This window comes from Pyrus communis, chromosome 7, assembly GCF_963583255.1.
Source record: "Pyrus communis chromosome 7, drPyrComm1.1, whole genome shotgun sequence".
Classification (NCBI taxonomy): domain Eukaryota; kingdom Viridiplantae; phylum Streptophyta; class Magnoliopsida; order Rosales; family Rosaceae; genus Pyrus; species Pyrus communis.
Window position 1 is genome coordinate 11,983,616 of NC_084809.1, and position 71,134 is coordinate 12,054,749.

The 71,134-nt window shown below is 36.0% G+C and overlaps 5 protein-coding genes across 6 annotated transcripts; 1 reads left to right on the forward strand and 4 right to left on the reverse strand.

Annotated features, from left to right (window-relative positions):
- Positions 1 to 1,041: 1,041 nt before the first annotated feature.
- Positions 1,042 to 4,713, reverse strand: LOC137740946 (AP2-like ethylene-responsive transcription factor AIL1). Its single transcript, XM_068480750.1, has 9 exons — positions 4,257 to 4,713; positions 3,531 to 4,152; positions 3,276 to 3,358; positions 3,115 to 3,123; positions 2,838 to 2,926; positions 2,547 to 2,620; positions 2,374 to 2,424; positions 2,065 to 2,141; positions 1,042 to 1,820 (listed from the first exon to the last, which is right to left on the reverse strand). The coding sequence occupies exons 1-9, from the start codon at positions 4,444 to 4,446 to the stop codon at positions 1,336 to 1,338; spliced, it is 1,680 nt and encodes a 559-aa protein (XP_068336851.1). The 5' UTR covers positions 4,447 to 4,713; the 3' UTR covers positions 1,042 to 1,335.
- Positions 4,714 to 20,665: 15,952 nt separating this feature from the next.
- On the forward strand, positions 20,666 to 22,056 carry LOC137740812 (transcription factor MYB114-like). The gene is made up of 3 exons (XM_068480617.1): positions 20,666 to 21,000; positions 21,138 to 21,267; positions 21,519 to 22,056. Exons 1-3 carry the CDS (start codon positions 20,823 to 20,825, stop codon positions 21,874 to 21,876), a joined length of 666 nt encoding a protein of 221 aa, XP_068336718.1. The 5' UTR covers positions 20,666 to 20,822; the 3' UTR covers positions 21,877 to 22,056.
- Positions 22,057 to 26,369: 4,313 nt separating this feature from the next.
- On the reverse strand, positions 26,370 to 28,511 carry LOC137740252 (ubiquitin-like protein ATG12). 2 transcript variants are annotated; one of them, XM_068480099.1, is made up of 6 exons: positions 28,331 to 28,511; positions 28,118 to 28,176; positions 27,286 to 27,354; positions 27,128 to 27,190; positions 26,823 to 26,922; positions 26,370 to 26,611 (listed from the first exon to the last, which is right to left on the reverse strand). In XM_068480099.1, the coding sequence occupies exons 1-5, from the start codon at positions 28,365 to 28,367 to the stop codon at positions 26,863 to 26,865; spliced, it is 288 nt and encodes a 95-aa protein (XP_068336200.1). In that variant the 5' UTR covers positions 28,368 to 28,511; the 3' UTR covers positions 26,370 to 26,611; positions 26,823 to 26,862. The 2 variants fall into 2 exon arrangements, with proteins under 2 accessions (XP_068336200.1, XP_068336201.1); XM_068480100.1 differs by having other exon boundaries at positions 26,819 to 26,922.
- A 2,469-nt stretch (positions 28,512 to 30,980) lies between these two features.
- Positions 30,981 to 32,956, reverse strand: LOC137739791 (transcription factor MYB1-like). Its single transcript, XM_068479501.1, has 3 exons — positions 32,571 to 32,956; positions 32,250 to 32,379; positions 30,981 to 31,923 (listed from the first exon to the last, which is right to left on the reverse strand). Exons 1-3 carry the CDS (start codon positions 32,704 to 32,706, stop codon positions 31,329 to 31,331), a joined length of 861 nt encoding a protein of 286 aa, XP_068335602.1. The 5' UTR covers positions 32,707 to 32,956; the 3' UTR covers positions 30,981 to 31,328.
- Positions 32,957 to 58,165: 25,209 nt separating this feature from the next.
- LOC137739628 (transcription initiation factor TFIID subunit 12b) lies at positions 58,166 to 64,222 on the reverse strand. The gene is made up of 9 exons (XM_068479266.1): positions 63,382 to 64,222; positions 62,665 to 62,892; positions 60,801 to 61,355; positions 60,614 to 60,688; positions 60,187 to 60,265; positions 59,416 to 59,480; positions 59,107 to 59,142; positions 58,775 to 59,011; positions 58,166 to 58,508 (listed from the first exon to the last, which is right to left on the reverse strand). Exons 1-8 carry the CDS (start codon positions 64,057 to 64,059, stop codon positions 58,832 to 58,834), a joined length of 1,896 nt encoding a protein of 631 aa, XP_068335367.1. The 5' UTR covers positions 64,060 to 64,222; the 3' UTR covers positions 58,166 to 58,508; positions 58,775 to 58,831.
- Positions 64,223 to 71,134: the final 6,912 nt, after the last annotated feature.

Genomic DNA, 71,134 nt, shown 5'->3' on the forward strand with positions numbered 1-71,134 from the left:
TTTTTTAGGCATGAAATAAGACAATCTAGTTAATAATAAAAAGAAACTGACGCTCAGTAAGGTCTGCTAGTATTCCTCTTCATTTCAAAATGAGAGATCATAGATTCGAATCTCGTGAATGGCAAATTCGATATCAAATTAGACTGCTTATTGTGTGGCTTAACCAAACTCCCTCTCCTCATAATGTTAAAATATCGATATACTAAAAAAATAATAATAAAAAGAGACCACGCCCTAGTGGCCCATTAGTAAAGAACGAATTACGAGACCTTATTAAAACTAAAAATTCGAGGTCTCGAGTTCAAAACCCTATGTGATTTTTCCTGGCTCTCGAAAAAGATAGATAATCGTAATTTGCCACCAGTTCATTTTTTTGAAGAAAAAATAGTTAATAATAAAAAGATCGTATAAAATTAAAAGAATTTATTTTGAAGGCCGCCCCAAAAAAACTTGATGTGGTTTGGTTTTTATTTTTTCTTAGAATAATGTTACTCTTATCATTTATTTGTACTATCTTTTAATAAAAGATAGAACAAAAGATTGCAAGAATAACACTTACTTATCTTATTTCTGGATGAAATTTTTTCTTTACCCGTTTCTTAATAGAAAAGTTTATGTAGTTGATTAAATGCTCATGGTACAAAATTTAAAGACCCTGGCTCCTATTAATTGAGTTTTCTTCATATAATTATGGGACCATTATTACAATTTAGTAATAAATTTAATCTCCCTATGGTGACACAATTTAGTTACAGTCTTGTAACAATATATATATATATATGTACTATCTATTAATAGTTTGAGGAGTTACCCCTGGTGACAGAAAATGTATTTGGTAGGTAAACCACGAAACTGAAGAATATATATATATATATATATATATATTTATATTCATTCACAAAAATTCGATAATGATTGATGAGTCGATTTCATATTATATATTTGTAAACAATACAATAGTTAAAAACTTGGAAGTATAAAATTACCGAGTACACAAAATAAAAACCCGAAATTCTTAACCAAGTATTTTATTTTCAAGGGACATTTATGGTCAGCTGGCTAGATTCTATAGTCAGATCTCAGAACAATATGCATCGTTTCTGCTCTGACATCAAATTTAACTCACCACTAATTTCGGTTAATTTGTTCTAAACAATATCGGTTACAGTTAATCAGATGTAGCACCAAAACATGAACCCAGATTAACTTCCATGTCACATTTCTGCTCTTCATTTCTACCATCTAACTTAGCTAGCTACCTTAATTTCCACCACAAATTAACCAATTCCTAGAGACTAATTTGTGTTCCTTACTTATGCTAATTAAACACGATAATTAGTCATTCCACAGTGCAAACATTGGAACCTGTTGAACCAAACCAAGATTTCCAAGCCTGCTGTGATCAGTCCCACCATTATTTCCTGCTGAGAAATAAGCATGAGAATAATCACCTCCTCCAATGCCAAACTCATGACTTTTAGGGCTTGAAGCACCCAATGGTGCGTTTGTGTTCGAATGATCCTCTGCTGCATTGTTCCACATCATGTCAGCCAAGTCATCAGAAGGTTCAACACCACTTGTGATGGCCAAAAGGGGATGTGGAGAAGTAGACGAAGCGCATGAATTGAAGTCCTCGATCGCTGCGGCCGGAGGAGCTGAGTCTTTTGGTGAACGTTTGGCGAGGTCACTGGCAATGAGGGTGGAGCTTGAGCAAATCCTCTTCACATCGTACCTACTCATGTCAAAGTTGGTCACAGCACTTATGCCCCTAAACTTGATTGCTGCAATGTCATAAGCCTCAGCTGCTTCTTCTTGTGTGCCTAAATCAATCGACACCAAGAACATCATCATAATCATTCAAAATGTCGTATATAAATTCGATTCATTGACAAAATTATATCATGTTGCGCTGTATTCTATAAACACAAAAAAATTTACCGTTAGATTCTCGTTCCAACACTCAAATTTAATGGTAAAAAATTTCACATATAAGATAAGGAAACAACGTACTGGAGAGTCCTCAAAATGTATTAGGGATTTTTAATTTATGTGAAATCAACTTACTAAATGTTCCTAGGTACAAGTCTTTGTTTCCAGCAACTCTGCCAATCCTAGCTTGCCACCTTCCATGCTGATGGTGTCTGTCAGGACAAAGAAAATAATTTGGTTTTGACAGATTGAGGGAAAAAAAAAAGGATAGGAAGTTGGATGGGGTTGGAATTTAATAATGTACTAAAATTTAGAAATGTTTGATATCATATGGACATTTTTAATAATGTTTGCCTATTATTGACTATGATAATTGAAAAGGCTGCAAAAATAAATTGCAGTAAATAATGGCAACTCTATTATTAAAGTTGCTTTGTGCCATACCTTGTCACACCTCTGTACACAGAAGCTCCTCTTGAAAACCCACTGCTTTTCCTAATACCATCAAAAGATGCCATTCAGACCAACAAAAATTTCAAACTAAAATAAAAACATAAAAGATGCTACAAATTCGAAAAAGAAAATCATGGTCCAGAAAGTAGTAAAAGGGTATATACCTTCTCAAATTGGCTACAAATTCTTGCCTTGTCATGTTCTTCATCTCTTCTAGCTCTTTTTCATAAGTACTTAGCTAATCAGCAGAAAGAGACAGGAAGAAAGTTACAGAAGAAAACAAATAATAGTTTTGATAATTTGTTGGTGAATTGTTTTAAGTTTTTAGGATATTTGTGTTTATTCAACAACTAACGGGTCGAAATCTCTCCCTCTCCTTTCACTAACTTAGTTTACAACGACAGCTTATAATAAATAAAAACCAAATCTTAAGAGTGGTAGAAACCAAAACTTACCGGGAAGTTTATATGAGTAGTTGAACCCCAATACTTGAGTGCAGCTAAATCATAAGCCCTAGCAGCTCTCTCCTCCTTATCATAACCGCCTGATGATCGTTTTGCAGACGGGAAACGAATAATACGACAGTTTTTTTTAAATTTTGCACAACTTACAATGCATATCTTTATATTATATCTTTTAATGTAATCGATTAATAAAAGTTACGTCCAAAAACTTCATAAAGAATATACATGCAAATTGGTATCAGAGGCTCAGAGCTAAAGATTCACATACCCAGATAAACTGCAGTTGCAATAGTGTGAAGAAAGACCAACCCCATAACAAAATGCATGGAAAAAAATACCAGACCGTTAGTATATTCCTCTAACAAACAAAAGTACCCCAAAAAAATTTATAAAAAGAAAACCAAATATTTTTAATAACAATTTTCTCACCTTGCCTTCCTTTCCTTGTTTGCCCTTCTTTTCTGCAACTATTATCCCATAGATGGGCCTCATATCTCCCAGTCCACCTATGCCTAAAACAGATAAATTTAAGAACAAAAAAGTTATTAAAGAAAGGAAGATATTTTCATAGTAGCATTTTTTCTGTACTCGAGCTTCCGAGTTCAATTTCCGGCCACCCACCATCGCTTGTATCGACAAAGAAAATCTAAGAAAAGGAAAAGAAAGTAAATAGTTGGTATGTACCTGGTGACACCCCGGTACTGAGAAGTGCGCTGACCAAAAGTGTCGAGAGATTTTCTAGGAACTGGTTCTCTAGCAGGAGATTTCCCAACAGCCCTTTTCTTGTTATCCACTATTTGGATTTGTTGATGAGAAATTACACCCATATTATTATTATTATTATTATTATTATTATTACCATTTTGCAAGCTTGGACACATAGTGAGTGAGAGAGCTGACTGATGATCACCACCACATAATGATTTCTCATCGCAAAAGGGCAGCGTTTGGCCCAACCAAGATTTGTACATGCCATTACTAGGGACAAGGCTTTGTGCTGGGTTCAGGGTATTGCAGTAATGGGTGTAGGGTTGATTATTGATAAAGTGATCTCTGCTGGGTTCGATTTCTCCGTTGCTGGGTGTGGTGGTGGTGAAGTTGGGGGATTCATTGACGTTGATTTGGGAGATGGGGGAGTCTTGGTTTTGGTCTTGCTGGGTGTGGAAGTTGTAGGCTTTGGTTTCATCAGTTGGAGGAGGAGAGCTGGAGTAGCAGCTGCCCAAGAAATCTTCAAGCTTTGGACCCTCTTCGTTTGGGTCTGCAGCTGTCTCACTTGTTGCACCCATTTGGTTCTCATATCTCCAATCTTCCAAAAATTATACAAATCATATGAAAATACTAAAAAAAAAAAAGAATACACAGAAAACCCAGAAAATAATTATAAAAAAGCTTCTACTTTACATGCAATACCTTCAGAGCCATTGGAGCGGCTGAAAGGGTCAGCAGAAACACAGAGAGAACCATCAGAGCGCAAGGGCATGATGGTCATTTCAGAAGAGAAGCCTCCACCTCCTACATGTTCTTGTTCATCTTCCCTCCCACCAAATCCTTCATGGATCCTCAAGTGTGGAGCCAGAGAGAATCCCAACCAATTACTCATAACTAACTCCACTCAAAAAACACCAAATCTCTCTCTCCACCACTAAAATAGTTGGGCTTTTGGGAAGTTTATGAGCTTTCAAAAAGGTCGGACTTGTGGCAGTGTTATGGGGAACAAAGGGGAGAAAGGAGTTTGCTAGCTAGGATATGAAAGTATGTTTTTTTTATTTTTTTCCCGAAGATTTACTTCTTCAGAGTCATGATGGATTAGAAGGGCTCATTCGTCCTTGTGGGGGGAGGGTGTTCCTCTCTATGGGGCTTTAGAGACGTGTAGACCTAAAAACCCGATTTGTGAGAAACTACAGAAGTCCCATTCGTCTTTATATTCTTACCACTGTTTCTGTTTTTGTATTGAAATCCTTGGACTCTGTGCCTCTCCCCTCTTTCATTTCTTTGTCATATTCCTGCAGTGGTGGTCATGACATGTGACCGAAAATTTTATCTTCAATAAAAATGAAAAAGTTTATCAATATTTAAGTAGTAAATTAATCATTAATTTGTATGTTTTTTGACTTACAAAATTTAACTTATAAATTGAATCTTTCTAATATTATCCTATTATTTTTTATCCAACAAGCTCAAAATCAAATTTACAAATACTTTTTTTTTTTTTGTCAAAATCTACAAATACTTTGAACAGTTTAAACAACATTAATTTTTAGTGCGATTGTCATATTGTTACATTATATCATCAAATAGATATAGTTGACCTACAATATAACTTTAATAAGTAAATACATGTATAATAATATGAGTAAATTAAATAACATGTGACAATGTAACATACGCATAAAAATTTCTAACTAGATGAAGCACAAGCAATTTTGGAATATTTTATGGTGAAGGATATCCTTGTTAACTTTTACAAGGCTTAGAATAAAGAAAAATTAATGAAAAGAATTTTAAAATTTTGAGTTTTAACAAAAAATCATGCTATAATTTTATTTAATAATAAGGACGAGAGAAAGAAAAAAAACCTAACGAAAGGCACGTGCAAAGAGCACCCAATGTCACATCTTGGGCTCGACTCCACTGTAGCACGATATTGTCCGTTTTAGGCCCCAACCACGCCTTCACGGTTTTGTTTCTGGGAACTCACGAGCAACTTCCCAGTGGATCACCCATCATAGGATTGCTCACCCAAACTCACTTAACTTCAAAGTTCCGATGGAACTTGAAGCCAGTAAGCTCCCAAAAGGCCTCGTGCTAGGTAAAGATGAGAATATACATATAAAGCTTACAGGATCCACTCCCCTAGGCGATGTGGAATGTAACACCCAACCAATCATTTAGTTGCATAACCATTTGACATAATCCAAGCATATTTTATTCCTCTAAAATTAAAATTTCAAATTGAAGTGGGTTCCGTTCGATTTAAAACCACATCTAAGGGGTATGGTTGGAAAAGAGTCGGTTAATTGTGGGTGTTGACATTGATCTCTATCATATATATATTTTTATTTTATTTTTTGTATCTTTTTGCCATGCATGACTTTAACGGCGTGGATGTTGATCTCTATCATGTTTTTTTTTTAATCTTTTCGTTGCATTTTGGTGAAAGAACTTGAAAATCTTGGATGAGCATCTACCATTAAGTTTCATAAACAATGTAGTATCTTAAGTTTCATAAACAACGTCGTACTTTTAAGTTTCATAAACAATGTAGTAGTTTCATAAACGGTGTCGTACTGTTAAGTTTCATAAACAATGTAGTACCATTAAATTTCATAAACAGTGTAGTATATTTCATAAACAGTGTAGTAAGTTTCATCAATAGTGTAGTACTATTAAGTTTTATAAACAGTATAGTAAGTTTCATAAACAGTTTATGTAAGATGCACGCAGATCCGCGTGTCAGATTTTTTTTAATATTAAAATTATGTCTTTTTCATTGAATTTTAAGTTTTTATGTCTTCTTTTTTTTTTCATTAAAATTTAAGAGTTTTCCATTAAAATTTAAATCTTTTTCATTAAATAAAATTATAGCATGTTTTTTTTTATTAAAATAAACTTGTCCAAATCATTTTCACGAAAGTTTCCTTAGAATAGTCGTCCTCTCTTAATGAGAAACCCAAGCGATAGAGAATTTTTTGTTTTTCCTCTTTGTATTTTGGTCAGAGCAAATATTTTTTTGTTTTGAAGTATATGTTTCATTCCGAGGCTCTTTGTTTTCTAAGTTAATGAACATTTATTTGTCACGTAGAAATTGCTTTATGCATGGCTTGCAACCTTTCATCCATCGTTCAAATGGAACAATCTATTCTATTATATATAAAGAGAATGGAAAAGGTGAATATTGATTTGATGTCACCATGCTTCGACAAAAATATTTGGACAAAAATACCTTTAAAACAAAAATCTTCAAAGGCAGTCCAAAATAATACATCAAATAAAGTATGGGCATTTTCATCATTTTAATAGTATTTCTTTAATAATTTACTTTTTGGTGTTTTTTTTAATTAGTATCTCACAATAAGCTAGCAATAATGTGATTCAATTTCTTTATTTTTAAACACGTTCAAAACATCTTAAGAGACGTGTAATGCTGGTTATAAAAAATGTTTTCGCACGTGGATAACAATTTGATTAAATAAATTATCAACTGATTGTTTTTTTTTTTTAACAAATGATATTATCTACACTAAGGAGGAGGGGAGTGGGCTTAGCCTCACTATGACAGCTCGTCCCGAAATATGGAGTATTTTATTCTCGATGGCGTGAAATGACTATTTTGCCCTTAAGTGTCTGGTAGTGGTGTGTGTTAATGGGCTAAGGAATTGAACAATTATTTCATATCCTACTTTGTTGGACCCAATTGGAAATTGGTGTTGTTTTGTATGGTTTTGGCATGCAGCCCAATTAGGGCTTGAGGTGGTTTTTAGGTGCCCAATCCGGACACACATACACACACTCACACACACATGCAACCTGCATCCTTTTCTTTTTTTCTCTCGAACTCTCTCCGTCCGTACATCGGTTGACCAACCTCCAAACCTATGTTACTCTCACGGATCGAGTGTTTGGAAGGTACCATCACCTCCCTCGTGGTCTCACGAACTTTTACATACCAGTTACTCGAAGTAAGGACTTGAGAATCCCTAAACTCTAAATTCCGATGAGCAGTCGATTTCATTCCGACGTGATCGTCGAGGTTCTTCCAAATTTTAAGACTTAAAAAGGTAATCATTAGTCTTCTCTAGCATGTTAGGTTAGTTTTGGTTAAGTTTAGACGTCGAAATGAGCTTGGTTGTGGGTTTGTAGGATTAGCCGGTTTTCAAGGATGTCTCTAGCCATTTTTCTGTTGGTTTTAGGACCTTGAAAAGGTAAGAACATGTTGTACTTGTTTAGAGCTTCAATTTGAGACAAATTTCATGACATTTGGTTGAGAAATTGCGGAGATATCAAGCTTTGAAAATTTTCCAATTTCCGGTGACGCTGACGGCAGATGGTAGCCAGTGACAAAGTCCGGCGATCCACCGGAGAAGAAAGAAGAATATTTCGTCAACTTTGACAGAATATTCCTAACGGCGATTAACAACGTCAGGTATGTTTAACGGTATATTCCATTAGTTAACAAAATATTCTTTAACAGCGTTAACTATTCCGTCAGTGTGCCAGGCACGTGCCTGCACGTCGGGGGCGCGTGTGGCCGTGCCTTGGCAGGCGCTTGAGGGCGAGTGGGATGTTAGAAACTTATTCTAAAAAAATGGGGATGTTCGTAGAGTTGAGTAAGCCACGATGGTATATTCAAATACCCCAATTGAGCAACGTATGAAAAATTTTACCTAGTTTTGTATATGTGCTTAAAAATAATGTTTAAATAGTTGTTTCGCATAGAGGTGAGACTTTTCCAGAGGACGAGCATTTAAGCGAGACTCTGGGGCTACAACCCTTCCACATATCAGTGAGTGGGCTTTTGGTTTTAAGTATATATATATGCTTGGTATTTTTCCCAGAAAATGTGTTTAAATGGACTTGTGTTTTAAAATGCCATGCCAAATGTTTTATACATAGAATATGCATTTAGTAGTTGCACATAATTATGTTTGACACTGCGGAAGCTCAAGTAAGTTCCAGGTGAGTTTATAGATTGTGGATGTGAGTTGCATGATTATGCTGAGATGTATCTATAGCTCATAACCTGCACCCCGATGTTAGTGCTCCTGCCCGTGGTCAGGGTATAGTTCTTCATATGATATTCACCTCTCGTGACATACACTCACCTTGGATCCAAGTTAGGTGCACAGTCCTGTCGTACAGACCACTTTAGGTGGTTCTGACTCGTGTGCAAGCATACTTGTTGAGCTATTGGTTGAGCCGTACAGGTCATATTAAGTGACTTCGACTAGATGGATGAGCTATAGATTCAACCATACAGGTCATATTAAGTGACTCCGGCTGACATTTCATTTGCATTGATTTATATCACCTAACTTACATATTTTATGTTGAGATATTTGACATGGCATATATGTGGATTTTGCTATTCTGAGCATGGTTGTGGTATAGATATGTATTCTAATTTCTGGGAAATTATACAGGTTTTACGGCGAGAGGTTACTATCTTTGATAATTGAAATGGTTTTGAAAAGTTTTGTTTTCGCCTACTCATACTTTTTGTTTTGCGCCCCTCCAGGTTTTAGGTAGGAATGTTTGTTGGTGGCTTACGAGAAATCACGGCAGTCCTGACCGATTATCACTAATGTAGAACCACCTCTGGTATTGTATAATTAGTACTTGTCCTGTTGGACTGCACTAAGGTTACATATACTCTGACTAAAATGTTTTCACACTTAATTATCACTACTTGCACTTATTTAATTATCACTACTTGCACTTATACTTGTTTGGTGTAATTAGCTAGTTTGGTTTTTATTTATTCGTATTCTTTTATACCTATTGCTTCCGCACTGCGCACATGGCTACGTCACCCTCGCGTGACGGTCAGCACATCTCTATCTAGGTTAGGATGTGTCACTCACAATGGTTAACAATAATGTAATTCAATCAGTTATTTATTAAATATTATTTTCTCTTTTTTTAAACACGTTTAAAACATCTTAAGAGGTGTGTAATGTCGATTATAAAAAAGGTCTTTCGCACACAGATAATAATATGATTAAATTAATTGTCAAATGATTTTTTTTTTAATAAATGATATTATCTACACTAGGGGGAGGGGAGAGCTTAGCCTCACAATAGGCTAGCAATAAATGATCCAATCAATTATTTATTAAATATTATTTTCTCTATTCTTAATGTAAATTCTATAGAGAGTGATTTATTATGTGAATTTAGCTGCTTTAATTGGTTTATGAGGGATTTCTTCTAGCATGATCTAAAATTATTCATTTACTTCAAATATATGATTTTCCTTTTATCAATTTACGTATATAAATACATTTAAAACATATAAGTCGTGAATAACACATCATAATTCAAACAATACATTCTATACGTGTGTGAGCGCGTGCATGAAGGCTAGTTGACATATAATGTGTTTTGATGCATGTCATGTAGTAATTCTAGCCTCAATTGATTAGACCACTTTTCTTTGGAGGCAGCGAGGTCATGAAAATAAATTGAACTATTAGAAAATATGGCCTTTGAATTTATTTTGCCATGTTTATCTAAACTTTTCGATTGTTAAAACTTTGTCATACTTAATTAAATTTCACTTTGTCGTGCTTCTTTGAAACTTTTCAAATAGAAAGAGATTATACTCCTTCCCATGAGGAAGGTATGGTGGCATTTGAAACGTTAAAATGGGTGTCCAAAGAAAATAAAAACTAGGTGTTCAGTGAAAAATAAATTCATAAAAGTAAAAGAAAAGTATCCTCGAAAGTTTAGTAGAATATTTTGGATATCCAAATGAATGTATAAAAATAAATGAAGTGTTAGAGATGAAAGTTAGGGTACACACATAACCACTCATTAATTCTACATAGTTGCCCCTTTTGTGGTTCAGCCTTCTATATATATATAACTTGATCATTCTATATATTATCGGGCTTCATCATAAGAGCAACTCCAGCGTGTGAAACCTCCCCCCAAGCAATACACTATGCTATCCACTTAGTGAACAGTAACTGCCTTTTATGAACAGTAATCGCCTTTTACATCTCCACCGTTGCACTTCAATAGCCCTGTCAATAAGCAATAAAATATTAGTATTTTTTTATTTAAAAAATATTACAAAATAATTTTAATTGTAATTTCGGATAAGATTTTTAATCGTTCTTGTTGCGCCACGTGTCATTATCCGAAGTATTATTAAATAATACAAAATAATTATTTGTAATTTCGGATAAGATTTTTAATCGTTCTCGGTGCGCCACTTGACATAAAATACGAAAAGATAATTATTGGGGATGGATTTCCGATAAGATTTTTAATTGTACTCGTTGCGCCACATGTCATTATCCGAAAATACAATTATTGGTGATGGATTTCTGATAAGATTATTAACCAATCACGTTGTGCTGCGTGTCATAATCTGTTTACAATCTTTGAGGATAGATTTTCATCAGATTTTTAACGAATGACGGCATGTCACGTGTCATTATCCGAAAATACAATTATTGGTGATGGATTTCTGATAAGATTATTAACCAATCACGTCGCGCCACGTGTTATAATTTGTTTACAACCTTTAAGGATAGATTTTCATCAGATTTTTAACGAATGACGACATGCCACGTGGCATTATCTACAACTTAATCATTTTTGAATCCTCCATATAATCCACCATTCATCCTCACAAATCTCACACCAATTTTCTCAATATCTCTATCATTATTCATAGTTTCTGCTTCCTTCTTCACAAAAATCTCGATCATTATTCATAGTTTCTGCTTCTTTCTTACAATGTCTTCTTCTTCCTTAAGGATGATGTGGGAACTCGATCAGGAAAAGGAAGAATTGTTTAACCAACCAGAAGGAATGTTTAATCTCCAGGTGGCAAAAAATGAGAGGGAAGAGGATGAGGAGCGTAGAAGGAGAGATGATGAAGCAAGAATGGGCAGAGCCTCACATTCCCGTCGAGTCATCCAAGCTGTGGCTCAGATTTGCAAGCCCAGTCGTTCCGGAAATCTTGATAGAAGCACGCAACGACGAGACGGAACTCTTGGACGATTATTTTATCCGTAATAGTGCATTTCCTGATACGTACTTTAGACATCGTTTTAGAATGGAACGACATTTGTTCAACAAAATCATGATTGCAATTTGCAACCATGATTCTTACTTTGTGCAAAAGAATGATGCTTTTGGTGCTATGGGTCACCTTCCTCAGCAAAAAATTACTGCTGCCTTGCGGATGCTTGTATATGGAGCATCTGCAGACCAAGTGGATTAGATAACGAGGATAGGGAAATCAACAATTCTTGAGTCCCTGATGAGGTTTTGCGGAGCAATCGAATCTATCTACACCACAGAGTACCTTCGGAAACCTACAAACATGGACTTGCAAAGGCTTCTGAAGAAGGCCGAGATGCGTGGTTTTCCTGGGATGATTGGAAGCATTGATTGTATGCACTTGACGTGGAAAAACTATCCAAGTGCATGGCAATGCAATTATAGGGACAGAAAATGAGCAAAAAGTATCATTTTGGAGGCGGTGACATCTTTTGATACATGGATTTTGCACGCCTTTTTCGAGGTTCAGGGAGCTCAAAATGACCTCAACGTCCTTGCCCAATCCCCAGGGTTCAACAATGTCCTGCAAGGAAAGGCACCAAAAGTCACGTACTGCGTCAACGGACATATGTATTACGGGCCATACTACTTAGCAAACGGCATTTACCCAATGTGGTCAACATTTGTCAAAAAAGTGCCACGTCGGCGAAGTGCAAAGGAAAAACACTTTGTAAGCTGTCAAGAGGGGTGCAGGAAGGATGTTGAGTGTTGTTTTGGTGTCCTTCAAGCTCGCTGGGCGATCGTCAAGGGTGCTGCCAGATTGTTTGATGTAGAGTTGCTTCGATCCATCATGATGACATGCATCATTCTTCACAACATGATTGTGGAAGATGTGTACGATTATGATGTCGTTGATGAACATGAGCCAGACACGATGGAACAATTCAAGAACACGTATATATTGCGCTCATGACTGCACTGAGGAACCCGTGCAACATGAGCCATTAGAAAGGGATGGACGTTACAATGAATTAATCATTCAATGATATACTGCACTTCAAAGGCCATATATGCACAATGCCCGGCAAAATGACTTGATAGAGCACCAGTGGACATTGAAACAAGCTGAAGATAATTAAGTTCATTTAGTATGTTTGTTTTTATCTGGTTTGTTTATTTAATTTTAGTTGGTGTGTTTTTTTTTGTTCAGCTTTAGTGAGTTTTTTATTATTCGGTATGCTTATGTAATTTTATTTGGTGTGTTTTTGTCATTTGAATAAATATTCTCTTAGTATAAATAGCTTACCAAATTCAATAAATTTACTCTCACTTTAAATAAAGTACTAAATTCAATAAATTGGAAACATCATAAAGTACTATTTTCAATAAATAATAAATTACAACCCAAAGTCATTGGAAAATTATGGGCTCCAATTACAAAAACTACTCTATTCATCATCACTTAACTAATTTATGGTGCTAGGATGATCTTCTCTTGCGGTGCTAGGACCATCTTGTCTTGCTCTCGGTTCTTTTACACGCCTCCTTCACACCACGTCCACTTTCCCTGACTTCCAAAAAAATTTAGAATTTGGAGACTTCCCTTCTAAGACGTGTTCATAATCTCACGATCTCGTTGAGCCATTCTTTCTTCTCTAACCTGTTCCCTTTCTTACCTAAGTATCTCTTTTTCTCTCTCATTAGCTTGAAATTCTCTCTTAATAGCTATAGCTTTTGCCTCCTCTCTAGCCTTATCAGCCTCATATTTCGCCATTTCCCGCGCCAAAGTCAATTCACCTTGGCGAGCAAGTTCTTCCATGTACTTTGCATAATCATTCTTAGAAGCACTCCCTTATCTCTTTGAAGCCTTCTTACTTTGAGGCCTAATTGGATAACGGGTTGAACCAACACTAGTTCAGGGGGGTATTTCAGGCACTTCTTCTGCATCATCTTTATGAACATGCGAGCCATGATCGGGTGTAGAGTATAAAGGGGTGCTGTTCATGAAAACTTTTGGACCAACAGACACAACTCTAAATTTAGGACAATCTTTGACAATATTCCAACATTGCCACCGATTGAATGATTTATTTTGACTTTTGGTTATGGCACTGTACCAAGCTTGTGCTTGAAGTTCCTACACACTGCGGGAGAAGAAATAATTATAATGAAAATAGGTAAGAAATAAATAATACAAACAAATAATTATAATGTAGGTAGGTAACAAATAAATAATACAAACAAATAATTTTAATGTAAATTTGGGTATAGTACAAACAAATAAATAATATATTGTTACCTGATCCGAGTAATTTTCCCCACTTCGAATATTAGTACTAGCTTGTGCCAAGGCGTCTCTCCACATACTAAACGATTGACTAAGTAATTTCCAATGACTGGACATCGATTCTTTGGTTCTTTTCCCACCAATTTTCTCAAGATAATTGGTATGAATAAGACTCCACATTTCTCGCAACTGCATCTCATTACCCGTAAGTGAATTATGAGTAACTTCAACCCAACTAGTACATAACGCAACATCTTCAAGAAGCGAACAATTCGTACCTGCATCAGTAGTCATTTTGTTGAAAAAAAATGGATTGAAACTTTGAGAGAAAGAAAGGAATGTGATTGAAAGTAGTTGAGAAAATATGAAATTGTGGTGTAAGGTAGATGATAATGAGAAGGTATTTATAGAAAAGTAAAAACAATTTCAAAATTTTTTTCAAATTTTTTTTAAATTTTTATTCAACTAATTAATCTTTGCCGTTGGATATAAAAAAAATTTGAATTCCAACACTCCAAATTGTGTCACATGTCACAACGATAACTTTTCTTAATTTTAAAACTATTTTTTCTTTTATTTTTTATTTATTTATAAAGTAGATTAATATCAATTGTCGATCTCAGATCGAACGGTTAATATTAAATCAGAATTTTTTTTTTAATTACCATTGCATATCGGACGGTCCATTTTAAAGAGCCGTTGAGATCGAACGCACTGTGGGAAGCCACGTGGCTTCCCAACAGTAACATTTCAGTATGAAAGGTGGGCTGATTTTTCTAAAAATATGTCGGGCGACGCACCCCCACGCGTGAGTGGGGTGCACGCGCCTGACAGAAAAAAATAAAAAAAGGGTCTAACACCAGGTTGACGTCAGCCCTGGCGTCACATCCACTTGGCTCTCGGGCTGGCAATTCTTCACAGCCCTGAAGCTCGGGCCTCCACCTCCACTCGGGCTCCTTCACGCTGGAGCGAATCCACAGGGCCTTGGGCCCTTTTCTTTGGCCTGTCCCCCGAGCAATCCACCATGGTGGAGTTGCTCTAAGACTCAGGTGTTAGTCATATTAGAAACCGCCTTTAAAAAAGATGTTTTTTTGGAACATCTTTAACGGAGTAGTCAAAGGAGTAGACAAGCTTATTTTGACGGGTTGCGTAGGCAAAAACATGTTCGAAAGGTGTATTTAAATTTTGCCTAGACCCACAAAGTAGCCAATGTTGTCTACTTTCAACATTATAGGCAAATGGGGTCTCACGTCTTTACTTATAATAAAGTATTCCATGTAGAGAAGACAAAGATAAATGATAAACACATATGTTAAAGATGAAATAAAAATAAAGTCTTGCCTACTTTGTTTATCTATTTTATTGAGTGACACTTTTTCAATTAGACAATCAGTATGACAACTTTTAATGTCAACTATTATAATACAGATTGTACAATTTTATTTATTTTGTTTGCCTACACCATTGGAGATGCTCAATCCCAAATGATCCGATTCCCCAAATCATCAAACAATCGTGATGGTCAAGCCATATTTGTTTTAGATTCCTAGAACTCTCAATAGTGCTAAGTATGTTGCCGGCCTTTATTGGCCCGCACAAAGGGTTATGGCGTAAAATTATGTGTTGCTCGGCTTCTTTAATGCTAAGTTTTGGGCTTCTCGAGTCATTTAATTTTAGGTCAATCAAAATATATAATCATGTGTATATTTCAATTATATTTACCCAAATTAATAAGAGGACAATGGAATTTCTTCAACATTAATGTATCCAAATCGAACGAAAATTACAAACTAGCGTCATTAGTTGTACAGTTGCAAGCAGTGAAGGGGATAAAACGGAAGACTTAAGTAGTATTTTTGGGTAGTACAAGTGTGTGTTTTAAAGGGTTTGTACGAAGTTCTTGTCAATTATGGAATGATACTAGTTTTACCAAAATCAGCAGGAACTGAATGCTACGTGATCGGTGCTTATTCTAATTTATATTCCACCAAGCAGGAATTTCAGGGTACATAAATATATGACATAAATTGTCAGAAATTAACAATTAAATGTGCGTTTAAGAATGCAAAGAAACTTGACAGGTTGTAGAGGTCCACTTAAAAGACAATGTACATTGTACAGTGATCTATAGTGGAATGACCCGGCCCCTCCAGATCATCAACCTCGGAATTTAACATGGCTGAATCTATGAACACCCAGAGAACTGACTCTAGACACCAACAATAGAGAGAGTTTTTATAAATCCACATGGAGGCCTTGCCTGGGTCGGGTCATAATCTCCCTGGGCTTAGGCCCTGGTGTGGACTTGATTTGGTTAGTTCGTAACAGAGCCCATAACTGGACTCCTGGGAAAGGGTATTGAATAATGTGGACTCCTTTGTACTGGAATTGGGCAACACATGATCCAACAGTGTGTTAAATTTTTTGAGTTATGAACTAGTAATCTATTTGTACATGATCCAAAATGGATATTGCCCCCCACTTAAACCGTTTTCATACTCATTAAATGTTAATTTTTATCACAAAAGACTACGTGTTGTTAGTAATGAAACCATTCACTTGTTCCTTGAATTTTTATTTATTTATTTTTTTTGTCAAATTACGTTCAATTTTACATTCTTTGACACATTTCTCTAACTGTTTGGACAATCAAATTTAGTTAGTGGAGAAGAGTATGTTGTGTATCCAATCTAACATAAACAAAAGAATGACTGAGGCTTTTTTTCTTCACTTTTTATGCCTGTTTTAATTCTGAAGCTTAATTCTCCTTTAGTTTGTTCATTTTAATGGCTAAAAGAAGAAGGGCGTGCGTGTATGTTTTGTGCAAAAATGGTATTAAAACACAAATAAACAATGAATGGGAGGCTTAGTCCTCCCTCTCGATTTTTAGTGTAGATAATATTATACGTATTAAAAAAAAATAAAAACCCTAATTTTGGTCAAATGTGGACGTGCTAACTGCTATCCTCATTCCATAATCATAGGGCATCTAAATATAGTTGAATAAGTATTAATTAATTGGTAATCTCTGAATCTCATATAAAATCTGGCACTGACAAAGTGACTCTACCTTCTTTCGCCCTGTACATATCCAATTCTGATGCACGCCTATTATTCTTTATCATTTTCCCGTACCAACTTGTTTTGTTTGGCTTGTAAAAGTCCCAAGCTTCACACATGCACACCACACCCTGGATTAGCAAGTTGTTTTAACTAAATTGCTTCATCACAGTTTTACATGTATAAACGATTGATGTTAGCATAATTATTATGAAATATACGTTTAAGTTGTTGATTGACGCTCAGTACTAAATATGATCTGCTACCCTTATGGCTCCTAACTTAACCGTTTAGGTCCAACACAAGGTTACTTAGTTTCAACAGAACCATCCATGTGTGAGGTTTTTTCAGAACACCTTTGGCACTATTAGTGTATAACTATTTACTTTTAATTTTTAACTCATTCTTTATCCTCTCACGCACATGCGAAAAAGTTCATGGTATATTTTCGATATCAAATTAAGTTGTTTCACATTCATACTTTGCCTACAGCCACAAAACTCCAACACAAGTTAGCAAAATGTACAGTAAAACGATAAGAAATTTATTATGCTCCGACATGCACAAGATCAATGAAGTGTTAAGCGTGCGGCTAAAAATTTTAGAATATAAAGATTCACATTCTAGTAGACCAGTACATACTAAAAAATTCGTAAAAAGATTCACTTGTTATAAGAACTGTCCATATATATTCCCCGACTATAGGCCATTTGTATTCTAATTCGCGATACAGCTTTTGTAAAAATGTGTAAAGTGCAATGGTAATGGGCACAGTTAGCTTCCTACTCTGCTAGCATAATATTAATATTCCAACAGAAGCTATATACTATTGATTCACAGCACCTTACTACATAGAGGAATCCGGATTCTCACTAGATCCTCTTTGTGAGGATTTCGGATTTTACGAATTGTATCCGTTCATCGTACATTGTGTAGTCAAAAATTATTTTAAATATTTTTATTTAAAATTAACATACTAACAATACCTGATAAAAATTAGTCGTACTATGTATGATAAACGTAGCGATTCATAAATCTTTAGGATCCTTACTAAAAAGAATCCGAAAATAATCATGTTGGTAGATAGAGTAATACCTCATTCATAAATTTGACAAGTGTCGTTTAAGTAAGAAGAAAGGTTAATTTCATGAACAGTGGTTTTCACTGACTAGTTTTGTGATCCAGCACCTTTGCGGACCCGGCTTCTCTGCTCCCTTAGTTTTCATACATTCTTATTCTCTTCTATCTTGTGTGGTCACAATTAAGTTACGTCAATATTTTATATTGATTTTTTATAAAGATAATAAGACAAAAAATAATAATAATATAAAATATTAATATAATTTAATCGTAACAGTATAAATAAAAAAGAATAAAAATGTTCGGAAACTGAGAGGACAGAGAAGCCTGGTCCTTTGCTGCTGCTGCTGCTGCATCGATCGCTGTTTCCCAAGTCATGTGACTCATCTGGAATTAATACATTTTAACGAACACAATCATTTAGTTTGCAGATGACACTTGATGATATGCACAGGCAAAAATCAAGCAGGATATGCTTAGACTTCAACTTGTAAACCGAAGAGTTCACTGGAATGTTGATGCAATGGATTATAAGGCCCAAATGTTTCTGCACATAATATTGGAAAACCGTGTCTTGCAGCTTGATTATAATATCTAGACTCTGGAGTAATGCATACGACCAATACACTTATATATAGTCTCTAATACACATAAATTTCATCTATAATTATAGCGTACATTTTTATTAGGCTAAAAGGTTCTTTTCTGTTTGGGCTTATTAGGCTTAAAAATTTATTATAAAATGTTGTCACGTTGAACTCTACATTCCTTTCATCTTTTCATAACTAATCAAATTTGATTAGAAATTAATTAATTGTTATTTTCCCATTAAACTAAGTTGTTAAATGGTACCACATCATGGATGGAGGACCACTGCCCCGTCATGGAGATATATCAACTTTCTTTATCTCACACATTATATATTACATGATGAGTGATGAGATGAATGTATTCTTTGTGTAAGTAAGAACTTATTCTCATAAATTTGCATATTGACATTTTTAGTGTGGTAGATGAAAAGAGGTGACCCACAAATGCACATTTCTAGATGTGTGGCATTGAATTTTCCAAAATGAAGAAGATCCAGTTTGACAAAAAAAAAAAAAAAAAAAAGCCGAAGATCCAGCATGCCATGAAATTCCAAACAATAAGTGCACAACAAAAAATCAGATGCAAATCAAGGGATCATATAGATGAATCCCAGCAAATATATCGGCTACATTGTCATTGGTCCACATATAATACTCCTATATATTTCTTTCACCTAATCTTTGAATTAAGAACTACTTGAAACCTAATTCCTATTTTGTTAATATATATTCTTGTCAAATTGGTTTGATCACAAGCACGTTTATTGAGCAATAAAATATTATTATATAATACGATTAGGTAATAACCAAATAGAGAGGGCTTTTTACACACCTAAAAGCAAGTTCAACCAATCCAGACATACTTTCTATTTAAGGACCCTTTTTGTGCAATAAAAAGAAAAAGAAAATTAACATTTAGGCAATTGTTCAAATAAATAAAAAAAGAGTCAGAATTGTTGTGGTCAAAGCCTATGTTCAGTTTACAATATCGAATGCAAATTATAACATAAAAGGTAATTAACTTGTAATTAAGCAAACTAATAATTAAATTAGTATTATTTACGTGAGGGTCATGTGCAATCTGGTCTACTACAAACCCTAGAAAACAAAGACCGGTACTCGAGGCCTTCACCCTGAGAAATAAGCGCTCCAACCAATCGTATTACTTCTTCATGCAACTCACTCTAAGATTTTTATGGTTTTTTGGGGCTCCGAATCACAGAACGTACTGTATCAAAGACAAAAGTGCTACTTATAAACCTTAATATTGTATTCATCTCCTGTGTCTATCTGTCCCCCTGCTATTCTCTTTTGGATCAGGATTCTTACATGAGATTAGGAGACTGAGCCTCCTGAGCAAATCATACAGGTCGTTAATTCAATGACTACAAACAAAGAGCTTCTATAAAAGTTGTAATAATTGTAACCGCTGAATTTTGGATCAAATAGGCCATATGATTTGCTTAAAAGACTCAACCTCCTAAACACAGAAGAGGATCAAGATCCGTTTTGTCACGTAATAGCAAAACTTTTATTAAAAGACTGCATGCCCTTTTATTTTCTTTTTAATTTTATTTACTACAACTTGCACATGCAAAAAGAAATTATGCAGCATGCCAAATAATCACGTATATCCACAACAAGCCAATCCTTCCTACATGGGATCTGATTAACTTTCCTCACAGCCGTCTGATCTATTTGTATCTTGAGAAATGCTCTCTCAAAAGTAAAATTTTTTATAAAATTTTTGTCACTTTATGTTTACATAATTGACGTTAATATTAATTGAAAAAGAGTTTATAAAGTCTCATTAGCATTTATCTTGTGTACTTACCCTTTTCACCTCAAATTCTACCTTTTTTTTTTTTTTTCGCTACCTTTTTGCGCACTAAGTAAATTAATCATATCAAACACTTTTTTATTTGGCAGCCTTTGGAGTATTAGTATGTGCAATGTAGCATCAACCTTTATAGCTCTCTTGTTGCTCAATCATCAAATTCCATGATCAAAATATCACGTCTCTTTTTTTTCAACCTGAGAGAGAGAGAGAGAGAGAGAGAGAGAGAGAGAGATTATAAGACAGATAGAGAGAGAGAGAGAGAGACTCATAAGTGGTAGTTGGGTTCTTCTCTTCCATCAAGAAGGTTAGATGATAGAAACCCAAAATAGCATCCTCTCTCCCAAAGCCTCACACAATCTCTTTCTATCTCTCTGAGTGGCTCAATGGCTCCCGTGACAAAAGACTCCATTAATAGGCGAAAAGTGAAGGGAGGTGAAGCCATGAAAAACACAAAAAGGGAAGTCAACAAGGGAGCATGGACAGCAGAAGAAGATCAGAAACTGGCTGAGGTTATTGAAATACATGGTGCAAAAAGGTGGAAGACAATTGCATCTAAAGCAGGTGTGTGTGTGTGTGTGTGTGTGTGTATATATATATATCCTATATACTTAACATGAAATTAACCAGGTACTCGACCACATTACACTTATTGAATAATGATCAAGAGCTTAAAAGTGTCTTAATTTTGATTGATGCAGGCCTCAATAGGTGTGGTAAAAGTTGCAGGCTAAGATGGTTGAACTATCTCAGACCAAACATCAAGAGAGGCAACATATCTGAGCAAGAAGAGGACTTGATCGTTAGGCTTCACAAACTTCTTGGAAATAGGTATCCATTGATTTCATACGATAATTAGCATCAAAATTTTAAAGTACATAAATAGTGTCTGAGGGATTAGGGGGTATTCAATTGGGGTCTAGGATCCCTCTAATCGCTCAGAGCAGGAGGTAGACTGCTGTGACGGTTCGATGACTTGGCCCTGATATATAAATTTTGCCCGCCTTATCCTATAGCCCTTGCCTATGTAAGATTTACTTACAAAATTGTCATTCTCTTGTGGGTTTTTAATTTCTTATTAGGTGGTCTTTGATTGCCGGGCGATTGCCGGGTCGAACAGATAATGAAATAAAAAACTACTGGAATTCTCATTTGAGCAAGAGAATGAACCAGAAGGAAAAGCAAAATGGAGCCAATTTAACAAGACAAATGATCTCCATAGATCATCAGAAGGATCGTGTACAAATGAAAGAAGATTCGTCATCGGAAGAGGGTGCTACTAGTACTAGTACTACAAGTGCTGCATCTAAAGGAGGTGATCAAAACTCCAACATTAATATTGATGTGGATGATTTCTTTGATTTCTCCAATGAGGGGCCTTTGAATTTGGAGTGGGTGAGCAAGTTCCTTGGACAAGATGATGGCAGATGGTTTAACTGACCAATAGTGCAGTTTCATGCTAATTACTCAGGGTTGTATGTCAAAATTTCACCGTCTGGCAGCTATTTTTCCCTTTTCTTTTTTACACGGTTAAATATATATTTGATGACTCTCTAATGGAGTTCATGACGGTGCGCTGAAACTATTGTACATCAATATAAACTTGGATGAGTTTAGTTCTGCCCTTTCTTCTACACACACACACACACACATATATATACTTGGCAAATATATACAATATTTCCGGTAATTAAATAATCGTCGACAATATGAATTAGTTTATCAATTCTGTATTTGGTTCAATTTTATTTTATATTTATTTGTATAAAGACGATCACACAATGAGAGCTTGTATAAAGAAAAACGAATGAAAAAAAAAAAAAGGATGGTTTACATTGTGTAGTGGTGGGAGCACTCATCCAAATGTAGAATTACTCTCTTATCATGTGGACGTAAAAATTTCCAAATTTCATCCGCATACCAACATGAGGTAGAAGAAAGGAGAATGGTCTTCGCAAACTCATTTCCTTTTTCTAAATTTTCGTCCCCCGACAAAGACCGAGGACAAACATACAGGATTCTCTCTCTCTCTCGTTCTCTTTCTCTCTCTCTCTCTGTCCATACATAATATATACACGCAGATGTAAAATATTTGTAAAGTGGAAAACAGTGAACCTGCAGGCAAAATAATGAAGTTGAAAGATAGCAATCTAAGGCATTTGAAAGATGATGAACAGAAGCCTAATCACTGCATGGCTTGTCATGTAGTTCCCAGTTGGTCAGAGAGATTCTTTTTTAATAGTGGAAGATTTAAAATAGTTTTAATGAAAAATCACGGTACTGTTTACTTTAATGAAAAATCATATTTTTATATTAAAAAAATAATTATGGTACTATTTACTTTACCTTTTATTTTGTTTTTACTGTTAAAATTCAATATTTTCAAATTATTTTCATTAGTTTTCTTAAAATTTAAAGCAAAGATGGCGAAGAGTAACGAAAAAGGAGAAATTGAGTTTGTTCATATTATATTGTGGACAATTGTTAGTGCATAAATCTGTGATATACGATAAGACAAAAGGTTGCATCTCTGCATGCTTTTTAAAATTTACCATTTGCTTGCCAGACATTCCTGGGACAAATTAGAGACTACAAAATTTTATTATATTAGTCTATATAGTAGTGTTAAAGACACCAAAACAAACTTGAATATCCAAATAACAATATCTCATTTGTATTATGGAGAAGTGTTAGTCATCAGTTGAGCGTCATTCAATAGCTGAAATGCTCCACATGCCCACGACATACGATAACATTCTCATTGTTTATATTTGAATTTAAATCCTCTAGATATTTTGGTCAACAAGCCCCTAGTTTCAAGTTTCATTACAATACAGGTTTGTGGTATTTTCCTTTGGTCAGTGATTAGTGATTACCTTATAGATGTTCATATCATATCCTCTATTCGTTGATGTTGAAAGTCATTGACAATGGGATGACTTATGTATGAGTATATATAATTTGGACACCATGCAATCAAAGTTTATTCATGAACTCGAGCTTCAACTATGGTGAGAACAACTTGTATGACACAGGTTTACTGTTACAATGACGTTTCGTGCCAATACCATAAGGACATGTAGAAAAAAACTAGCACATATCATGTATTATTAGTACAGAACGTCACGTGATGGTAAACCCATGCCATACAAGTCCTTCTCCCCGGAAACGCTAAAAGAGATGTGGTCCTTCCAGCCTGAATAATTGTTCACGTTGCATCCATATATAGGTCCACAAATTGTTGGGCAGACAAGCAGTACACCCACACATTTGCTTATTATACCTTTCACAGATATAATATCAGTTCCTATAAAGTCGATTTGTCTGTTCTGTCACACATAAATTCATATTAATTATTTGTAAGTATGAATATAAATAGTGATAACTTCTCCACAAGTGCATTAGAAATTTCAATCTATATATCTAAAAACTTAGAAAATTATCTTATGTTCTAGTGTATGGTATGCACCAAATGAATGAAGGATTAGATGTGTAGCCAATGATGCAATAAGCAAAGATCCAACAGCCAAAAATTTTAGTATGTTGTATACACTAGTGAATACTAGAAAAAAAAAACCCAAACTCTCCTTCATCGAACACATAATATCAAACACAAGAATAAACGCTTTTAATCACTTAATCTCATGTCATCTTTTGCCAAAGGGAAGGCCGAACCTTCCGGTCAATTTCTTAGAACTTGTATTGCACTGAGTTTTTAGCCACTGCTCAATTTAGTTTGAAATTCAGAGACCAAGTAATTCGTCTATCCCAAACCAAAGGAAAAATACAAAATTTCCATCAACTCTTAGGAACATTGCCATTAAGCCCCTGCTATGCAGAAATCTCTCTAAATATCTTTCTCCCACTTGTATGATGTATCCATTAACTGGTTGGATGTCGATCTCAAAATGTCCAAATTATCACTAATAGTAAAAAGAGGTAGCAACATTATTTTTAAACCGAAAAGTCAAATTGATGTGGCGTGGCATGGATTGACAACCCTCACTTTTACTATCAAAATTGATAGTAGCTGCAAATCTTTTTTTAATTTATTATTGAATACATTAAATTATTATATATATTTTAAAAATATTTATTATAATATATTAATGTATAAAATAATAGTTTAATTTGACATATAAAGATATCAAAGTGTCACATAAATTGTCAAATTTAAAGTTTATATAAAATTTGATATTTTTTTTGAAAATGCTCTACATCCCTTCTATCGTCGTAACATTTTCCTTTTACTTAATTTTTTTAGGCTTTTTTGACAACTGGAAAGCATTAGATGATCTATAAAAGACTCAATTTTTTTGGAGCATCCTTAAAGGATTTAACAAATTTTTTCACTAAAAATCCTTTGCATACACATTTGGCACCTTTATGCTATTTTAAAAATTATTAACTCAACTCACTTTTCAACCAACTCTTTAAATTTCATCTCACTTTAAAATATTCATACCTTAACTTTATCTTATCTTATGAGACCCCAAATTTTATTTTCATTCTATTTATTAAACAATACTTTTGAATAAAATACATTGTGAATCCCAATTTGCTAACTTGAAGAAGTAGTAACTTATCTTTTTAGAGATGCTTTTAAACTACCAAGTGAATATTGTAATTAAAAACCATTTAACTTACTCAAATTAGCTTTTTATCTCCAACAACATTATCTGTTAGCAAACTTTGATTATATTTTTTTTTCTTTCCAAACGATAGAAACTTTAATTAAATTTGAATCGAAACGTTTACATCAGAAGTTAGAGTGTTGAACAACCACTCTGGTTCAAACTCATTCCCATTAGGCTAAATAGCCAAAATAATCATTGAAATATGCATAAAACATCACTTTGGTCCCTGAGATTGAAAGTCAATAAAAATGGTCCCTGAGATTGTTGATCATCCATCATTTTTGTCCCTTCGTTAAAAACTCTTTGGGTAAGTTTCAAAGCTTCGTAACTCAATCGTTTCTTAACCAAATTCGACCTATAATATATCAAAATGAATATAGGAAAGTGTAGAACAAGATTATACCTATTTGAAGCCCAATGGTTGCCGGAGATGGCAGAAAAATAGCCTCAAACTTGACTGGTCCATGAAAAAATTGGAAAACTCGCCAGAAACTAGGTAAACTTTAAACGTTCATAACTTCTTCAATACTAAACAAAATCGAGTGATTCAAAAACGAAAATCATACTTCTCGATTAGAAGAAGAGAAAGGTACCTTTCTTGATGGCTAATTAATCGTAGTTTGGCCGGAAAATGGCTCGAAAGTAGCTAACCATTTTCAAGTTAGCCACTTTCGAGCCGTTTTCCGGCCAAACCACAAGGAGTTAGCCATCAAGAAAGGTACCTTTCTCTTTGTCTTGTCGAGAAGTATGATTTTTGTTTTTAAATCACTCAATTTTGTTTAGTATTGAAGAAGTTAAGAACGTTTAAAGTTTACCCAGTTTCCGGCGAGTTTTCCAGTTTTTCCACGAACCAGTCAACTTTGAGGCTATTTTCTGGCCATTTCTAGCAACCATTGGGCTTCCAAATAGGTATAATCTTGTTCAATACCTTCCTATCTTCATTTTGATATATTATGGGTCGAATTTGATTAAGAAAAAATTGAGTTACGAAACTCTGAAAATTGCCCTAAGAGCTTTTAACGAAAGGACCAAAATGATGGATGATGAACAATCTCAGGGACCATTTCTATTGATTTTCAATCTCATGGACCATTTTGGCTATTTGGCCTTCCAATTATGAAGGCAATTCAAACCCAATCCACTTATTTTCTAAAACAGCCTTCTCTCTTATTTTTCTCCGGATCGACTCTTGAATTGAAGATGAAATTTATGAGTTTGACTCTTTAAAATAGAGTTTTGGTTGTTTTACAGCATCACTCGAGGATGCTCTTAGATCGACAAAATCACTTTCGAATATGGAATAAAGGTAAATTTGATGAACACTAACATTAAGAATCCAGTTTTGACATTACATCTTGGATTTTGATGGAGAAGTAACAAAAGTTACATCCCTACCAATAGAAAATCATAGCATATATACAAAAAGAAAATGTTTTGAACTATGGTCTTTTCTACTGTATCTCCACCTGCTCAGAAGTTTCAGTTGACGAAAACTCACGTTCCCTCTGCTTGTGCAGAATGAAATCTTTTGTGTTCACCTGAACAAGCAGTGCTCGTATAAGTCAGTGATCAAAGAACACTCAAAAGATCATTATCTTTTGGGAGAGGAAGAGAAGTGATTGTTCAGGCTAATTTGGTATTCTATTCTGAGGACATATCTAATAATACCAAGATAAAGAAAATACTTACTAAGAAAAAAAATACAGAAAAGTAATTCCAAACTGATGCATAAACTGCTTACTTACTTACATTAAGAATAGTTATATGTGTGCCAGCCCGAACCTGAGTGTCAGCCCCATGCCATGGAGCAAGCATAGTTAACCACCAGTTTACCATCAAAACCGAAATTCTGCAATGTTGATAAAGACAAGTTAGTAGAATCCTGCATTTATCCTAAACAGGTTGAGCATAACACATCACTAGAATCTCAACCACACTTAACAAATGATGCAATTTATCACTTCCCTCCACCAAAGATTTTGGAGCTGATAAACTGAACTACACAACTTTAAAAATCAAGTTATAATAATATTTCTTGAGTTATACAAACTTACATTATACAGATCAATCACCAATTCATCTGGGTTCGGCGAGAATGCACTGTTTACATATACAAACTGCAAAACCAGGAAGATGAGAATAGGACACCAAAACTTATTGACTACTACTACAATTATCTAAAGATACAATGATGAGATCATTTATCATTTACCAAGGTCTCCTTGTGAAGTTGCCTTCGTAGAAACTCAATCACTTTAGCAAACTTGTCAGTTCCAAGAATCTATCCATTGAGGAGAACTGAGTTTTATATCCCATTACAAAAATAACAAAACAGAAAAGAAAAAAAAAAAAATTTCAAGTACTAGTGGCACAAGATTTCTAGAAGAGGTAAAAAGCAGCTGTTTGAATTTAGATGTCCCGACATAATATCTATTGTTTCTTTTAATCCATTGCAGAAACGACTCAAGACAGATGAAAATGCATCAACTCCCATCATTAAGCATCATTCAAGATATATTCCATTATACTACAAACTTTCATTCAATACGGTATGCAAAATTCATCCTTTCCTGTCATTGTACCGATATGGCTAAAACTTACTCTTTTATCACATTCACATGCCTGAGGCTATTAAGTATGGCTAGAGATCTATGAATTAACCAGAATTCTAGCATGTCTCAATATATAGAAAGAACTACCAGATTGGTAATCAAGCAAGAGCAACAAACATAAAACCAGCGACCAAAAAAGTAAAATTAAAAGAAGCAGGGCTCAAACGTAGTGCTTGAAATCTAAAATTTCGTAGAAAGTAAAGGGTTAATTTCACTTTCAACATCCCATATGGAGATCATACCAAATCAGATTTCTATATCGAAGCTCATATAAATCAGCAGTGCAAATACATATGCCTTAAACAAATTTAAAGAATTTCAGCAATGTTATTGAAACAAAAAATCTTCATCATAAACCATGATAAAATAAAGTGGAATACAATTTCAAGATTCATGAACACTACTGTAAGTCTGTGACCACAAAAGGCATACCTTGAATTTGGTTTGCTTGAGTATAGGAGCATCACCAGTAGCTCTCAGATGAACAACCACTGCACAAAATTATAAACCCAGAAAATAAAAACACCATCGATCAAAGAACAGAAAACCCAAAATCTAAACTGATCAAAACAATATAAAAGGATTTAAAACCCCAATTAATCATTGAGAATTAATGGGTTTTCGTAAGAAATCCAAAAGTCTCACCTTTTTTAACAGCACCCGGAGACTCCGTGGTAGCCATTGCAGACGATCTCCGATCGAACGTCTCAAATATATGGTAATTGAGTTTAATTCAATTGAACTTTGTCAAAAGAATCGGAATTTCAATTCGAATCGGAATTTCAATTTGATTCTGTTGGGGACCGGAATTTGGGAAATGGGTTTCAAAGAGTCTTTCCTAGAACCGATACAGTTAAGTCCTATTGGATTTGGAGCTTCGTCGACTCGGCCCGATCTGTTTAAGTTTGGTTCATTGGCTTGGACTCATTAATTAATTAATTAATTATAATATTCTGACAATAAATAAATAATTACTGTATTTTAATATCGGTACGTTAGTAGCAATGTTTGAAATTTCTTCGATATGATTGATATTTTCGTAGAAATGTCTGAAAATTCAGAAAAAGATATGAAGAGGAGGGTGAAATCTAAATTCTTAAATTTTTGCAAAAACTCTTAAATTTTTGCTAAATTCCACAAATTTCGTCGATATTTCTAACATGTCAATTAAATATCAGGAAAACTCTTATATTTCGTCTAAACGAATGTTTGACATTTTTAAAATTTTCATTTTAAATATCAATCATTTACGACAAAAGCAACTGTTTGGAAACTTTTAGGTCGATGTGGATTTGAGTTTTGAGAACGTCCTCTTATCTCCCTTGGTTCGGTTTCGTACCAAGTCCCAAAATATCTCAAAGGAGTTAGCTTGTCTTAGGAAATATCCCGGTTAGATAAATGCCTCGAAGATAGCATGATTAAGTAATTAATGGCTTGCTCAAGTGAGGCATGATGTGGAAGTTAGAAGTTCATCAATTTAGCATGTTGAGAGAGAGAGAGAGAGAGAGAGAGAGAGAAAGTTGGCATAGTTGCACGGCATTCTTGGCTGGATGATTTGGACTTTCCTAGAGGGATAACAAGGCTTATGATGGTTGGAATTTTTAGTGGAAGGTTGTGGGGGAAATACTAAGGTTGCATGGATGATGATTCTTGAGGCTTAAAGGATGTTTATGGTCTAATGGGGTTCTCTGGATATGTTTCTTAGGTGTTATTTCTTGGTTCTGTCCCTATTCTCCCTTTCGTTGCTTAATGGCTCAGCCCCTCCTTTTGTACGTGAATGGTTATTCTTTAGGCTTCAAGGGGATCTCCTTTGTGGCTTGGTTTTCCCCTTCCTTTATCCCTAGCTTTCATACTATTTCTCTTTTGTTGTAAGTTATCTGTATTGTTAAAACCTGCATTTTGCTTCTTACCGAAGCACGGCTTTCTCGGGCCAGCCTTTCGCAGGTGCTACTTTAGGCAACGCACCTCATAGTTTTCACTCATTGATTGTCTATGCAAGCAAGGAGGGGAAAGCATTAAATGCCTGACTTGCTGACCTTAGAGTGCATTTAATGTTGGAATCTAGTTTAATCCTAACTAAGAGGTTGGCTTGCTAGGGAAAGAGGCAAACTAGGCTAGTTATCTCTCAAACTTACCCACATGGAATACAAAGGTTATGTGCTTGGACTTTTTGGCTCCCAAACAACCCAAAGTCTTCCACAATCTTGACTCCACATAGGGTCAATGAACTTCCGTAACCATCCCCACCACAATTCACTTGACAAGCCCCGGGCATGTGACTTGGGCTTATCATAGCATGAATAGTGATTAGAGTGATAAATAGGCATGGCGTAATCCGGTCTAATTACAGTAGCATAGCATGTTCGTAAATATATTTCTTCCGTAATCCCGCTCATTTGTATATATTTGGGCTTGAATAGAGACTTGCATGACAATTGGGCTTCAAGGCTTGGTTGAGCTTGCGTGTGACATTTTTAGGCTGCAACATTAGCCCCTTTGATTATTTGGTTGTGATAGACCTTGAGCGGGCTAAATAATCAAACTTAGGCCCAAAAGATTTTTGAACGTGTACAATTCCTTTTTATTTTATTTTTTTTATGTAATATATTTGAACGAACAATTTTTTTTTAGTTGTATATATTTAGTTTCAATTTTACAATATAATTTTTTAATCTTCGTATTTAATATTTTTTTATATGCAATTATTTTTTTAATTGATCAATGAAGCACAAAAAATATATATATATATATATATATATGTATATATATATTTTTTTTTAATATCATACTAACCTGCCCGACGGAATTGCCGTTGCTTAAAATCTTTTTAACCGATAGAAAGTTCGTCGGATTATCTCGTTATATTATTTTAATATCAAATGATGACCAGTTACAGTTCGTCGTTTCAAATCACCTCTGTTGCATAATGTTTGTCCTACACGACAAATGCATTCGTCGGGTAAGTATTAACCTAGCCGACGAAAGTGAATGTCCGTCGAGTAAAATTCTGTGCGACGATCTTGACCCTACAAAACTTAATTGACGATACTCCGTCATCAAAATATTTTACAGATGAAGTTTTTTCGTCTCGTAATATATATATATATATATATATATATATATATATATATTTTTTTTTTTTCTGTAGTGACAATTATTTTTCGCTATTATGGTAAAGCACCATATGTATAATATGTATATCGTCATTGTGGTAAAGCACCATATGTATAATAGGTATAAAATTGTTAGTTTTACGTTAATGAAATGGAAGGAGAAGAAGATGTGACAACTTGAATCAATTAAAACTGGCCCATTTCATTCATTGATTTTATTGCAACAAACAACTACATACAGTAGAGAGAGAGAATTCTGAGGAATTATTTTTTAACACAGCAGAATATCCTCTTACTGTAGATCACCATAAAATATAGTAGCTAGACTTCTCAATGATCAGAAACTTGGGCCGTTGTTCCCATTGACTACCAGATAATCAAAGTCAACATCATCATCGTCACACGTACACAAACATGGACACAATAATTACAAGTATTTTTCTCATAATTAATAGGGAATTATGCATATAATAAGCTAATTAGGGTTTTGAAGGTTGAACTAAGATATATTATTTGATTAATGATCTGTATTAATTATCTACGAGCCAGCAGTCCAATTCAGATTCAATGATAGGAGCCATAGATGATCGGAGATCTGGGCCATGCAACTTATTACTCGTGTCTTCAGTGGTAGCAGCAGCAGCAGCTTTACCAGCTCCCTCATTGTTATAGAGCACAGAGAAATCGACATTAAGAAAATCGGATAGAAAATTCTCGTCCATCTTAAAATCCACCAAAAACTCACACGAATTATTGTTTTCATCGTCCAAAAATGACATTGGCAACAAAGGTTCATCAATCCCCACCATTGGATTATTCATCGCCTGGTCTAGTATTGGTGCTGCATTGACCACTTGTTTAGTACTGTGACCAAACTTTTGGGACTCATGGGGCAAGACCACTTTTGTGCACCTTGATGCTTTGGTTCTGACCACTTTGGTGCATGAAATATTTGTACAAGGTTTAGGTGACAGCGTAGGTTTTGGTTTTTCTTGGGTTGGCCTACGATTTCCATCAGAACATAAGCGACCTTCACCTTGAATTCTCTTTCCAATTGTAGTGTTCCAATAATTCTTGATTTCATTGTCTGTTCGGCCTGGAAGCCTTCCAGCTATCAGAGACCATCTGTACAGATAAGATAATTTTTTTAAATTTTATAATATAAGGGCAGTGGATCCGAAGTTCCCGAAGTAGAGCACCTAACTCAAAATGAGACGACAAAAATAAAAAACCTCAACACATTATGTTATTTCACGTTGAGACATTTCAACTGAAAGTCAAAGTTTAGTAAATTCTCATTGACGGTCAAAATTTAAATTCGCATATTCCAGACTAATACGAAGTAAAAACTCGCACATTTTTTGTTAACAATTATAAAGCCGGGCCCCTCCCCCGACCCCACCCCAAAAAAAAAAAAAAAAAAAAACATACACACACACACACCAAAGTACCTGTTGCCCAGGAGCTTGTGAAGCCTGATGATGAGCTCTTCTTCATCACGAGTGATGTTTCCTCTCTTGATGTCAGGTCTTAGGTAGTTCAACCATCGCAGCCTGCAACTTTTGCCACATCTCCTGAGCCCTGAAAAACCCATATACGAAATGTCTTTACGTGATCTACATTTTCTTTTGAAACATATACAGGGAATGAACAACTGTTTGTCACAATTATATGTTTCAATTGTGCAAATTTTGCTATAGTGGAACGAGACCCCTAGTAAGAAAGGGTTCATGTGTGACACACACGCAGATATATGTATGGGTGTATCTCACCTGCTCTTTTGGGAAGGTTTCTCCATTTCCCTTCACCATGATTTCTGATATATTCAGTCAGTACTTTGTCTTCCATAGCTGTCCATGCTCCTCTATTCAACCCCTCATCCTTTGAACAACAAGGACTCCTTCCCATCTATAAGCCGCCCCTATAGAATTAAGGAACCCTAAAATCTCTGTCTCTCTCTCTCTGGCTCTCCAGTGGCAATATTAATGACCGAGCGTGGAAGACTCAATATATATGTATATGTATATGTATATATACTGAGGCATGCATAATTTTTTTTTGGGAGGGGAACTGATTCACAATATCATTAAGGGCAGTTGGATCTTAAAATATTCCGACGCGTAAAGAAAAAGAAGGGTCATGATTCTAGTGTGTAGGTTGCATGTGATTTAGGGGACCTTGTTTTTGCCTAACATTTTTGCTGGTATTAAAAAATATTATAATATTTATATAGTACAAGATAGGTAAAGATATTAAATTGTGCATACGCTCAATTATTATGTATGCCTGCATTTCTGTAATTATATGAGTGGTGATCATGATACCTTTCCATCCGCATTTCATTTTCCTACAGCTGAAAGGTTAAATCCCGACAAATAATAAAAAATAAAAAAAATAAAATAAGCATATATAAATTCGATTGACCTGAATGCCTCTCATGGGCTGCTTAATGGTAGCTAACTTTCTCACTCGCCCTTGAAAGTTGGTTGAAAAAGAAACAAAAAACATTCATCTGCTCCCCAACATGTGCGGAACATCCTTATTCATGTGTGCGTTGGTGTTTGAATTGGGAAGCATAGCATTGGCCTGTTCTGGGAATCCCTTTAATGGGGAGTGGCCGCATCTCCATTTGTTTCACTGTGTAAATGATCGCCATTCTCAACCACACAATTTGACCACATCATGCATGACATCATTGAGGGCATGTGAAGTTCATGAACGTCAACATTTGACGGTCATTTGAAAAAGATAACTTACGTTTTTTGTGATTGGTTGCGTTTTCAAATTGGTACAATAAATTCTTGTTTAAACGTGTGATCCGGTTTTTTGAACTCTATCATTGAATTTGAAAAGTTATCTAGAGTTTTTATTGAAAACTTGAACAAAAAGTTTCCGTTACTGTTTATTTTAACGAAAAATCACATTTTTACATTAAAAAGTCAATCCTGGTACTATTCACTTTACCCTTTATTTTGTCTTTATTATTAAAACTCAAAGTTTTCAAGTCTTTTTCATTAGTTTTCCTTCCTCCCCCCGGGGGGGCACATTGATGTGTTTGTGATGCAGCGGATAATATAGGAAAAATGGAACAAATTTTAGAACATAATAAAAGAGAGCTGCTAGACCCACCCCGTTATTTTATTTCCCCACCCACGTTATATTTACATCTGCTATAAAAAGTTAAAATATTAAAATATTATTTTCCCACTCACTATTATTCCTAAAATAACCCTTACTCTATATATATATATATATGGAAGTGCTATTGGCATTCCAAAAATCTCATTATACACTCCTCACAGTGTATTTTTCTTTCCAAATATAGAAAGTTAGGAGTTTAGAATGAGAATTTTGGAGTTCTAATAACAATTCCCTATATGTATATATAATTAGAGATAAACTTTTCTCTTAAAAAAAGAATATAAACAAATAATATTACTCTCTTCTAAAAGCCAGAAAAAAAACTGAGGTCTTCTAATCTTCAGCCTGATATACACGTTTGGTTAGGATTGAAAATGGAGAAGCTTATTCAAGTAAACCATCTCTCAAGCTCGAACCCCTGGGGTTTTTTTTTGCAAGGAACGCATGTATGTGACAAAAGAGTGAATTGACAAAAATGCCCTAGAGGCTAGATCATTGACTTTAGTTGACTGTCATTTAGTGACACGTGCAAGTTACTATTTTACCTTACCGTATTCACGAAGTACTCGACGGTACGAACGCGTAGGCGCAAGCATAATCAAAGTTGGGGCTACGATGAAGATTTTACAGAACTACAAATCCCAAAAGTACTTTTGTAACGATTACTATTTATTATTTTATATATTTCTTATAATTATTATATTATTATTTTAACATTATTTTGTTATTACATTATTATTTAATATTAGTTGAGGGAGAGGGACGAAGAGAGAAGGAAAGAAGAAAAGAAAAGGAAGGAGAATTTTGGGAGAGAAGGGGGAGAGATTCGGCCAAGGGGAAGAGGTGAGAGGAAGAATGCGGCCAATGATAAAAGTGGAAAGGAGGAGAAATGAGGGGAGGGGAGGGGAGGGACACCGGATCCTTGCCTAGTTTTCTTCTTCAACTCGACCCATCGGGATTCATGGAATCCGGCTACTTTCTCATCGTTCTTCCGGAAAATCAAGGTAAACCACTACCTAGAAACAATTCCCTAGCCTTCCCTCTTCCATTTCCACAAAAAATGAGAAGGAATTTGGTTTTAATTTGGTGGAAAATTCCCCGACAAGATTCACGGGTGTCGGCAGCAATTCCGCCTTTTTTGCAAGTGCTACCATCGATAACCACCCTTGTTTAACTTTCCTGGAGGCCTGGATCAAAGCCCAAACAAGTTTGGGGGCAGCAGAGCTACGATTTCGACGAATTAAGGAGCACCCAAATTCTAGGGTTTCGGCTGGTTCATGGCGATTTGAAGATTTTCCTGGCCAAATTGGACTTGGCCACAGGTATAAAACTTGCTCTACTTATTGAGATCTTCATTCCTGTAAAATTTGAGAATTTTTACAAATAGTTGAATTTTCTGGCCAGTCGTGGTGGCCGGCCGCAGTGTGCGGCGGCGCGTGGGCCAAGGCACCACCAGACCTTCTTAGACTAAATTTGATACCCCATTTCCATATGTGAAGTTTGATTGACAAAATTCCATCATTTGAACCTCATTCCATTAAGGTCCGCCACTTGAATAATGTAGCAAACGACGATCTGATCGTTAGATCATTACCAAACTTTAATACGTAATATTTAAGGATATTAGGAACTCACGGATCGGGAATCTGAAGTACGGATCTTCTTGGATGGGTTTCCTAAGTTTGTAAATCTAAACGTTGGCCACCACTTAATTTTAGTGATTGACGGAGATCCGACTGTTGGATTATTCTGAAACTTTAGGATGTTTTCTAGAAGGTTATTGAAACTCTTGGGAAGTTACGGATCGGAAATCCAAAGTGCGGATGTTCCAATTTGAATTACATAGGGTTGTGGACCCTATCGTCGATCTTTGACCAACAGTTGACTTTTGGTCAATGGGTTACAAATCATTCTAAAATGTCCTTGGGGATGTATTTTATGTAAGTTACGGGTTCTATCAATAAGAATTATGAGACGTGATTTGATATTTGTTCTAGGTGACTATCGTTCGTGATGCCTCGATATTCGTGCTAGAGAGTTGTAACGCAGACTTCAGGTGAGTGGGTCTTTTCCTTTTTATAGTGTGTGTGTGTGTGTGTGTGTGTGTGTGTGTGTGTGTGTGTGTGTGTGTGTGATTGATAGTTTCCATTTATGCATTTGAAAAAGAATTTCTTACATATGCCTGGATTAGACTAAAGTTTACAAGAATTAGCAAAATTATGAAATTTATGAAATATGCTACATCCTAAGGGATGCACAGGTATGCTTATAATCTTTGATGCCATAATTATACCTACGGCTATGAATGTTAGTATGTTGATAAGAACTATCGAAACACTATGGCATGACTATATTTGTGTTATCTGCTCATCGTTTGCTGCACCTGGTGTAAGTGCTCGCCCAGGGCCAAAACCAGTCTTTCATGTGTATGTTCACATCTACACCGCACGCTCGCCTTGGATCCAAGTAGGTGCTAGTCCTGTCGTACAGGTTGCAATAGGCAACTCCGACTCGTATGTGATCGCAAATAGCGTTAGTCTTCACATGATTGTAGCACTATAACGTATATTATGATTACACCCAATCCTGTTCATGTCAGAATACATCTGCATGAACTCGTGTGTTAGCATGTATCGATAAGCACCCATTAGGATATATTGCTTATGTGAGATTTTCTGATTATGGATGTCATGCCTTATTTACGAGATATTGTGTCATAATGAATTCTTGAGATTTTGCAGGCTACGGTAAGTATTTTCTTACTATACGTAGTATGTATATTTTGAAAACTATACTGGTTTTACAGTGAAGGGTTAATATGTTATCAAAAAGGTTTTTACAAAGATTTGTTTCTACGCCTACTCACCCTTGTTTTTCGCCTCTCTAGGTTTAAGTAGCTAAGCTTTCGTGTTGACAAGGATCCTTGGCAAATCTTGGTATTGGGATTACCTTCGTTGGTACGATTATCATCCTACCTTACTGTACTTTACTTATGCTCTGACATCACGTGTGAAATGGGTTCATTCATGTTCATAAGCGCACTCTTAAAATTAGGCACTTTTAGGTTTAAATTTATACACATTTTTTATGTCACTACACTTTATGGCTTCGTCACCTTCCAGGTGTCGGCTAGCACAACTCGATTCGGAGTCCAAGTGGGCATTTCGGGTTGGGGTGTGTCAGTTTGGTATCAGATCATAAGTTTGGGTAGTATTGCATTCATCACCCGCATGATGTAAGCATTCTCGATTCTTGAGCCTAAATGTTGAATCTTGCCACCTCGTCGAATCACGAAAAATGTGTTAGCGTTTCTTAAGTTTTGGGTTTCGTAGATAACTTATTAAAAGAACATTTTGGTGACTGCATCTAGATTTAGACAATGAACCTTCCTGCCAAGGAAAATTCCAACTTGAAGACGAGTTTGTGGCCCAGAAACAGGGCTAATATGTCGGTAATTGAGTACCACCGAAGACTTTACCATCCGTCAGTCATCATTACCAACCTTTTCAAGATAAGAAACCAAAAGTAGTTTTGATTCCTTGGCAGTACCCGTTAGCATACCATTTATTAGAATTTCTACGATGTTTACTTCGTCACAATTCCAGAAATGTCTTGAGCGACAAGCTGGTGCTAAAGTGGTAGCACTCGATGGAAGAACATCTGGGAGATAGTCACTTTTGGTCCCCGATGACACTAATCTTTTCAAACGCATTAAGGATCATTCTGGATCTTTGGGAGGAAAATTCTACTTCGTTGAATCCCATTTCGAAGTAGATATTTTTAGTAGTTTCCATTCATAACCTAGGAACATTTTAACCAATACTGGTTCCAGGGCTTCTTTTGGTGCTACACTCGTCATTTTGACGAGCATAGACATAGGTGTACGAGCTGTTATACCTACGATCAGTAGAAATCCCCGAAGTAGTAAGTATTTTCCCTAGAATTAATGAAACCACCCCACCGAATCAGTTCCTTACCAATTGTCCAAAACCATCCACTTGAGCAGGGCTCTAACCTATAATCACCCTACAATGGCGCTACTAATTGATGATACTGTCTGATATCCAGGAACTGTCAACTAGTATTTAGGCGATATGATTTCTAATACTGAACACATGCTAGTATCTGGGAGTGATTCCCTAGAATTAATTTTAAAAGAGTGAATTGACGAAAATGCCCGAGAGACGATATCATTGACTTTAGTTGACTGTCTTTTAGTGACGCGTGCAAGTAACTATTTTACCTTCCCGTATTCACGAAGTACTTAACGGTATAAACGCGTAGGCGTAAGCAGAATCGAAGTTGGGGCTACGATGAAGATTTTACAGAACTACAAATCTGAAAAGTACTTTTGTAAAGATTACTATTTATTATTTTATATATTTCTTATAATTATTGTATTATTATTTTAACATATTTTGTTATTACATTATTATTTAATATTAGTTGAGGGAGAGAGACGAATGAGAGAAAAGAAAAGGGGAGAGAGTTTTGGGAGAGAAAGGAGAAAGATTCGACCAAGGGGAAGAGAAGAGAGGAAGAAGGCGGTCAATGAGAAAAATAGGAAAGGAGGAGAAAGGGGGGGAAGGGAGAGACGCCGGATCCCTTGCCCAGTTTTCTTCTTCAACTCGACCCATCGGGATTCATGGAATCCGGCAACTTTCTCGTCGTTCTTCCAGAAAATCAAGGTAAACCACTGTCTATAAACAATTCCCTAGCCTTCCCTTTTCCATTTCCACCCAAAATTAGAAGGAATTTGGTTTTAATTTGGTGGAAAACTCCTCAATGGGATTCACAAGTGTCGGCGGCAATTCCGCCATTTCTGCAAGTGCTACCATTGACAACCACCCTTGTTCAACTCTTCGTGAAGCCTGGATCAAAGCCCAAACAAGTTTGGGGGCGATGGAGCTACGATTTCGACGAATTGAGATTCTAAGGTTCTAGAGGGTTCGTGGTGATTTGAAGTTTTTCTCGACCAAATTGGACTTGGCCACATGTATGAAACTTGCTCTACTCATTGAGATCTTCATTCCTGTAAAATTTGAGAATTTTTGGAAATAGTTGAATTTTCCAGCCAGTTTGGGCAGCCGGCCATCGCGTGCAGTAGAGCATGGGCCGAGGCACCCCAAACCTTCTTAGGCTAAATTTGATACCCCAATTCCATATGTGAAGTCCGATTGACAAAATTTCATCGTTTGAACCTCGTTTCATTAAGGTCTGCCACTTGAATAGTGTAGCAAACGACGATCGGACCATTAGCTCATTACCAAACTTTAATATGTAATAGTACATAATATTTAAGGATATTAGGAATTGATGGATCGGGAATTTGAAGTACGGACCTTCCTAGATGGGTTTTCTAAGTTTGTAAATCTAAACATTGGCCGCCACTTAATTTTAGCTATTGGCGGAGACCCGACCGTTGGATCGTTCCGAAATTTTAGGATTTGTTCTAGAAGCTTATTGAAACTCTTTGGAAGTTACAGATTGGATATCCGAGGTGTGGATCTTCCAAATCGAGTTACATAGGATTGTGGACCCTACCATCGACCTTTGATCAACGGTTGACCTTTGGTCAATGAGTTACAAATCATTCTAGAACGTCCTTAGGGATGTGTTTTATGTAAGTTATGTGTTTTATCGATAAGAATTCTTAGACGTGATTTGATATTTGTTCTAGATGACGATAGTTCGTGATGCATCGATATTTGTGATAAGGAGTTGTAGCGCGGACTTCAGGTGAGTGGGTATTTTCCTTTTTATAGTGTATATATATACATATATATATATATATATATATATATATGATTGATAGTTTCCATTTATGCATTTGAAAAAGATATTCTTACGTACACCTAGATTAGACTAAAGTTTATAAGAATTAGCGAAATGATGGAATTTATGAAATATGCTACATCCTACGGAATGCACAAGTATGCTTATAATATTTGATGTCATAATTATAACTACAACTATGAATGTTAGTTTGTTGATTAGAACTATCGAATCACTATGACATGACTATATAGTTTGTTGATTAGAACTATCGAATCACTATGACATGACTATATTTGTGTCATCTGCTCATCGTTTGTTGCACCCGATGTTAGTGTTCACCCAGGGCCAAGGCCAGTCTTTCACATGTATGTTCACGTTCGCACCATACACTCGCCTTGGATCCAAGTATGTGTCAATCCTATCGTATAGGTTTCAATAAGCAACTCCGACTCGTATATGACCGTGAATATCATCAATCTTCATGTGATTGTAGCACTAGAGCGTATATTATGATTACACTTAGTCCTATTTATGTCAGAATACCTCTGCATGGACTCGTGTGTCAGCATGTGTCAATGACCACTCGTTAAGATATGTTGCTTATGTGAGATTTTGTGATTATGGATGTCATGCCTTATTTACGAGATATAGTGCCGTAATGAATTCTTGAGATTTGGCAGGCTACAGTAAGTATTTTCTTACTATACGTAGTATGTATATTTTGGAAACTATACTGGCTTTACAGCGAGGGGTTACTATGTTTTTGAAAAGGTTTTTACAAAGATTTGTTTCTAGGCCCACTCACCCTTGGTTTTTGCCTCTCCAGGTTTTAGTAGCTGAGCTTTCGTGTTGACGAGGATTCTTGGCAAACCTTGGTATTACCTTCGTTGGGATGATTCTCATCCTACCTTATTGTACTTATGCTCTGACATCACGTGTGAAATGGGTTCATTCCCTCTCACAAGCGCACTCTTAAAATCACGTGTGAAATGGGTTCATTTTCCACATTACTACACTTTATGGCTTCGTCACCTTCCAGGTATCGGCCAGCATAACTCGAGTCGAAGTCCAAGTGGACATTTCGAGTCGGGGTGTGTCATGTATGTGAGGTTATCCCAGATGATGATGGAGAATGCTTTTCGAAATTTCATTAAAGGAAGACAAATAAGAGTTGCAAAGAGGTGGGTTCTAATTTGGGCAACCAAATTCCTAAGGATACAAATATATTGAAGTATCTCTTGATACATACTAAACTCATTGCATAGTTGTCTTGTTTGCCTTATGAAATCGGCTTTAGTAAAAGATGCAACCATTGTATTCCATTTCTCCAAAAATATATCGCAATCTTCCTTAGACTTATATAATTTTTTGAACTTAGCTAACACATTCTTATTGATGTGCCATCTACATAATAAATACTTCCTTGTACGAATATAAGTTCTATGGCCCTCATCAAAGCCATTTCTCTATCTTTCACAATAACATCAAGCATAACAATACCATCTATAAGTCCTAGCAATATAGTCAAGGAACAAACATAAGTATCTCTCGTTTCGCAGAAAGATAAACAAAACCAACAGAAAATGTCATATCCGTTGACGTAACTCCAACAATTTCTAACAATGGCATACGATACCTATTGGTCTTGTACGTACAATCCATAATCAAAATATGTGGACATGCATGTAACAATTCCAAACAAGTTGGGTGTGTCCAAAACAAGTCCAAAATAGTATTAGTCTTTGGGAAACTCCTATGCCATTCAATGCACCTCTGCTCAAATAGCTTACTCATCAACTGTTGCATTTGGAACCTCCCACCTTTCTCCAAAAGCCTTAAACGTTGACGTGTATTATAAATTTTCCTTAGTGTAGATATATTTCGTTTGTCTCTTCATTTTAGTGTAGTCAAAATCTCCTTTGGTTGCACCAAACTTTTAGACAAATCAACCAATAACGAAGTCTCTTTAGACAATAATTTACCAGCAAATGAATGACCCTCCAAATGGCCTGTTGGTGTGTGATTATGCACTCCAATAACTACCGTCAATATCCACCAATCATCAGTTGCTAGCTTTTTATCTTTTAATTAAAATGGGCATCCACATTTTTTTGTTCCAGAATTCCTTTTATCCTCATCCTTTATGTCTTTTTTGTGAATTCGACTTACGTATTGTCTATTCCTTTCACAACCCAATGTAAGTCTAGGGCTCCTATTATCTTTTCCACCTTGATCCGATCGTAACGTCACAATAACAAAACCATTGGCCTTCCCAACTTCTCGAGCCCATTGTATTAATCTTCTCTACTCTTGAATAACTACGTACCAAAATTGCACATTATGAATAAACATACAAGAGTATAAGTAAATCAATTGTGTAGTCAAGCAAATACTACCTTATTTGCGGTAAATTCACTAGTACAGTCCACCATATGTCTATATGCTGAATTATTACCATATTCATTTACCTGTTGCAAAAGAATTCTACCATACGTAAATAAACGGGCATTACATCAACTTGAAAATAGTGCTAATTAAGAAGGGGATTTGTGTGTAGGTTTCGGAGACAACACATCAAGTTGGACGATTATCAGTGTTAGTTGCGACAAACATGCCTTACTTGAATTATTACCCTAACCTAATGAAAACTAATTCTAGGAATTCTCATAGGTAAATGTGAAACAATTGCACCCTAACCTAATGCAAATTCAAATAAAAATTCATAGAGCTATGCTTCAATTGTACGATGTCAACAAATCAAGTTGACTCACATAAAATTATCTTTTACCTCTTCGACGGAAACATAATCATCTATTTCTTCCATAGAAAAGTCATCTTCTAAGTTCATTCTTTTTGCTTTCTCTAAATGATTTTGCTTTCTTTGAATGAAAGGAGATGGGAAAGATGAGTTAGGGTGTAAGGGAGACAAATCGTCTAAACATAGTGTGAGAGTTATCACACCCAAACTTTTCTTTTTAATTTTTTATATAAAAAAAAAGTAATGCAAAATGGGGTAATTAAGGTCCTTATTAGTCATTTTACAAATGGACAAATTTGTAATTAAAAAATTCATAAAAAGGTGAGTGAGAAGATAAAACATTGGGGTGGGAATATCTGCTCTCTAAATCTTTAATGTTTGTTGATTTTCACAGATGAGAATAGCTAAGAACAAAGAAAATCTATGCCTTGTTGATTCCTAAGGAATACTCAATATGGTAGTAAATTTCCGCCATTTTCAGTATTAACGAAATTGTACCTACAAAACAAAATAACACATTTGATCAAGGCCAAAGTAACACACGCACCAATGAGGTGGGGGTGGGGAAGGGCGGTTGTTTAATGGATCTTCGATGCCTAAGTCAGTTTCTCTGAAAATAGAGAGTTCATGGCTTAAGTATGCAGCAAAAACTTACTAGAAGTTGGTGGAGAAGGAGTATTTATAGGGAGGTGGCCGCCTATAGGTGTAGGGTTTTGCCTTGTACATGATGGCATCTGATTGGCTAAGCGAGTCATCCGTAGGATGGATGAGGAAATAATAATCCAAAGATACTAGTTGTTATAAAATATCTTGGGATTAGCTTGGAAGTATCCTTGATTGGATATGATTAGGATTCCTTTCTTGTTTGAATTGATCTTCAATCAGGAGAGTATTAAAGATAGAATTTAGTAATTAATCCTATCTTTATTATCTTTGACTTTTCCTCCTAGCCACGAGCATGGCAGCTTAGTGATGTCAAAGATAGTTGATCTAGCTTGCAGAGATGTTGGACTTTGTGTTAGAATCTTTGTGGACCCTTTCCATTTAATGAGGGCATTTTTGTCTCTTTATCATAAGAAAAAAAAAAGTCCATGTGTCGTTTCTAGGATTTTTGGAATTATTTTTGGCACTACACCAAAGTAAATAGAATGGAAGAGAATAAACTCTTTCTTTTACTTTAACATTGAAAAACTTCCCTGACCAAAGATCAAATCTTTTGCACCTATTTTTTGTGTAGCCTCTATCATTAATTGATATGTGTTAAGTTTATGACAATAAAGTTAAGGAAGTTTATTAACAAGTGTCAATTATGAGGGCACTTGCACTGAAAATCGAAACTGAAACCGAAACACGAACTAAATCAGACCACACCAAACCATTTAGTTTTTGCGATTTTGAAACGGTTTCAGTTACAAATCAAACTGCAATGTAAGGAAATAATTTGGTTTCGGTTTTGGCCTTTGAATACTACACCAAAATCGAACTGCGCCGCAAATACTAACAAAAAAAATTTAATTAAATACCCATATTAGATGTTGATCCAAAGTCAAGGTGCATATTCAGAGTGTAGTTGCTGGTTTGATTAGCTTGTTTTTGTTGTTGATGTGTCTGTGAAAACGGCTACAGTTGGTGGTAGTTGGAAGCCATACCCAAATGAGCTAGTTTGATGTGAAGCAGATGTCGTACGATTGGAAGGAATTGGTGGAACCTGGCTAAGTGACATTATCAGAATGAGAAGACATTTGCTGGAGGTGCTTTGATGAATTGGTCGGTGCACTAGAAAGTAGGTGTTGCTACAACCGAGAATGGTTTACTGACTAAGGGACCAGTGGTTTCGATGGTATTAGATTAAGGCCAGACTTGGAATATACACCTGGACCTTACATCGATGGTTTGAAATAAGGTTTGAAATCATATATTTTCTTAAAAATACTAAAGTTGTTGAGGGAGAGAGAGGTTTTTTTTTTCATTTTGTATGTAAATGGTTTGAAATCGAACCAAAATAGTTTAAAATCACACGGCTTCAAAACCACCCCGAACTAAACCACAAAAATTTTCGATTTTGGTTAATTCAAAACCGCATCAAACCAAACTGTGTCTACCCCTAATGTCAATCAATGATAGAAACCACACTCAAAATGGGTGAAGAATTGATCTCAACAAATATAGGCCTACAATGGTTTATAGGCTTTATCCCATATCCCATACAAACTCATCACCAAAATTAATGCGATTCATGAACTCAATCAATCCCTATACAATGACCGTAGGACCAAATACTCATAATGACTCTTAGATAATCCTAGTACATAGAATATTATTAGGGTAGTGCAAGCCACACACCTGTTTTTACTTCTCGGTCAATCCTTTCTAAGGAGCTTAGCTTCCCAACCATTGAACTGAACAACTTGGTGATTCCTCTTCCATCAACAACTATCTCGCTTTCCATGGGGAACTCCTTTTCATAGGCTAATCTGAATTAGGCTTTTTAGGTCTTCTATGCATAGGCATACCCTTTCTTTCTTAAAGCTAGGGTAGAGAGAAAGACTTATAATAGTATACCAACCCCTCCATTACTCAACAACCCCTCGTTAAATACACTTCCTTAAGTAACGTACACCTCTTTGATCTCAGGTTTCAACTACTACCTTTTAGTTCAAACTGAGGAAGAACACCACTCTGAATTTTTGGTTGTTGAATCAAATGAACTGAAGAAGATCAATGACAAAAAATTAACAAGGGTATGTAGAAGGTAAACATGGATTTGTGAATTATGAATAACACTATCCTACTATAAAAGCCATAATTATTTTATAATGCAATGTATGGACTTCCTCGTGCATGAACTTTATCACAAAAATTCATGTCTGTAAATGCTACTTATCTGGATCAATTTGATAGCCTCGCTATATACGATTTTGGCCATTGTGTGATTGATCTAATGGCCATTCACCAAATTACGAGGTGTAAGATGATTAAATTTCTTGAATTTACTGTTAAATGATGTTTTGAGATAATAAGGTGATTTTAAGCCACATTATCCTTCTTTGTATTTGACCCAAAAAAATATCCTTCTCTATAGATTTCAAATAAAAACATGGCGTTTTATATCCTACAATGCATTCTTTTCTATCAATATGTTCATTCACACAGTAATTATGAACAATTAATGCACTTGCTAATACATTTGAGAATTCTTAATCAAACTGTAATAATTCATTTGCCAATTACTATGCAAAATAGTACGCATTGTTGTGACCTATATATAATTGACAAGGATAGGGGGTTGACGGCACAAAGAAAATATAGAGAGAGATGTGTTTGTAGGGTTGTGTAGAGAATGTGTTATTCACCCTACGCAGTGCCTTTATTTATAGTAATAAGGGAGGGAAGAAATCCTTCTCCTCCAAGGAATACAAGTCCTAATAGACAAGAATAACTAGAATAAAATCTAATCTAGGATTTACACAATCACACTTAAATAAAATGTTTATAACACTCCCCCTTGAGTTTGTAAATACTCAAGTAGATTCGGCATCATGTAGAGTTGAGGAAGTTGACTCATCGGCACTGATTCTGAGAACACGCTAGTCTCAAATAAAGTAGGAACTTGCACAAGGAAGTAAGTCTCACAAAAAACCTAATGACTATGGTAAAACCCGAGTAGGGACAAAACCCATAGGCTAAGGAAAAATGCGTGAGAAATGCAAGGTCAAATGAAATATCTACGGGACGTCATCAAGGATATGATTAACCCAAGGTGGGTGCCTCATCAAAATCTCGTTAGGTAGCAAAATCCAGTGGGAAAAATGCTCCTAATCGTCGGAAAAAGAGTACATTAAGATCAAGCAAGTATACTTTAGGATACTTCCCCTGAGTTTGACATAATTCCAAAGAGAACTAACAATGTTACAACTCAGAAAGCTTACGCATACCAATTTCTTGAACAAGCTTCTAAAACGTCACATTCAGCAGTGATTTGGTGAAGAGGTCAGCCAGATTGTCTTGTGAATGGATTTGCGTGACGTCAATCTTTTGATACTCTTGTTGTTGACATGAGAAGAAGAACTTTGGCGTATTGTGATTGGTGTTGTGTCATTTGATGTAACCTTTCTTGAGCTATTTGATGCATGTTGCGTTGTCTTCATAGATCATCGTTAAGATGTCAACGACAGGCTAAAGATCGCAGGAACTTCGAATATGGCCCACAACTGCTCTCAGCCAAAAGCATTCCTAAGCTGCTTCATGTGGGGCAAGAATTTCAGCATGGTTAGACGAAGTGGCAACTAAGGTCTGTTTAATTGACATCCCAGAGATTGCGGTGCCTCTAACGGTAAAGACATAACCTGTTTGAGAGTGCGCATTATGTGGATCAGATAAGTATCCTACATTAGCATAACCATCAAGGCGAGAATCGACTCGAGATAAGGAGTGTAGTGTCACTCGAGGATCCGTAAGGATAGAACAAGCCCAAATTGGTGGTACCCTTAAGGTAATTGAAAATGTCTTTAACACCAGTTCAGTATTCTGCTTGTTGGTGCATTACTGTATCTTGCCAAAAGATTAATAGCTAAGGAGATGTCAAGTCTAGTGCTTTGAGCTAAGTATAATAAAGCGCCTATCCCACTTAGATAAGGAACTTCAGTCTCCAAAATCTCTTCATCATCCTTATTATGACGGAAGGGATCTTGCTTTGTTTCTAGTGATCAAATGATCATAGAAGTACTCGAAGGCTTCGCTTTATCCTCGTTAAAGCGGTGTAACACCTTCTGGGTGTAGTTCAATTGATGTACTAAGATTCCATCCGAACGGTGTTCTATCTCGAGACTGAGACAGTATCGAGTCTTTCCTAGATCTTTCATCTCAAATTCCGACTTCAGGTGTGCGACAATTCTTTCAAGCTTTTCAGGAGTTCCGATGAGGTTCATGTCTTCAACATAAACTGCAACTATCACAAAACCGGAATGTGACTTCTTAATGAACACACAAAGGCATAGTTCGTTGTTCACATATCCCTAACCTGTCAAATACTCACTTAAACGAATATACCACATTCTTCCATATTTCTTCAAATCGTAGAGTGAATGCCTCAACCGAATTAAAAGTGTGTTCTGGGGTTTGGAAATATTTGAACCAGTCAATATAAGTTCGTTGGGAACTTTCATATAGATTTTCGTATCAAGTTCCCTATAGAGATACTCAATTACTACGTCCATCAGCTACATACTCAGTTTTTCAGAAACTACCAAATTGATAAGGTAGCAAAAAGTAATCACATCCATAACAGGTGAATAAGCTTCGTTGTAGTCAATCACGGGGCATTGTAAGAAGCCTTGTGTAACAAGACGAGCTTTATAACGTATAATTTTGTTCTTCTCATTACATTTCTGAATGAAAACCCACTTGTAGCCAACGAGCTTCATATGTGGAAGAGTAGGAGCTACATGTCCAAACACCTTACGTTTCACAAGCGAATCAAGTTCGACTTGGATTGCTTGTTTCCAGTTTGACCAATCAGTTCTACATCAACATTCATCAATATAATGGGTTCAATTTCATCGCTCAACATGATCTCAATAGATACTGCATATGCTAATGCATCATCGATGATCATCACCAAACATCATCCAAGCTAGCATAATGGACCGAAATCTCACGATTCTCGGAAGGTGGATTCGTCTCTTCAAATACGCTTCTGTAATCTAGAATTTCCTCATGAATTTGATAGAATGAGTAGGTAACATTCAAATTCACGGTAGCCTCTTTAAGGGCCTATGTTGTGGGTTTCCTCTTTCGGGGGTGTGAATCCTTTGAACCAAAAGGTCTACCAAGTTGGCGTCTCGAGCTTCCAGGAATGAAGTTTGTCGTACATTTGGTACATCCATCTTTGCAGGCACATTCACAGCTGGAATATGTGATCTTGTTACTCGCGCTAGATCAGTGAAAACATTTGGCATGCTATGAGCTATGCTCTGAAGATCTAATATGCGTTGCACTTCAGCTTCAGACTGAACAGCGCGGGGATCCAAATGAGACAAAGTGGGAGTCATCTAAGATAATTCGTTTCATTCTTCAAGAACATTGTCGTTCTTATCTCATTCTAACGACGGGAAAACTGTCTTATAGAAGTGATAATTTACGAAATGAACGGTAAACAGATCGCCTGTAAAAGGTTCTAATAACGAATGAATGAAGAAGAATCATGTCCGACATAGATTCCCATCATTTGCCGAAGCCCTATTTTTGTACATAAGGACGGCAAAATAGGCACATAAATCGTATAAACAAAAACGCACAGATGCAATATGTCAAGTTCGTATCTGATAACGAACTGAATAATGTTATATGGTTGGGTCGCAATAGGCCTCAGGCGGACCAACATGGTTCCGTGCAATATTGCATGGCCCCAAGCAGCGATCAGGAACTCGGTACGTATGACCAACGATCAAGCAATCAATTGTAAGCGCTTAATGAATACTTTTGCCAGACCATTCTGGGTGTGAACATTGGGTACTGGATGTTCAACTTGAACCCTAATCGACATGCAATAGTCATCAAAAGTTTTAGATATGAATTCTCCAACATTATCTAGTCGAATAGATTTAATCGGATAATTAGGGTGGTGAGCCCTGAGCTTAATAACCTAGGCTAACAGTTTGGAGAATGCAGCGTTCCTTGTGGACAATAAGCACATGTGTGACCAACATGTGGAAGTGTCAACCCAAACCATAAAATATCTAAATGGTCTACAGGGAGGGTGAATTGGTCCACATATGTCCCCCTGAATCCTCTGTAGAAAAATAGGAGGATTCGAGCAAATCTTGTCATAAGAAGGCTTAATAATAAGTTTTCCCATGGAACAGGTTTGACATGCAATTCCTTGAATCAAACCTAAACTTTAGGTTAATGGATGTTCGTGTGATGATTTGAGGATACGGCACATAGTTGTTCGTCTAGGGTGTCCCAAATGATTATGCCAAAGTGTATTTCATGCGCGGTCCCTGAGGTAAGGCTAGCCACATAGTGGCTTTCTATAGGGCATATGGTTGTAGTATATAGACCACTCAAGATACTCTTCATCTTCTCTAGAATACGCTTTTGGCCATATTCGTAAGAAGTGATGCACATAAATTCAACTCCATTTTCTACATAGGTTTCAGTGTGGTAATTATTATCTCTAATGTCCTTGAAACTCAGTAATGTTCTTCCGGAATGCATAGAATAAAGTTCCTCATCAGTGGTCAAGATTGTACCATTGGACAACATTATATGTGCCTTACGGTATCCTTCGATTAGGTTGGTTGGGCCTGAGAGGGTTATCAGATGTGCATTCTTAGGTATGAAGTTAGTAAAATAGATACGTTCACACAAAACAGTGTGCGTGGTTGCACTATCTGCCAGACAACTAACTTTCCCACTAGTCATACCTAGAAATAAAATTTAATTTTGAATCGGTCACATACATAAAAGTTCTTAAAACAAATATCCATTTAAAATAATTTAAGTATTCAAAAAACAAATCACCAACAAATAATCCAAACATAAAGGAAAATTGTGCAAGATTAAACAAAAAAAAACAAGGGGGTTCGGCCACTATGTGGAATTCGACCCCATTGTTCCAAATTCAACTAAAAAAAGTAGTTTATGTCTAAGATTCTAATCTTCCATAGGGGTGGTATCCTCCTAAAAGTCAGAAACATCCATCTTGGTACTCTCCAGTTCATCTACTTGCATAAAGTTTGATTCAAACTTCTTATGACCAGAATGATATTCAGCTACAACTTTCTGGAAAGCACGATGGACACGAGACCATTGGTCGTTTGAACCAGAATGGTAGCACATGTCCGCATCTATGGTTTTCTAGTGCTTTGCCCTTATTCTTCAAGTTTGGGGCCTTGGGAGCAAGGTTAGGGTATTTTTGGGCTCGGTTTCCTCCCTTAGGTAGGCCTTGGCTCTGTTGACCTTAACGGGGTGCTTCTGGCTGCCTCTACCGCGCCTATGTTGGCATTTTACGCGTTGGTTTGTGCTATAATGTGTTTCATGCACAGTAGTCACCCCAATAGGTCGAGCTTGATGATTTTTCATCAACAGCTGATTCTGCTTTTCAATGAGAAGTAAAACAAAGATCAAATTCAAAAACTTGGTGAACTTCCAAGCCCTATATTGTAGCTGCATGACAATATTAGTGGCAGAGAATGTCGAATAGGTCTTCTCCAAGAGATCATCTTCGGTCAAGTTCTTGTTACAGAACTTGAGAAGTGATCGAATTCGACAAACTTCATAATTATATTCATTCATAGACTTAAGGTCTCGGAAGCACATTAACTGCCAGTCATGTCTTGCATCAGGCAAGAAGATGTCATTTTGGTGACCAAAGTGATTAGCCAAAGCAAACCAAAGTGCTCATGGATCTTCCTCAGCAAGGTACTCAGTTTGTAGTGCATTATGAATGTGTCTTCGGATGAAGATCATGGTAGTGGCTTTCTCAGCTTCGCCAACCAGGTTGTCCGTCTTATCTTCAATGGTGGGACACAAATTCTTTACAGTGAGGTGGAGCTTCACATCTTGGACCCACTTGAGGCAGTTTCTTCTAGAGACCTCCAAAGCGGTGAAGTCGAGTTTGTTCAAATTCGACATGTCCCTATCACAAAATAAATGGACAAGAATGTGGTTATTGTAATGGAGAAAAAAAATCAATCCATTCACATAGGAGTAGAACATTTAGGTTCTAATAGACATGTATTAGTTTAAATTTATATGAAAAAAGCTTCGGGTTTTCATGGGTGATGTTTTCAAGGAAAACTTCAGGTTTTCAAATAAGGCATGTTTCTAGAAACTTCAGGTTTAGAAATAATTATGAACTTCAGGTTCATATGTTTATGCAGACAAACACAAATATATATACAAAAATATGCAACAATAAATATGCAAATAGACCTTCAGGTCTAGAAAACTATAATTGAATTGATTATTTGGATTTCGGGCCAAAATTAAAGTGTGGGTGAAAATTTATAATAACAATATTGTCTAAAAAATAAACAATTAAGCTCGGGGCCCAAAAACAAGGACCAAAAACCCACGGGTAGGTTGAGCAAAGCCCAAAAATTTGGGCTAGGTTAGGCCCAGACCTAACATGCAGGCAGGTCCAACATCACAAAATGAATAGGTAGTAGGCACAAGCAAAAAAATAGAGGCCCATGAAGGGCTCTGATCTGGTGTGATGCGTACACGGATACACTAGAGCAGAGGCTTGGATCCGGTGCAACGCGGACACAAATACACCAGCGCCTGGGCTAGGATCTGGTGCAGTGCAGAGCATTAGGGGACACCAAAGCCCACTTGGGTTGGTGTCATTTGCGAGCCATATGTCCAGATCAGCCCAATATGCTGTTTAGATATGGGTTGTTGCAGCAAAGGCAACCAGCAAGCCCGAAAGGGTGTTGTGCAATGAAGGCTCGAGGGTCTAAAACCCACTAGGGCTCAGGTTAAGAAACCCAGAACACCTTAGCGGTATTGGGTACAGGATTCGAATCAGAAAAATCTCCGGCGTTGCTTCAAGTGACTTCCCTCGGTCGGACACGGCACGGCGATGCATGGGGGTTCAATTGGAACCCTAGTTTTGGACAGAAACCTAAGTTTCGACATCGGGGAGGGGGGGTCTAAGAAACTGTGAGGACTCGAAGAATCCTTCAAAAAATTCACTGATGGTTATCGGATTTTTTGAGAAACCAATTGTTTCTTACTATGGTTAGGTCCTAAAAAAAATACGATTGTAAGCCGTGATGTCTCAGAAAGACAGCGGTGCGACGGTGGCCGACTACAGGCGGCGGCGGGGTTCGTGGGTTTGATGCCAAAACGGCGTCTTCTTCTCATATAGAGCATTAGGGGTTTTGCTCCAATGCATCGCGGCTCAAGAAGGCTCAAATGAGCTCGGGTTTTGAATTCGACAAACCCTAAATTTTTTTTTCAATTTTCAGATTAATTCAATGCATATTCAATTAAATAATTTAATGCATGGACATATAATTGATGCAATTCATGGCAATATCAAATTCACATAATTCAACAATTATGGATATAATGCATACATAGTTTATGTAGAATCTAAAATTCAAAAAAAGTGAAGTTGAGTCATGCATAATGGTGAATGTTCAGGCTATCAGGGTGCAAAAATATCGAGATAAAAACCGTTGTTTTGAAAAAACTTGATTGCATGATGATATTGATGAACTGGTTTGATGCAAAAAACTTCCACGTCAGATTCCTAAGCGCAGGGGTATGAGCGTACTAATAACGTATTGTGACCTATATTTAACTGACAAAAAGAAGGAGCCGGTGGCACAAAGAAAAAAAAAATATATATATATAGAGAGAGAGAGAGAGAGAGAGATCTTTGTTTGTAGGGTTGTGTAGATGATGTGTTATTCCTCCTACGCAGTGCCTTTATTTATAGTAATAAAGGAGGGAAGAAATCTTTCTCCTCCAAGGAATACAAGTCCTAATAAGGAAGAATAATTAAAATCAAATCAAATCTAAGATTTACACAATCACACTTAAATAAGAAGTTTATAACATGCATAACATTTTTCAATGAGGTGTATATGCATTTTAAGTTTTCTTTCGCTTTGTCAACCGACCAATAATGATAAGGCATCCAATGACCTTGACCGTCAATGTGTACATCTAATTTCCTTCACTCTTCCTCCACTCATCGGTCCATAATTCGACCTTAAAATTTCAGCTCTCCTAAATCCAAAACACACGAGAAACACTTGCTTTGGTAATTATGAATCCCGTAGAAAAGATATACAGCTGTATGATGTAACCCTAAACTGTTAAACCCTACCACCACACTAATTATTAAGGTGGACTTTGTGTTCCAGATGGAGTTGCAATTTCCCTACCATATACAATGATACATGAATGTGAACGACCGCAAATTATTTGTCATCTTTAGAGGCGGCTGGCAGGTGCTCCCATGCCACAGATAAACGACAACAACATATAAATGGAGTGAGGTCACCACTTTAAACTATTTCTGTAATTAGCACTTGGGGTTCTTTGGCAGAGCTTGGTAGAGAGGACCGCGATGAGGTGACCAACGTGGGGGCAGTCGATCGACCTCCTTTGTCTTTATAGTTATTTAGGATATTTTTTTTGCTTTTATCAACGGGAGAGGAAATTCGAATTTGTTCTCTCTATTGGTGCTCGTGCTCGATAGATGACCATAGACAGAAGAGTGACACTAAATTATAGTGAAAAGGAAATAAGTATCAACTGGGAATATTGAAAATATAAATACTATCAGATTGAAAGTTAGTTGGTAAAGTGCTAACTATATATATATAAGTATCAACTGGGAATATTGAAAATATAAATACTATCAGATTGAAAGTTAGTTGGTAAAGTGTTAACTATATATATATATATATATATATATATATATATATATATATATATATATATATATTCTCAAGTTAAAAGACTATGGTAAAATGTTCAGCCACTAAATAAAATTTTAATAATGATTTAAAGTATGTAATCAAGTGACATTTTAAAATAAATATGTTAAAAATACATATATTGTTGAATCCCACATCGATCGTTGTAAAAAGATAAGTAATAGTTTAAATATCTTCACCCCACTTTAACTAACACCGAGGATTTTTGTGATAAAACTCTACATCTGACATATTGTAGAGGTGATAATTAACAAGTTGTAGACAATATCGGTGTTGTTGGAATGCAGCCTTCAGCCTGTCTCTCTAATAATTCTACATATATAATATTCAAAAGTATATACTTGCATGTATACATTTGATTTTTTGACAACGTGTATATTTTTCACATCATTTGAGAAAGATACAAAAGCATAAGTTTTTTACAAAAATATCTACATGCAAATATGTATATTATAGTTGGTGAAGTAATTCCACGCTTCATTTTTATCCTCATGCACTTCTTCATTTTTTTTTTTTATTATTATTATTTTTTTGGCTGAGTCAATTAATGTATAATTAACGGGAGCCGAAACAAATTGAGGAGTGTAGAAGGACGAAAAAGAGTGTAAATTTACTAAGATCACCATCAACTTCACCAAAATCAACGTCGGAAATGCTTGCAATGGGATTACAAGTCAAACCGCAGGACTTCATTTCCATGCATGAATCTAAAAATATAAGATCGACCGTGGATCCAAGCCACCTGCTTCTCAAATGCGTGTGTCAAGAAAAACAACAATTGATAATAATTGTTGTGACCTCAGTTTTAGCACGTTTGGTTTGGTAATGACATCTGCAGAAAAGCTTCTAGGTGTATTGGGTGTGAGTGAATATATACATTAGCCGTCTGTGTTATACACAGGTAATATATACAGTGGCTGGTCTTTTTATAAGGATACATGTCTTTATTTCAGGAAAAGGACCAGAAATATTGTTTGGAGTTTACTATCTATTGTCGGTCAGCTGAACAGTCATTTGTTAGATTTTTCTGTTGGTTACAATTACATCACGCATTTAAATTTGAAAAGCTATGAAGAACACTTCTGTAATATTTGGTGCGGCAAATGACGCATACATGCAACCTTTGTGAATGATTTTATGTGCTTAGTTAACTCAAAGGCTTTTGCTAATATTGTGGCATGAAGTTCATTTTAATACATAACAGAGAATATATGGTTAATATTTTACGAAAGGGAAACCATTCGAACCTAATTGAACCGATCTTTTACTATCAAATGTGTGATCAATACTTCCTAAATATTTAATTCAATTTATTTTACTTCAATAATTTAAAATTAGTTCGTTTGGAGTATGCCATAATTTTTCCTCATAATAAGAACTCTTTCTTTCATGTAACGTGTGTTATACGTATAGGTCACAGTATCATACTTTTTTTTTATTTTTGTTATAGGCTAAATTGTAGCAAAGGTATCAGATACATATTGATTACAGTTTTCGTTTCTAAACTCTACTAATAGTTTACTAATAGATACATATTGATTATAGTTACTCTTGTCCTCAAATTATATCATTTGTTACAATAGTAATCTATTCTTCGTTAACTCTGTCAACTTAATAGTTAAGTTGAGGGATAAAATAGGAATTTCATTCAAAAATACCTCGTGACCTATTCACATAACTTGTTGCTTATAATTGGAAAAGAGGACAAATTTGACTGAAGGACCTCTTTGCAATGCATAATTAAGTTAGAGGACGGGAGAAACTAATATGAGAGTTCAAAGACAAAAACGAAACATGAGATAAAGTTCAAAGACCTTTGCTACCACACACCCTTTTGTTGAAAAAGAGGATGGTTGGACTCAGTTACATCTTTGAGAATATCAAACTTATATTAGACGGAATCTTGGATATGCTTGGTTTTAGTGTTTGGTTTTAAGACCAAATACCAAGTCTAGTTTGACAATTGATATGCGTGAAAATAACGGATTAACACATTTTCGTGCAGCATTAGGTGATCATTAAAGTTAATCTACTATTTAATAGTCAAGTATACATATATACAAGGCTACTTGTACAAGTTAAACGATATCTAATTCATGGTCTTGTACAAGTTAAACCATATCTAATTCATGGTCGCAATCTCTATGATATTAACTATATATGTTCTTATTATCCTTCTCTATTGCCAACCTAACCTCCCCATTTTAGGCAAGAAACACCTTCTACTTCCTTTCCCAAAATACTTAATTAAGACCAACCACCAAGGTGATAAACCCCAAACCCTAGACTAGCCTAATCTCCCATTATTTTTAGGCTGAATAAAAATACCACCTACTAAAGACGAATTTGAACCACCTTATTGCTAATCCATTTTAAGGCTAAACCCATCATCTCTCTTTTAGTGTAGATAATATCGTTTGTTTAAAAAAAAAAAAAAAAAAAAAAAACCACCTCCTAATGCATTGCCTAAAAAAATTGAATAAGGCCATCACACCAAGGAGACCGGGCTTGATTGTCTTGCATGTCTATGGTGGTGATATAGAGAGAGAGAAGGTGTGTACTCATTTCATATAAGTTTTGTTCCACACTTAAACATGAAGAATAATATATATTTTTATACATTTACAAAAGAAAGAATACTACAAGAAATATGTTAACATAATATTTGGCTCTTTTGATGTAAGGAGTCATTTTTTTTACATGATCACGCGATATTATTTTACTGTACAAACATCATAGTCCAAACTGTTTATTCTCTTTATCATCGTGTAAAGATCATTTTTACGTAAAAAAATCACTTAATTTGGAGACCATTTAGTCATCCATTTGTGTTGAACGAATCAACGATTATGGTAGCAAATAATATCCTCATACTTAACTGTCAATTTGTTTTGTTCATACGAATGACTAAATAGTCACTAAATCGAAATTTTTTTTTTTAATTTCATATTAAGATAATGATAAAAAAATAAAAAATAAATTGTTTAGGTTATGACGTTCGTAAAATGAAATGATGTCACGTTATCATATAAAGAGAAATGACTCATTAGTGTCCATGTACAATGTTTTGAATGGACATACTGGAAGTCAAGTCTCCAAGAAAAACGTAAAAGTAAAAATATACTAAATTGGTTGGATGGTTAAATGTCAAGGAGGAATCTTCTTCAACGTGAAGTAAATGGCATGTAAGTTACCAACATAATAAAAAACATTGAAGGCATATAGAATATATTCAACTTGATTTTCTAGTGGGGACTATTCTGTATTTTAAGGAAATTTACTAAAATAGGTAATTATTTAGTTGTATAACTTGTACTACATCACATGTGTAACGCTCCATTTAACTGGAGTTTGACTGTTAGCTTTAAACATGAAAAATGTTTAATGTCTTTTCTTACACCTGCCTTTCAAATTCGATTAGTTTTTTTTTTTTAACAAACAATAATATCTATATTAAGGAGGAATGGGTGGGCTTAATCTCACAACGGATTAGTAATAATGTAATTCAAACTCGAGTTTGATGAAAATCGAACCTAAAACCTCTTATTTATAAATGAAAAGAAATATCACTACACCAAGTGGCACATTTCAAATTCGATTTAATTTCGATGTTTTTCTGTTTTGCTGTTGGGTTACATCTCAAAAGTTCAAATATATCCATTTGCTACGTTTTCTCCAGAATGATAACAGATGGGCCACCGGGATGACAATTTTTACTTTTTGTATTTTTGTTTTCTTTGTTTTTTTTGTTCGTATTTTTGTTTGCACTTTGGCTGTTGATCGTAAAAACATCATTCCGCTTTAAATGACCATGTGATCTTGTTTTGTCATACAAAAAATATAATTAAAAATGTTTGTATTCTCCTTATAACTATTTGATAATATTAAACAATTCATTTGATTTAAAGACCACTTAACCACCCATGTGCCAAAATAATCAACAATTGTCGTACAAATAGCATTCATGATAGAGTCAATTTATTTGATTCATATAGATGACTAAACACGATTTTCAAATCAAACAAATTACTCTGAAGATGATGGATAAATACAATAAACAAATCGAATTACGACGTTTAAATACTGAAATAGTGTCACATCACGATGGAAGGAATAATGACTCCTTATAAGTACAGAGCCTAAGTATTATCCTTTACAATGCATACATTTGGCTGTAAGCAAATTTGTATACAACTTCACCACAAAAAAATCAAATAAATTAAGTACACAAAGCGAACTAATTCTTCATTTTAAATCATTACCATACAAATAAAATCCAAGCAAAAAATTATAAAAGAAAACAAAAACAAAAACTAGAGATAATAAATTAGATTACAAAGCCCCAACCAACTCTAGTCTGCTGAGAGTTGGCCTTACGATTTATGTGCCTATAAATTAACAATTTCGTAAAACCACCAAATCATCAACAAATTCAAAGGAAAATGGTGTAACAGAAGGTCAACTGCAGTCTGCAGTGATTTTTAAACCCACCTCCTTATCATTTCTTAGCAAGTAATTAAAGATTTGTACTTCTATCAATCCAGATACGCTCCTGATTTCGCTAACCAAACCTGTCGTGCAAAAACAGCAATGATTTTGGATTTAAGCATGATAAACAAATAGAACCCAGATTTACAAGCAATGTCAACGAAATAAACAACTATGTATCATCTAAGACAAAATGGTCAACACACGAAAAGTTTGGTATGCTTAGATGACTCTTTTAAGTATACTAAATTCAGGGTAAAGAATGTCAGTTTCCATATTTATAATGTAGTTTCGACAAGCCTAGAAGGATGAAAGGGAGAAACGAAAACTAGCGAATGAGGATGCTCACCCACATATGTAACGACATCAGCACGGAGAAACAATAACTGCTGATAGCTGATCTCTATTAAAACCGAGTCATTTGCTGCATCATTTGAGAACCAGTTGATTGTGAAACCAACTGTTCTGCACCAAGAGATGGTTTTATTAAGTGGTTTGTGCCAACTGAATTGCCAAATCCTCTGATCATCTCTTTAGGCGTATTGGGATTTGTGTCCAGGTTTGATGATTCCATCAGCGCCCGAATCTAACCAAATGGTTGGTTGTAGACCAACTTTCAGTTGTTCGTTAAGAAAATGAATATTAAAAGTAAGAACATATACACAGAAAATTCAAACTTACCACATCCAAACGCTTCTTATGGAGATCACTCGACAACTGTATGTTTTAAAAGCAAGGTATTCCAATAAATCTCTTGGATTGAAAAATTGGTAACAAATTATAGTAATACTAAAGAATTGCACTAAAAAGGGACCACCATGCATTCTACTTTTGTGTCTTCAACAGTTGATTATGAATTCAACCAAACATACAAAACATATTCAACTCAAAAGAAGTACTTATCCAACTTCAAATTGTCCTCCAAAATAGATATGCTAAAAGATGTTAGATGCACCGTAATGTTCATCCTAAGACGTTGAAGATACTTACAGATTTGTTTTGGTACTTCCTCTCCTCACTTGAAAAACCAGGAATTGTCAAATGCCAATTTTTCTCTGCAAAATTAGTTCAAGCATTAAATTCCCAATGCTACACTTGCACCAACTATGATTCATATAGAGGACCAAGTGAGTCAAGGTTTTTGTGATAATGGATTTTATATTAATATAATATAAACTTAGATGCTACTATAGCTTCCATGCTATTATTATACATATCTCCACAAATCTCATATTCATCGCATGAGCCAAACATTGACCTCAATGAACTCCAAAACTCATAAACACACAAAAAAATATATTCATCCATAAATGAGCCTTATTTATTTTTTTTTTTTTCCCTTTCTAATAATAATAAATAAATAAATTGATACCAACTTGGAAAAAACAACCTGAGAAGTTATTAATCAAGGAAAAAATAACAATGAAAGACGAGCACAAAGAAGTGCAGCACAGGGGCAACCAGAAACCTTAATTCATTATTTTTGTAGATAAGTAGTTAAGTACATTGGTCTGTGCTATACAGGAACCAGTAGAGAGAATGAACACAGATTTGTTAATGATGAGACAGATAAGTTAAATTCGCTGATTATTTAGTATGTGTATTCAGAAACCTCTCGTTTGCATCCCATATCAACTCAAATAAGATTTTTCTCTTAAGTATCAAATTAGGAGACCAGTACATTTATTATGCAACTTAATGGCATAGAAATTTCCCAATAATCACAAGAAATATGGAGATGAGTTGTGGTACAGAACAAACCTAGGTGTAGCAACACATCCTTGGACTCTAAAGTTGAAGATTTTCTATGCTTTGCCAAATTGCATGCATATGTTGTCACCTGCAAATAGGCATAGGATAAACACTTAATGTCCATTTGTGCCATATAAAGCTTCATTTTATTTGGTCAGACATGCCAGAGAAAGCTTGACATGCAGAATGTGAAGTATCTATCAGCAGTACAAAATTAATTTGGGCCTATTTTGAGGCATGTCCACGTGTGTCTATTTATATGGACCCAATCTAACAAGAGGACTTGTATATCAACTGTTTAATTAAATGTGACCAATTGATATGTTTATCAGTCATCTAAAGTTGTTCTACAGATATGCAAAGTCCTTAAGTTAGATCTGCAATTGAACGTCATTATATACACATATGGTACAAAAGTTTGCATGTCAAGCCTCACAGAATCAATGAAGTCATCAGCAATCTCCAAGAGAAGATCTTCAACTTCTGGATCCAGCCTTCCTTGAGAATCAACCTGAGCAGGAGAAAAAAGTTCTCACAATGACAAATTTATTTCTAGAGCACACACAACCCCCCTCCCAACACACAAACCAAAAAAAAGAAATAGCAGTTTAAATAAGGAATACCTGAGAGACTACATCTTGTATCTTTCTCTTCCCCAGAAGTTGGTTAGTTGCTTCTGTTCCTTGGCTTGAACTCCCTCCAGGTGTAGTTGTACCAGATGCAGTAGCATCAGGCTGTGATCCTGTTAAACTAAGAGATTTCTGGCCTGCGGGTACAGCCATCCTTGGCGAGTTCTGCTGCTGCTGTTGCTGCTGCGATTGTTGCTGCAGTGGCTGCTGTATTTGCTGCTGCTGAAGTTGCTGTTGATGCTGCTGCTGCTGCAGCTGTGGATGTCCCATTTGTTGCTGCTGCTGCTGCTGTACAAGCTGGTTTAACTGTTGTGGGGTCAAGGGCATGGACTTTTGCAACTGATTAGAAGCCAGTTGTTGCTGAAGGAGAACCTGCTGCCTATGTTGAATACGGAACGAAGGTGAGCCAGGGGCGGGAATTGCTGGCATTTGCTTCAACCACTGTTGTGAGAAAGAATTCTGCATCATTGCTGGCTGTCCATTCTGAGACACCGCAGATAGCTGAGGGTTCATAAATGCAAGTGAAGACGTTCTTGGCAAGCTCTGAACCTGTACTTTGTAAAGTCAGATCAAAATGTCGCAACCATAAATTGATATATCCATCAAAGACTTGCTATAGAGTAACAGCATTGCCAAAGATTGTTAAAGTGTATAAATACATCTCTATCATTCCTGCTGAGCAAAATGCCAACACTGTACCACCAACATTAATATGCCTACAATTCTACAAAAATACCCATCAAGGGGAAGTGGGTCATTACAGTAACAAGTGTACCAGTAGTTTAGAAAAGAATCATCGATTCCATTCAATAAAAATTGGAAAATGATCTTACATGCTATTACAAATGATAAGCCTAATGTTAGATGCTACAAACAAATGACAACCACCACCAAAATAGAAAACGAAAAAGAAAAACATATTTTCTGGGCAGAGGAATTGAGGACACTATAGGATACCAGCAGAGCAATTGATGCTTTGAAAGGCTTCTTTGCAACTAAAATTCATGTAGCTTGAATAAAGTGTTTCATTCTCATTGGTCTCCAAGTACCAAAATGAATAGTTGACATAATTGCTTCCCCTGTTCCACATGATTCAATATAACTACTTTATAAGATTTCAGGAGTCAATAAAATGTCCTCAGAATGAAAGCAGCTAGCGCAAAACCACCACGCAACTTACTCAAAAGCGATATCCTAGATGCAAAGATCAAGCAGAGGTTTTGGCGATTTGTTTTAAGTTGGGTACGAAAAGCATGAATGACATCATAGTTAGGTATCCTGATTCATTTGTTACGTGCAGATCTTAATTAAGGTTTGAAATCTCAATCAAACCAAGCAAAAGGTAGAACAATTTTAAATCATAATACAATTAACATTGTTTGGCCAGTGGGTTCTGTCTTTGAACGGAGGAAAATTCACTAAGAAAACATGAAGGTCTGAATAATGGCCGTGCCACTCTTAAAATCAAAACTTTCTTAGAACCAGAAAGTGGAATTCCACAGTTTGAAACTTTGAATTTCCCTCCCAAACCTAAGAATAAATGACCTTCAATTATTACTTCGAACAGGTCAGACTACAAATATAGAGCCAAAAGAAAGTCAGCCTTGCTGTATGAGCCCTTATTGCAGGGTTCAAAACCAACACATAAGTTTAATAGAATATGAGAAACTCAAGCTGTAGAAAAACTCATTATACACCATAGCATGATCAGCAAGAATGAGTACTTCACACACCCGACATTGTATAACAATTTGCATACACAAAGAAACTCAAAACAAGACAAACAAAGCAGTTGGTAGGATAAATTAGAAGACGCCTAAGTTAACAGATCAGGCAAGAGGAAAGTATGCAATTATACCTGTGCAGAGGTGAGTGAATTTTGTTGGGCCAATTGTTGCCTAAGTTGGCCCTGCCCCTGATTCATTCTCTGTTGAGCAAAAGAAGCAATGGCCCCATTAGCTCTTAGTTGAGAGCTCAAATTGATGGATCCCATCATCCCCATTGCTTGGGTTCCTTGTAAAGATTGCCCAGCAGAATTACCTTGATGAAATTGGGAACCTTGGACCAGACCGCCTTTTTGTCTCGGCTGCAGAAAGTTTACTAATTTTGTTAAACAAGAAACATTTCCATTTTCAAGAAAGCATTAAGTGCACTGGTGTGCTAACTTAACAGTGTTTAATATATTATGCAACAATCCAACAGCCTTCACTGATGCACTAATATTCAATTCGGAATTCAAAGGGAAACAGGTGTACCATATTACAATTAACATTGTTTGCATTTGATTTGTAATACTAATGACAATGTACTTTACTATGTAGTATATGATTAACTTGGTCTTAGGAAGTGTAGCATAACTATATCGAATAATTTTGCCCACACTGAAGCAACCGACTATGACGATATAACATTTGCAAAAAACACTACCAAGAAACTTCTGTTGCTACTAAACACAACTTATTTATATTCCACTTCCCATACCAAGTACTACGAAAATGCACATTAATTACGCCACATTTCACCTGCCACAATCAAAAGATAACAGAAAATTTCATGAGGGTAATAAAACTCATACCGAGCCCAACAACTGCGGCTGCAGATTGAATTGCGTAGCTGCAACAGCAGCAGTGCCTGACAACATGGGCAGGTGGCCACTCTGCCCAATCAAGCCTGATCGCGACAAATTTCCACCGCCAATTTGCTGCGTCTGCTGTGTCGGGTTTTGCTGTTGCTGCTGCTGATTCTGCTGTTGAATACCACCAGAGCCACCAAAATTCACCTGCCCATACAAGCCCCCTTGCTGCCTCATCATACCAAAATGCTGCTGCTGCTGCGGGTTCTGACTCAGCTGCTGAAGCTGGTTCATTCGGGACATCGACGGCGACCTCTGCATACTCTGCTGGAGCTGGTAATTCGACATGGAACTCACATTGTTCTGGGATTGTTGCACCAATGACTGAGATTGCTGTTGCAGCTGTAGCTGCTGCTGCTGCTGCTGGGTAGATTTCTGCGCGTAATCCAATCCAACGGTGGGTGAAATGTGCTGGGTTTGAGGAAGAGAGATGTTGGGCATGGGAGGGAGAGGTGGGGATGCGAGTTGAGGAGATTGGGAGACAGTTGAAGGGGATGGGATTGCTTGATTTGCAGAAGGGTTTGCTGGGTTTTGTGTGATCATAATGTTTGAGGCTGATGCTGCTGGGTCAATGCTGGGTTGGAGGGGGTTTGGGGACGACGATGGGCCGTTTTCCGCCATGTTTCCGAATTCGTTTGCTTTTCTGAGGAATTGGGTTTCTGGGTTTTGATCTTCGTGACGACCAAGACGTTAATTCATGGCGGATTTTTTGGTTTCTGAAATTCGGGAACTTGAAGTTTCAGAAGAGCGAAGCGAGAGAGGGGGCTTGAAGAAGGACAGAGAGAGAGAGGGAAGAGGAGGAGAGATCGAATCTGGTGCGTACACATCAGCAGAGGGACACCAATTGGTGGGTCAACAAATCCTCTGCCTTCCGGGGAAAACAAATCATGGTAGATGGAAAATCTGGACCGTTTATCATCTCTAATTGTAAAAGAGTACATGGATACCCATTAAGACACATTTAGTTTGATTTTACTTTACACAATCATCACTACTCTCAATCTTATCTCTATATTATAGTAATATCAAATTAAACGCGTCTTAAAGGGCACCACTTACAACCCAGTGGATGAATTTGCCACCTCTAGTTGTTTGTTGTTTGTACCATACTTGACCAATCCCGAAACTACCAAGCACCGGTTAACTTCATACCTTCAAGGACCCACTAAAGGGTTCATGCTGAGACACCCATGCTGAAGCACAAGAGTTTCCCTCCACCCAGGAGGTCAATCACAATACGACACGTGTCAAAGTCAGAATAAAGCTCCAAGAGTCCCACATCGACCGCAGAAGAAAGCTGAAGACTCTCCTCAACTATAAAATAAGACCATTCTCCTACAATTAATGGGGAATGTCTTTATTGTACTTAAACTAGTCATTAGAATCTACTAATGATGATTATGCTTGAACCTATATACTTGTGTAAACCCTTCACTATTAATGAGAACTCCTCTACTTCGTGGACATAGCCAAACTTAGAGTGAACCACATACATCTTGTGTTTGCTTTCCTATCTCTATCCCTTTACATATTATCCTAACTAGGTGACCAGAACAACCGAGCGAAGGTCAAAACTTGACACTTTACGTTGTTCCAAAGTCTCGCTGATTTTGTGCATCAACATTAAGCGTCGTCTATGGGAGCAACATTTATTCCTACTCTCACCAGCTTTGTCAAGCAAGTTTCCATTGTTTGTGCACTCTTTTTTTATCAGGCATCTCTCTCAAATATGGAGAACGAAGGAAGCCACAGCATGCAGAACAACAACCTCTCCCCCAAGTGTTTAATGTCAGGCAGCAAAAGAAGGAAAGAAAGAAGTTTACTCTTCAAGCTAAAGTTGAAGAGCTTGAAGCTCAAAACAACAAAATAATGATCAAGAATGAGATCCTCAAATAACAATATAAGAAGTTCTTCGAGATGCTCCATGAAGCTAGACAAACTCAGACTCATGAGCCCTTCACCCCCGTGACTATAAATCACCACATGGCCACCCTACAACGCAAAGGTTCACATGTCTTCAACATGGGCGTTCTTAATGAGGAACAACCTTATCACCAAGATATTAATCAACACGAGACTTCTCTCAACCCAGCTGTTTCAAATCAAAGCAAAAGAAGCGGAAGAAGACATCTTTTTGCAAAAGGAATTGAAGGGTTAAGAGTTGTTTACCGTCATTGTCGAGACTTCTTGAGGTAATGCCGACAAAAACATATCTACATAGGCTCAAGAATCAATGACCAAAGGATCATCGAATAACTTGTTCCCTTACCGCAACACAGGCCAGCCCCCAATCAAGGAAATGAACGGCAAGCCTTAGGGCAACAAAAAGGCATAGGATAAGGGACTTTCAAAGGTCACATTCTGACAACCAGTATGTTGAGTCCAAAGAAAGGCCACATGTCCTAGACTGCTCTTCCCTACTTTCAAGAAATGATGGAAACTTACAAAAGAAAGCTTCAATGGTGCCTGACTTCATTCAGGATCCCATTATCACGCAACTCCTTGAGGAAGTAAACAAGCTAAAGGCCGAGTGTCAAGGCAGAATACCTGACTAAAATCAGCCAAGGTCAAACCCTTTGATAAGGAGGATTTTCTGCACTTATCTACAAAAAGAAACGAAACAGAGGCTTGGCTTGCAATCGTTTACTTGGAGGGAATATCCATTTGAACATATCCACATCTTTGAATACACCATGGCATACTAGAGACATAGTGATGAGGAACGATGTCTCATTTTTTCCTCCAATCTCTTTGGTAGAGCTCTTAATTGGTATAGTTGTCTTCAACATGATACGGTACATTCCTTCACCGAGCTAAGGAGACTCTTTGTGGCTCAACACATCTTCCAAGTTGATCGCTTACACTCTGTTGATGAGTTATACATCATTCGTCAAAAATCAGACGAGTCATTACGTGAATATACCGGTCGCTTCAACCACAAATACTCCTGTTACGTCGAGGCAGATGACAAAATAGCATTCAGGGCCTTCACGGTAGGCATGCGCGAATGCTTCTTCAAGTACATGATCAATGCTAACACTTGGAAGACTTACTTTAAGGTGATGACGCAAGCTTACAATCATGTCTTTGCCAAGGCAAAGACATTTCAATGGACTCCTTATATGGTAAACCCTATCAACAAGTAAGGAGCGAATGTCAAGTTCTACCAAGTGAGAAGGTTTTGGCCATCCAAACACTCATTGCATCCCTTCCTGCCCCACTTAGCAACCTACCAAGTGACCAAGCTTATTTGCCACTTGGCAAAAGGAAGAATTTTTACTCTCAGCAAGCTTATTACAACAAGAGGAATAAAGGTTCCTATCAAGACAATCAGGGGTGAACGTACCTTCAACTGCTATGACCATAGGGTCAAGCATCGCTTTTTCAAAGTGAAGGACTGGGTACTGAAGAAAAGGCTATTATAGAAAGGCATACGCATTACAAATGTTTTGACCTTTAACCGTTTGCCATCCTTTGTAACACAAGTCATTCAGCAAAATATTTAATGAAGATGCAATTCAGATAACTTCGTCTAAGTCTTTTACATTCCTAACAATGTAACACTTGGTCTAACTCTGACCTGCCTCTATACTCTAACTTAGAGCTTCAGCATATGTACTTCAACACCAAGTAAGTGAAACTAAGTGGTATAACCAACACGGTTCACATATCAAAACAATGGATTCTTTCATGCATAGCAAAACATTTATAAACAACATGTATGCCATGAACATCATTCATGTCATCTCACTCATGTCGATCAACATAAACTTCATACACTTCAAAACATTCATACATAAGCTAACTGAGCTATGAAAATGTGTCAACATACATTTTTTCCTTTCAGCACGTGCTACAATGTACCTCGGGAACGCACCGTTCTTTCCACCAACCAAGTGATGAAGACATTCATCTTTGTATCACCAACCAGGTGATGAAGAGTACAACCAGTACTCTAAGAAACAATTTTGAGTTTCAGCAACTTGTCACTCTTCTTACCAACCAGGTGATGAAGGAATTCACTTTCATATCACCAACCAGGTGATGAAGAGCACAACCAATAGTCTAATAAACAATTTTGAGTTTCGGCAATTTGCCACTTTTTTTATCAATCAAGTTATGAAGGAACTCACCTTCGTATCACCAACTAAGTGATGAAGAGCACAACCAGTACTCTAATAAACAATGTTGAGATTCAGTAACTTGTCACTCTTCTTACCAACTAGGTGATGAAGGATCACCAACCAGGTGGTAGAAGATACAGCTAGTACTTTAATAAACATTTTTGCCTCAGCAACTCATTACTCTTCTCACCAACCGAGTGATGAAAGAACTTACCTCCTTTTCACCAACTAGGGAAGAATAGTACAACTTGCACATGTGGATTCTTAGCATTCATAAGCAGTTGAAAATTTTCAAGTCAAAAAATTTCAAGCCTTACAACTTGGACAAGGCATGTACAAACTCAACAAAGCCTTCCACACTCCTCTACTTCGTGGACGTAGCCAAACTTAGGGTGAACCACGTACATCTTGTGTTTGCTTCCCTATCTCTATCCCATCCTAACCAGGTGACCGGAGCAACTGAACGAAGGTCAAACTTGACATTTTATGTTGTTTCAGAGTCTCACTGATTTTGCGTCAACATATGTCATGCATTGCACGTCTTGTCTTCTGTACACTGTAAATGAGACGACGATGAACTCGTTTCATTCAAGGTTAAAGTTTATTGTACAACGTACATTGTTGTATAGTAGAATTTTCAGAGACGCAGCTAAAGAGAAAACCAAACTCTTTTTCTCTTTTACATAATGTGGAACTCATACTATTATGCAACCATGTATAATTTTTTTAAAATTTATTATAATTAAGAGAAATTGGAGGGTTCGAGACTGTTAGAATAATTTCAGAAAGAATGGAATTTCAAACCTAGGACACATGAGTTGAAACCCAATACTGTATCCACTAGAATATTAGATCACATGCATTCATATATAATTCAATAGGACCCTCAATTCAATAGATCATTAGAGATGTTAATGACACTGAAATCATGCACTTTTATATACTTCTTATATTATTATTTTTATCCTTTTATTCATACAGTGTTCAATAATCTTCTTTATGAAATAAATAAAAAAATAAAAAATAAAAAAATAAAAATAATAAAAAGATGCATGATGATGATGATTATTTTGAAGTGTAAATAATTTGATTACAAAGGTAAAATTTGCATGTGCATGTGCACGTGCATGACATGTGTTTGTTTTACGTCATTTAGGTTTAAATGATTTTTTGATCCGCCATGTATTAAAACGCTACGACCGGGAGAAGGAACGTGGGGATCTCAGACGGTGGTTAGTGTTTGGTTTATGGAGGCTATGGAAGTGTAGGAACACTATGGTGTTTGAAAAGAAGACTGTCCATCCCCATGGATGCAATAATGATGTTACAACAACATTGGGGAGAGTTTGAGGAGATGAAAAGATGGCAGTCAATGCTGGTGGATGTGGTGAGGCACCCCACGCGTATTTCGACATCTTTTCCCACATCTTGGGAACGGCCACCTTTCCGTATCCATAAGGTTAATTGCGAAGGAGCATGGAGCAAGGAGAGAGGGAGCTTTGGATGGGTGGTAGTAAAGGATTCTGCAGGTATTTTTCAGGGGGCGGGTGGGCTTGGGAACTTTCCTTGCAATTCCAGTTTAATGTCGGAAGTGGAAGCAATAAGGGAGGCTCTTCTTGCATGTGTGGAGAAAGGTTTTTTTCGATATACAGTTGGAGTCAGATTCTAAGTGCTTTGTGGGGATGATTATTGGTGCTTTGCAACCAAAGGCTATGCTTGAAGCAGGTATCTTGTACGATATTCGGCGATTAAAACAACCAATGATGTTGGTAGAATTTATGTTTGCTTTCCGTAATTGTAATAGGATAGCGTATCTAATGGCTTCTTTTGTTTCAAAAATAGGTGGCCTTCATAGGTGGGACTTTTTTTGACCCGTAGTGGTTATTTAACATTTTGACTTTTGATGCAAACGTTTACATTCGTATTTAATCAAATTTTCTATTGTTTGACAAAAAAAAATAAAAATATTAGCTCGTCTTGCCACATAATATTCTTTTTGCGTCATCTAATCCAATAGGGATTTGCATTTTTAGATTTTACACTTTTATAAAAAGTAAGAGATATTCATTTTGAATTTTTGTTTTAAATATCGTATGAACTTATACACCAGTTTCAATTTGTCACTTTAAAATATTTTTTTTTAATAAAGACGCCATCTTGATTATCCAAACCCATGATTTATGTGAAAAAGGCTCGTATCAATAATTATGATTTTATGTATGAACAATTCCTCAATATCTTGTTCATTCGCAACAAAATATTTTCTTTGTACGGCGGTAAAAAAAAAAAAAAAAAAGGCTTTTTTGGAGAGAGATACTCTTTCACCAATCGAGTTACAAGTGTCTAACATATTCATACCCCACGATTTTCCACAAATTGGTGACGAAAGGGATAACTTGTACAAATCTTTACATTTTCCAATTCGATCCGATCCATTCGTTCGTAGAGCTATTTACTCGATCGTAGACATTTCTGGAACACTTCTAACAAAGGGATAGATAGTCAATTTTGAATATTGTCAACCTCTTTCAGATATGAATCTGTCAGACTCAGAAGGGAAGAACTTGCATCAATATCTCAATTTCAATTCAAACATGAGTTTGATTCACACTCCATGTTCTGAGAAATATTTACTATTATATGATTCCCAAATGCTGACCAACTTTCCATATAATAAAAAATAACGTTTTCTGAGGGTGCGTTGGTCTTTTCAAGGCCGAAAAGAGGTAAACGAACTTGAAACCAAACTTTAAAAAAAAAATAAAAAAAAAAGATTAAAGAAAATTGTGCTATTATTGGCACTGCAAAATCTTATGGTGCATTCCTCCGAAGTGTAATTTTCTTTGTAAGTGTAGAAACTTTAGACTGCTCGATTAAATTTTTGGAGTGTCAATAACAATTCTCAAAGAAAAAACATAAGGAAAATGGCCACTTTATTGACACCCCCTTAAGAATATAAGCTACCTATTAATATAACCCTATTTGTTAACCAAAAGATGGTGAAAAGACTATTTAGTCTTCTATCACCAAAAAAAAAAAAAATATGATGAGCAATAATGTAATTTCACAAACCAAAATATTCCTTTTTTTATTGCAATCTCACCTACATATGATTTTAGCATATACTTAATATTAAAAAATAAAAAAACAAAAATCTCTCTTCCCACGTTCTATCTCTCCGTCTCTCCTTCCCATTTTAAAAACAAAATAAAAAATGTTAACGCACACAAAATATGTAGGCATATACCTTAATACGAAATGATTGTTTAGGCGGCAGAAAATTTTATGTTTTATTGTTTAAATAGACCCTCAAAGACCAACGCGAGATAACCTATATCCCAAGAATTCCAAGTTGCACCCTTACTTTAAACAAAAAAGGAGAAAGTTAACTCCGTAGATGGCTAATCTAATAAATCTATCATTTGACATAACAAATAAAAAATCAAAAAAATAAAAACCACAAAAGATGGTTCCCCTACTTGTAAACATGAAGAACAAGTCTTTGTAAGCTGAGAGAAGAAAGGCGTACAAATTTTGGTTTTGGTTGTCATAGTTTCAAACTCCTATGCAAC

Excerpts from the sequence above, each read along its gene's own strand:
- LOC137740946 (XM_068480750.1), bottom strand. The coding sequence starts at position 4,446 with ATGAGTAATTGGTTGGGATTCTCTCTGGCTCCACACTTGAGGATCCAT. Across the intron at positions 2,142-2,373 it reads GTGTACAGAGGTGTGACAAG|ACACCATCAGCATGGAAGGT; the intron begins GTATGGCACAAA and ends TTGTCCTGACAG. Across the intron at positions 1,821-2,064 it reads CTTGTACCTAGGAACATTTA|GCACACAAGAAGAAGCAGCT; the intron begins GTAAGTTGATTT and ends CGATTGATTTAG.
- LOC137740812 (XM_068480617.1), top strand. The coding sequence starts at position 20,823 with ATGGCTCCCGTGACAAAAGACTCCATTAATAGGCGAAAAGTGAAGGGA. Across the intron at positions 21,001-21,137 it reads GACAATTGCATCTAAAGCAG|GCCTCAATAGGTGTGGTAAA; the intron begins GTGTGTGTGTGT and ends TGATTGATGCAG. Across the intron at positions 21,268-21,518 it reads CACAAACTTCTTGGAAATAG|GTGGTCTTTGATTGCCGGGC; the intron begins GTATCCATTGAT and ends ATTTCTTATTAG.
- LOC137740252 (XM_068480099.1), bottom strand. The coding sequence starts at position 28,367 with ATGGCTACCACGGAGTCTCCGGGTGCTGTTAAAAAAG. Across the intron at positions 27,355-28,117 it reads TCAAGCAAACCAAATTCAAG|ATTCTTGGAACTGACAAGTT; the intron begins GTATGCCTTTTG and ends CTCAATGGATAG. Across the intron at positions 26,923-27,127 it reads TGGTGATTGATCTGTATAAT|AATTTCGGTTTTGATGGTAA; the intron begins GTAAGTTTGTAT and ends TCAACATTGCAG.
- LOC137739791 (XM_068479501.1), bottom strand. The coding sequence starts at position 32,706 with ATGGGAAGGAGTCCTTGTTGTTCAAAGGATGAGGGGTTGAATAGAGGA. Across the intron at positions 32,380-32,570 it reads AAACCTTCCCAAAAGAGCAG|GGCTCAGGAGATGTGGCAAA; the intron begins GTGAGATACACC and ends TGGGTTTTTCAG. Across the intron at positions 31,924-32,249 it reads CACAAGCTCCTGGGCAACAG|ATGGTCTCTGATAGCTGGAA; the intron begins GTACTTTGGTGT and ends TTATCTGTACAG.
- LOC137739628 (XM_068479266.1), bottom strand. The coding sequence starts at position 64,059 with ATGGCGGAAAACGGCCCATCGTCGTCCCCAAACCCCCTCCAACCCAGC. Across the intron at positions 60,689-60,800 it reads TACAAGATGTAGTCTCTCAG|GTTGATTCTCAAGGAAGGCT; the intron begins GTATTCCTTATT and ends TCTCCTGCTCAG. Across the intron at positions 59,143-59,415 it reads GGAAGTACCAAAACAAATCT|TTGTCGAGTGATCTCCATAA; the intron begins GTAAGTATCTTC and ends TAAAACATACAG.